The sequence below is a fragment of the Urtica dioica genome, chromosome 8 (genome assembly GCF_054948205.1).
Source record: "Urtica dioica subsp. dioica isolate 48M chromosome 8, U.dioica_male_clone48M_v1_H2, whole genome shotgun sequence".
In the NCBI taxonomy this organism is placed as follows: Eukaryota; Viridiplantae; Streptophyta; class Magnoliopsida; order Rosales; family Urticaceae; genus Urtica; species Urtica dioica.
Window position 1 is genome coordinate 27988688 of NC_142763.1, and position 71886 is coordinate 28060573.

The 71886-nt window shown below is 34.8% G+C and overlaps 6 protein-coding genes across 8 annotated transcripts; 3 read left to right on the top strand and 3 right to left on the bottom strand.

Moving 5' to 3' along the window:
• Positions 1-2059: 2059 nt before the first annotated feature.
• On the top strand, positions 2060-8547 carry DEG2 (DEGP protease 2). Of its 3 annotated transcripts, none has more exons than XM_089622935.1 (21): positions 2060-2351; positions 2441-2623; positions 2712-2762; positions 3019-3092; positions 3188-3251; positions 3359-3403; positions 3764-3871; positions 4048-4125; positions 4306-4372; positions 4552-4610; positions 4850-4949; positions 5301-5380; positions 5522-5578; positions 5769-5872; positions 6244-6331; positions 6534-6619; positions 7257-7293; positions 7411-7482; positions 7614-7664; positions 7744-7804; positions 7901-8547. In XM_089622935.1, exons 1-21 carry the CDS (start codon positions 2190-2192, stop codon positions 8140-8142), a joined length of 1869 nt encoding a protein of 622 aa, XP_089479061.1. In that variant the 5' UTR covers positions 2060-2189; the 3' UTR covers positions 8143-8547. The 3 variants fall into 3 exon arrangements, with proteins under 3 accessions (XP_089479061.1, XP_089479062.1, XP_089479063.1); XM_089622936.1 differs by having other exon boundaries at positions 7257-7281; XM_089622937.1 differs by having other exon boundaries at positions 2459-2623.
• Positions 8548-25042: 16495 nt separating this feature from the next.
• LOC149388863 (putative indole-3-pyruvate monooxygenase YUCCA10) lies at positions 25043-29057 on the bottom strand. Its single transcript, XM_089624773.1, has 4 exons — positions 28355-29057; positions 27641-27874; positions 25505-25630; positions 25043-25403 (listed from the first exon to the last, which is right to left on the bottom strand). Exons 1-4 carry the CDS (start codon positions 28967-28969, stop codon positions 25215-25217), a joined length of 1164 nt encoding a protein of 387 aa, XP_089480899.1. The 5' UTR covers positions 28970-29057; the 3' UTR covers positions 25043-25214.
• Positions 29058-38635: 9578 nt separating this feature from the next.
• On the top strand, positions 38636-39659 carry AGP26 (arabinogalactan protein 26). The gene has a single exon (XM_089623345.1). The coding sequence runs from the start codon at positions 38748-38750 to the stop codon at positions 39177-39179; it is 432 nt and encodes a 143-aa protein (XP_089479471.1). The 5' UTR covers positions 38636-38747; the 3' UTR covers positions 39180-39659.
• A 170-nt stretch (positions 39660-39829) lies between these two features.
• LOC149388865 (protein NETWORKED 3C-like) lies at positions 39830-43606 on the bottom strand. Its single transcript, XM_089623344.1, has 3 exons — positions 43512-43606; positions 42865-43001; positions 39830-40732 (listed from the first exon to the last, which is right to left on the bottom strand). Exons 2-3 carry the CDS (start codon positions 42968-42970, stop codon positions 40041-40043), a joined length of 798 nt encoding a protein of 265 aa, XP_089479470.1. The 5' UTR covers positions 42971-43001; positions 43512-43606; the 3' UTR covers positions 39830-40040.
• A 5664-nt stretch (positions 43607-49270) lies between these two features.
• Positions 49271-51183, top strand: TLP3 (tubby like protein 3). The gene is made up of 5 exons (XM_089622967.1): positions 49271-49851; positions 49924-50011; positions 50122-50251; positions 50353-50547; positions 50799-51183. Exons 1-5 carry the CDS (start codon positions 49504-49506, stop codon positions 51175-51177), a joined length of 1140 nt encoding a protein of 379 aa, XP_089479093.1. The 5' UTR covers positions 49271-49503; the 3' UTR covers positions 51178-51183.
• Positions 51184-51472: 289 nt separating this feature from the next.
• Positions 51473-52154, bottom strand: LOC149388867 (uncharacterized). Its single transcript, XM_089622968.1, has 2 exons — positions 51854-52154; positions 51473-51769 (listed from the first exon to the last, which is right to left on the bottom strand). The coding sequence occupies exons 1-2, from the start codon at positions 52042-52044 to the stop codon at positions 51661-51663; spliced, it is 300 nt and encodes a 99-aa protein (XP_089479094.1). The 5' UTR covers positions 52045-52154; the 3' UTR covers positions 51473-51660.
• Positions 52155-71886: the final 19732 nt, after the last annotated feature.

Sequence of the window (71886 nt, forward strand, 5' to 3'; positions counted from 1 at the left end):
TGTATGCAATATTTCCTAGCAATCTCCATTTTTTTTTACTAGAGAAGACATGGCATCTACCTAAGCTCCATTTATTCCGAATGTATCTTGATTAAACTCCCAGTCAAGGTCTTCATGAAATATTTCACCAAGTTATCCAACTTTGACATTTTCATAATAATTAGATATCTCCGACAAACGATTTCTCTGATGATATGATACTTCATTTGACGTGCTTTCCTCTTTTGTGGCCGCGAGATTCATTTGATAGGTCAACTTGAGCTTAAAACAACTTGCGGGTTCAGTTAGTAAGTTCTTTAACCATTCAGCCTCTTTAGTTGTTTATTAACAAATGCTAATATTTGCGGATAAGTTTATAAGTACACTTCTATATTGAATGTTTGACTAGAAACTAAAAACTACATTTCCGGTGAAAAGGAAAGGAAAATTTGGGGATGTGAGTGTTGAAAGTTGAAACATTGGGTTTCTAAAAGGTAGAAAGTTTTAATTTCGAAAGTATGTGCATTTTGACAAAAATGGCCTTCACACACTACAACTTATGTTAACCTAACTCTATAACTCGTTTTCTCTCTGAAAATTCGAAGCAGCCTCCAAATCAAAACTTTACGTAAGTTTCGACAATTTTGTAATCCTCGTAGTTCGTCTTTCGTATCGGCCCTCGTCTTTGCCGCCTCTAGGTCACGTGAAGATTTAAATTAAAATGGGTAAGTGTGATGAACTTCTTTTAAATGACCTTTAATCAGCATTTCTAACACTTCTGTGATGTAAGAGAGAACTTTTAATTAATATTGTAGTGATTTATGATAGTTCGATGAACTTGTGAAAACTGGGTTTTAATTTGTTTTTTCCCGCGGTTGCCTATGGTGAAAAATGTCAATATTTGTTCAGGCCCAATATTTGCGGCCATCTGCGGCTTCCTGCGGTGGCTTGTGGCCCTACGGTATGTTGTAGAGCTATGCGATGTGCTACGGCCTCTTGCGTTGCTCTGCCGCTTGCGGCGACATGCGGTGTCCTGAATGTGTTGCTTAGTTATTTGTGGTCAAAATCTCATTTAATATGTTTGATTTTTGTTTGTAGATTTCCGTAGTGTTATTGTTACGTTCGACGGGACTTGGAGTGTAAAAGATGGGGAAGATTAATGCTCTTAGAGGAAGTAGTACTCATGGTATGAAAATTCCGAACAACGTTAAATTTTATGAGCTATTGCAAAATCGCCGATCACCGCATGTCACAGCAGATAACCGCAACAACACACAAAGACCGCATATCACCGTAGCAACTTACAACAGACCGCTAGTCACTGCAAGTCGCCGTAGATGACTGCAACGATAACATGCCTGGTGCCAACACAAGATATTACAGACTGCTGTGACGAATAACGAGAACACGAATAGACTGAAAACACGACCAACCCAAACACGGTAGTTATTCTCATAATTTCAACCAAAACAAGAGTGAAACTTAAATAAAAACCAAAATCATTCAATAAACTTATACTCACTAAATCACACTCCCAAACTCGAAATTTCTAGAACAATAACCCAAAGTCATTCAAAACCCATAAACTTTAAACTAAAATAAAACACAAAATTTATGCCAAATACACACTTACTTGAGAGACGATGATGGTGAATAGATAGCATGCGAGTATTCGGAGCGTGAGATTCCATGGTGAGGGTGGGATCATGAATCGTCATGGTTCAGTGAAGATGTAGGATAGATTGAGAAAAAAAAGTGACGAGATGAGAGTGCCGAGTAGAGAAGAGAAACCGTAAATTTAAAAAATATAATTTTGTAAAAATACACATACTTTCTAAATTAAAACTTACTACCCTTTAAACAATTAAATATTCCAACCTTCAACACACACTTTCCCAAATTTTTCCAACTTAGAATAAGAGCATTAAGATGAGTAAATAAATGCAAAAAATCAAACGGGCTCATGGGCTTCAATAGACCCTAACACCGCAAAGTAGGAACTAGGAAGTAGGAACTAAACGACTCAATTATCGACCCAATTTACTCAAAATAACTCTTTTCTCGAGGCGCCAAAAAACACGCGACCTAAATATCCAATAATCTCTATCAGAAATAGAGAGAGAGAGAGAGAGAGAGAGAGAGAGAGAGAGTGGATAAGGGAGCGAAAGCGAAAAAGATAGAGCAAGCATAATTTCTCCGGTCGACTATCAATGGCGACCGCCGTGGCAGTGAGCAATTGTTGCTTCTCCGTCCTCAACTCCACCGTCAAGCTCCGCTGCTCTCTCTCCTCTAGCCGCCACTTCTCCACTATCCCGCCCTCGCTCCGCTCCGCTTCGCGTCCCAGGAAGGCCTCCAATTCAACCGCCAGACAGGTCTTCTCTCTAAAGCCCTCTCTCTCATCGCAACTGAGTTTCCTTGCTCATCTCCGATCATTTTCAATTATTTTATCCCCGTGGTGTAGAATGTGGTGGTTAATAAGGAGGTTCGAGCTAGATCGTGCTCTTCCGAGGACGGAAAAAGACCGTCATTGTCCTCCGGAAAAGGAAGAGATGAAGCCGGAAGGCCTCGGACGGCGGCGTATAAGCCGTTCGGGGTGCAGAGGAAGGAGAGGAAAGAGTCCGTGTTCGATTCCAAGGAACAGCAGGTACGATCTTGCATTAATTTCGTTTGAAGAAATGAGTTGTCTACGAGAGTTGATTATGGAGAGAGGTTGTTTGTTTGAATGATTTCAGGTCGATCCGGGAAGTCTTGAAGGCGCTGCTTTTCTTAATGCCGTTGTCAAGGTGAAGCTTTTTTTTTTTTTTTTTTTTTTTTTTTTTTTTCCTTCCTGATTTTCGGTGTAGAGATTTATGATATTTGTATCAAAATGAAGTTACTCAGTTAGTTTTATGCTTCAGTAAAGTGACTATAAAGCCTGAATTTTTGACGTGTTGCCAAGCGCTGAGATTTTGTTATTTTTATTTTCTTTTAAATTTGAAAATTTGGGAATGCATTTAAGTTTGAAGTATTTAGAGTGTGTTTCTTTGATGAATTGGTTAGGTTTATTGTACACACACCGCGCCAGACTATTCTCTACCTTGGCAAAAGCAGAGACAATTCACAAGTACTGGAAGGCAAGTTCATAAGATTCGTATGTTAACTGAACTGGCTACCAATTAACATTTCGTATGAACATGTTAACAAATGGTTTAATTACTGCATTATGCAGCGCTTTCATGATCGGGAATGGGAAACTATTGACAAATGCACATTGCGTTGAACACCAGACCCAGGTGATTCAGAGTATCGGCTTTGACAATAGTACAGACTTAAAGCTCTTGCAAACTTAAGAAAGTGACGTAAAATACATTGTTATATTTCCTGTCTTTTGATACTCTAGGTTAAGGTGAAGAGAAGAGGAGATGATACCAAGTATGTTGCCAAGGTACAGTTCCTTGACACAGCTTTTATTTTTTTTATCAACAACCCTTTGGTTATTTTTTTCAAATTTCTCTCCTAAAACTTTGAACTTCATATTAATCATATTTTTATTGTTTGTTAATTATACGGTCAACGTTTTAGCTATTCGTCTGTTGATATATAATTCACATGTCAAAACCTTGTCGCTGTATGTCCTGGAAATAAGAAACGAGGTCGTAGTTGCTTCAATTTTGTAGCAATTATTGTGCACAAATATATTCTCGTATGGTATCTTTTTTTGTGGTCAAGAGCTCAGTTGGCCACTTCTTGAATTGCACGGTAAAAGGTAGGGCGTCTTACATTTCTCTCACTGTACTAACTGCAGGTTTTAGCTAGAGGCGTTGACTGTGACATAGCTTTGCTGTCAGTTGAAAGCAAGGAGTTCTGGGAAGGAGCTGAACCACTCCAATTGGGACATTTGCCACATCTTCAGGTTTATAATCCTCGTTTTCTTGCAGCTTTCAAGTTTTAAATATTTTTATAAAATTCCTCTAGAAAGAGATACTGAATGTAATCATTGCAAATAAAACTAGCAATCGTGAGATTATCTATCCATTTATGTCCACAGAAGTGTGGAAATAAACTTAGTGCCACTTCCTCATTGATCAGGATTCAGTAACTGTTGTTGGCTACCCTCTTGGAGGAGACACCATCTCAGTGACTAAGGGTGTTGTATCACGAATAGAGGTATGATCTCAAAACGAACGTTGTTCAAATAAAATGTGTTCTTTAAAGCTGTCACTGATATATATTTGTAAATTGCTCTTATTGGCGTATCAATGAATGCTACTTCTTTTTTCTATTAAATTTGAACTGACCTGATGCTAACTGGTCGATCGTACATTCTTGTGATTTTTGAGTGATTAGGTGACATCATACGCGCATGGATCATCTGATTTATTGGGAATTCAAATTGACGCAGCGATAAATCCTGGTTTGTTTCTTCAGCTGTACCATCCAATTTCTATTATTACTTTTCATCCAGTTTAGATTTTGTATAGTTGCAAGCATTTTCTGCCATGATATGTATTGTTGTAGTTGCCCTGTGCTATTGAAGTAATAATTATGCCCTCAAGTTTATTTCTTAAGTCATGACTTATGCTCATATTTTAGGTAATAGCGGTGGTCCTGCATTCAACGACCAAGGGGAGTGCATTGGTGTGGCATTTCAGGTAAAACTTATGTCATACTGTTTGATTCTCCCTTTCTTGTTCTTTGGGTTTCCTCACTGAAGACCTTTGAATGGATTGTGAGAAATAATTATACTTGGTAAATAATTTTTGTTGTTTATTATGCTCTATGTGGGCGTGCATGTGTGTGTTTGTGTATATTTGTTATAATTTTGAGTTAATGCTACTTTTCTTTTCTTTTAATGTTTCAATACTATTTGTTTACAAAACACTACCTTTAGGTTTACAGATCTGAAGAGGCTGAGAATATAGGATATGTAATTCCGACAACGGTCGTATCTCATTTTTTGAACGACTTTGAGAAGAACGGGAAGTACACTGGTTAGAACCTCTTCTACATTCCATATCTTATCACATTTGTCTTTCTTAATTAGCATTGGACATTGAAAAATTCTTATGTAGCAAGCTTAGTACTTGTCCCTGCATTGTGGAATGTCGAATTCTTGATTATATGTGGCGAGCTTTATTTCGCAGGACTATTGTAGAATTTATAAATTTTTAGATGGACATGTTATTTATAGAATATACTTGTTAGTAAATCAACCATTATCCTTTAGATATGCTGTTATTTTAATTAAACTGGTATGAAAATATGAAATGGTGTTAAAGGTCCTTTTATTGGGTTTAATCATCCAAATTCCTCAAATTATTTATAATTTCTCCAACTTCCAGGCTTCCCCTCCCTTGGTGTATTGTTGCAAAAGTTGGAAAATCCAGTACTACGTGAGTGCCTAAAAGTAAAGTCTAGCGAGGTATGTTTCAAAGTTTAACGTGTAGATTTATGCTTGGATAGTCTCAGTGCATCTCTAATTGGTGTATGTCACCGTCGTATTAACCTTTAAATGGTGGTTAGGGGTCCCATTCAATGCTTAACTGGTGTATTTCATGTGCAGGGAGTATTGGTGCGTAGAATTGAACCAACTTCTGATGCTTATAATGTCTTGAAAGAGGTATGTAAATTAAGCTTCCAAATCCTGTATCATTTTCGGACACTCAGAGTTTTTTTATATTAACTTTTCCAAGTCGTCATCTTGCACATTAAAAATCCATAAAAAGAAAAAGTTTTACATGATAATTTTTCTTGGACTTCCTCTCCCCCAAGAGTTTCTGTCATGGTGTTATTGACTTGCTCCTCTGTAGGGGGACGTGATTGTAAGCTTTGATAATATCCGTGTTGGGTGTGAAGGGACAGTGCCATTCCGTTCAAGTGAGCGTATCGCGTTCCGATATCTCATAAGTGAAAAGTAAGATATTTTGATCTTTTAACGTTAGTTGAAGATAGAATCGCTCTTCACATAGATTTTACAAAATTAAGATACAGCAAGGACAATAAATTTCCATTATTTACTGTGAGATTTTCACTGGGTGTCTGAAAAATCTACTACAATATCCTACTTATTTCTAAGTCAATTCACCATTTACCCCATCTAGTCTGTCAGTTGAAGGGTGATATATATTTAATGCCTAAATGGCCTTTGGGACTTGAATCTAATGCCGCAGTGAACATTATTTGTACTGCAATCAAATTTTGACATTTTCATGCGCACTCCAAGTTCTACATTTTATGTCTACGTTTGTCACTATGTCATCCATGAACTTTTACGCTCCGATGCAGATTCGCAGGTGATGTTACAGAGCTTGGTATAATTAGAGCAGGAGAGCTAATGAAAGTTAAAATATCTCTGAACCCACGAGTGCATTTGGTAAGCCTGGTACTTCATTTTTATTTTATTTTATTTTATTGAAGAGAAGCTACTGATATTTAATTAATATAAAAGATTTCAAAAGAGCTTGTTTTAGAAAGATATAAAAGTAGAATTTGGTAAGCCTAGCCAGAACTTGGATTGGATATTTATAGACTTGAATCACGTTTTGAACTTATTTTTTAGCGTCAATTGATACCAGGTCCCTTATCACATTGATGGAGGTCAGCCTTCCTATTTGATCATTGCCGGTTTGGTGTTCACACCACTATCAGAGCCGTTGATTGAGTATGTTTAACATTCTCTCTATGAGTGCATACACTGATTAATTAACATATTATATATTTCTTTTTCCGTGGATTATAAAATAACATATAGAGGTAACTTAGAAAGGATGATAAAATACACCCACAAAAAAAAAAAATCATTCTAATCTCACAAACTCTCTCTATGAGTTATTAATATCAAACACTGAAGTTAGCACTTATTCAAAACATATTGTGAAACGTATAGTGCATATTGTGCACTATAAGACGTTCAAAAGATTCAAACTCTCTCTATGAGTTATTAATTAGCGTATCACAGTTAGAACTTTTATTAAAGTTGTACAACTCTTGTTTGACTACAACACAATTTTTCTATGGCGGCGTGGAAAGCATATATCATCAAGGTAACATGTGATAATCATACCTCATATGCACTTACAGACGTCTAATTGGTTGCAGCGTTATGAGCAGTAAAAATTTGACGATGAACAGTAAAAAAGATCCGTACTTATACTCGTAGGGTAGATATTATATATATATATATATATATATATATATATATATCTAGACCCTGTCTTCTTATATGCATGTTTACCTTTTAAATTTGTTCTTGCTGTTCGAATCTGGACTTAGTTTCTTCTGTCTTTTATTTTTGACAGAGAGGAATGTGAAGACACTCTAGGGGTATGCTATGATGTATAAAGAACTGGTTTCAAACGCTGTATTTACTAATTGAGTTGAAGGAACACTTTCCAGCCGAAATGGATGATTTTTGGTTTGTTTAGCTGATCCCCCTTTTTTCCCCTTGTTCAGTTGAAACTTTTGGCTAAAGCACGTTACTCTTTGGCTAGATTTAGAGGGGAACAGATTGTAATTTTATCCCAGGTAAGTGAAATTGGTAGAACTTTGACATTCCGACATTTTTGCATTACATTTTGCTTATGTGGTACTACTGTTATGGTTGGGGTATGAACTACTACTTAGTTTCGGCTTTCTCTCACTTGATTCAACTTTAGGTCTTGGCAAACGAAGTTAACATTGGGTACGAGGATATGGGAAACCAGCAGGCAAGTTATATGCTAATTTTGACAATTTAAGCAACATAATTACGCTATTTGCTCACACTCATTTCAACTTTAACTGCAGGTTTTGAAGATGAATGGAACTCGAGTTAAAAACATTCACCACTTGGCACATCTTGTAGATTGTATGTGTCGTTTCTCATGATTTTTGTCTTTTTTGTTGTTATTTTTATTATTATAATGATTTTAAGAATTCTTTATTCGCTTGTGCTCTGAATCAGCATGCAATGATAAATACTTGGTCTTTGAATTCGAAGACAACTTCATAGCTGTCCTAGAGAGGGAAACAGCTATGGCTGCTCAGACGTGCATTCTCAAAGATTATGGAATTCCAGCTGAAAGGTCTCCTGATCTCTTGGAAACCTATGTAGATACAGGAGATAACCCAGACTTGGATCAAACTTACGGTGACAGCCCAGTTACGAATTACGAAATTGGTTTTGATGGGCTACTTTGGGCATAATCGCTGCATCTATTTCTTTTAGGGTAATTTAGAATCTTTTACTGCATCAGAAATGGAATAGTTGGACTGTTTCTGGTAAATTTTTTTACCACAGTTTGGTGGTTTCGCATTTTTGGGTGGTGGTGTTTTTATTTCATTTTTTATTATCTTGGGTTGAGTGAGCCTTAGTCAATTAGAGCAGCTCCTCAAAATGTAATTCTTGTTGTGGGATAGAGTAGAATTTATTAGAAGTTGCTCTTCCAAGCCTTGAAATAATTGTAAGACCAAACAATTCGATTCTTTCTTACCGGACAGTTTTATTGTGTTTGTTTTAGACTGGAAGACTTTCGACCTGAAAGCCGTCGCAATGTCTTGTATCATACTTTTCAGTTTTTTGTTTTTTATTTGTAATTTAGCATTTCATTACTCTTTAGGCTAACATTGTAGAATCCAGTGATTATGCTGAACATTAGAAAGTGGGAGTAGTCTAAATTAAATCCGAGATGTGAAATGACGTCTATGAGGCATGGCAATATTCTGTGAAGGTTGTTCAATGCTATATTCTATCGATAAGCAATAAGCAATGTGTTGCAGCGATCAGATCATTGCCACGATGTCATGTATGATGATATCATTGATCCACGAAATGGTCCGGAATTAAAAGCCCTATGCCAAGCAAGTCAATTGGGATGTCACGTATTGCCGGATGAGACTTTGACACTACTTTTTGTGACCACATAATCACTATCGTTGGTCTCTTGAACGAGATGGAAATGATGAGTGTTGAAATCGACAATGAGTCTCGCGTGGATATGATTTTGATGACTTTAACATAACTTGAAGCTCAACTATTCATTAAGTAAACTTAGTTGTACATTGATTGAGCTCATGAAGGATGAAGGAGTTGTCGACTGTTGAGAAACTTCTGACAAAGCTAAGAAAAGTTATAAATCCCAAGTTTATGAGAACTTGGGAATTTTATTCCTTTTAATATGAAGGATTCTATTTTCCTTTCTATCTTATTTTCTAGGTTCTAAACGCACCCTTAGATCATCACCAGATCTCATAAATATTTTAGATTTTGTAATTCAACGTACACTTCGCTCTTACTCTAGTTGCAATCCAACTTCCCTCCCACTCTCTCGAAAATTTGATGAAAATTTGGTGCGTAACTCCATTTGTCCGGAAAGTTAAAAAACTCTAATTTTGGTTATTCATCGTTTAGAACCCCTCACACTCAAATTTAAACAACTTTATTTCTTGTTATAGTTCTCGTGTAGTTGTCTTGAAGGACGTGACCTGTCATTACAATTCTTAACGAGGATCGCGAGATAGTGAATCGTCATAAGTTAAATAAAATTGAACCCATAGAGATGCATGATTTCTTGACCTTATATTATATGTCTTGTGATTATAGTTAGGGTCTTATAGGTATATAGGCACCTAACATCCATCATTTTGCAAAATAGCCCACTTTTCGTGAATTTTTGGTAAATAATCATCACCAATTATTTACACTAATGAAATGACGAAAGAGGCCAAACCAAATTCCGCTTTATTTTCGATTAATTGTTATTAAAATTTCAAAATCGCGTATTAATTAAAAATTGCTTGAATCGAGGCTAAATTGATGCACGGCATAACCACCTACACGCAACATTCATTATCCATTCGAAACAGGAAACAAAACAAAAGAAAAAGGCAAGCAAAAAAAGAAAAGAAAAAAGGAAAGCGAAAAAGAAAAAGAACAAAAACGAAGAAATTTGAACATCGGAATCAGAAATCGCCAACGAACAAGATTTGTATTTTATTATTGACTTCAGTTTTTTGTTGTAAATGCAATATATTTAATATTTTCATGTATTCATAGTTTTTTAGGGTTTTTTTTTATTCTGGAAATTTGGGGGTCTAGGGTTTTGATTGCAAGCGTTATTGGTGAAATTTTTTATAATCTAACATCATTGGGGATTCGTATTGCTATTTTTGACTTTTTTTTGTGTGCTTTAAAGTAATTAATTTTAGGATTTACAATTGTTTTGAAATTTTTCTGTGTATTTGCGAGGTTATGTATTATGGATTATGGAGTTTTGATTTTTCTTGCGTTAGTTGGACTTATTCTAGGTAAATTTCCACTGTTGGCCAAGGTTTGGTTAATTAAGATCGTTGAACTGTTGGTTACATGAAAAAAGGAAAATATATCAATTATTAAATTATCTGTTGAAAATGTTATTTAAATTTATGTAAATATGTATGTGTAATTCAATTTACTACATATGTAGGTTTGTTTAAAATATTATTTAAATTTTTGTAAATTATTAATTTATTTACATTTATTAATTGTGAACTTATTTACAGAAATTTACATATTGTATCGCAAATGAGAATGAAGTAAACGAAAGCTGCTCAACACAGTCCGAAAACAGAAGGGGCTACAAAGAGTGGATTGGAGGCACCAAGGATATTTACATATTATAGCTGTTGAATTTCAAAATGTGTTAAATTTGTTTAGATGTTTACATTTTGATTGTGTTGAATTTCAAAATGTGTGTATGAAATAGATTATTTCTACACAAATATGGATGACTACTTTAATATCTATTATAACCGGTTGAAATCAATTTACCATTAGATTTTTACAAACAATTTACAATGTATGACTATCCAGCCATTGTGAAAACCATGGAAGAACGTACGGATGTTTGGTGAAAATTTTGTAACATGAGCACCTTTCAATTTGAATTTTTTAAGTTGAATATAACACGTAAAAAAATCTCAAAATCAATTATATATTGTTAGTTAATTACATAATATAATCCACGAAGATATCATAACTAATTGCTATTTAATGGGGAGTATTCTTATTAAAATCGAGCTAAAAAATCTAAACAAACATTCCAAAAATAAAATTCAAATTAAACACAAATTCCGAATTTAAAATTCAAAATTTTAAAAATATTGTCTTACATAAACTGTCGATTTAATAATCAAAATTAAAAATTAACTGCCTCATAAAATACGGAAATAAACTGAATAAAACGGGCAAAACTAGAATAAATAATATAGCCAACAGTTGACATGTCATGCCACGTCCGAAAATTAGCTATTTACAAAAAAAAAAAAAAAAGGATGGCTATGTAGAGAACGTCCAAGTCTATGTTGGCTAGTTAGCTAATTATTTGTTATAATTATTATATGCTAAATATTTCTCATCAAAATGTAAACCAAATTGCATGGATTTTTATAATTTCGCCTATGATTGTCATACAACTCTAGGTTTTTCTAATTTCAAATAAACCGATCCAAAAATATAGCTCAATATACATTTCAATGAATATAAATTTGCATGATAAAATATGTAATACACTAAAAATTTGATATCTCATGCATAAATTAAAATGCAGAATCCAGTGGTGAACTTACGATCCGTGGGATAATTGACCCAATCAACATAATAAGAAGCAGACAACTCTAAGGGTGACGTAGATGGAAGCGAAGATTGTGAAATTGAGTACCTCGAAGGTACATGAGTATACAAAGGAAAGAGGCCCCAATGAACTAAAGAAGGAACGTCGATTATCTTGTTAACCACATGAACAATATGGGCAATAACTAGGCGACTAATAGTAAGATAAACCAAGCTGGTTACTACCATGCATTATAAGTTGGAATAAACAGAAGGTCCCATGTGATGGAGAGTATCGAGCGTTGGTTTTAAGAGGACTATCAACGGTCCTGTTATCGATGAGACGTGCAAGATCAAAGAGATTCATTATATACTTTGTCTGAGATAAGAGATAGCCCTTTGAGGAAGAGGCCACCTCAATATCTAGAAAATAATGTAGAAAACGAGTCAACTCACACTTCAATGGTTAATTCCATCATAATCATTACCAATAACAACCATATCGTCAGCATACAAGAGTAAGAGGGTATGAGCTATACTTGTACGCTTGATAAATGAAGTGGAATCGTGATGACTAGGAAGGAAATCAAGAGAGGTGATAAATCTCTCTCGAGCATCTAGTAACCTAAAACTATGTCGGAATTTTATCTCTCGATCTCAATTCCTAAAAACAAGGCAGACATCAAACACAAGAACGCTTAAGCGACTCAGTAACAACCTAGCTATATCTATCCTAAGAATGTATTACAATAATTCAATTAAAAAGCATAATCAACTTAATATTTCTCAAGCATCAAGTCAATATAAATTCATGAACGAGGTAGCTAATCACATTCAAGCATTAAGAACATAATTGAATTAAGTAAAACAATGTAGAACGAGTAAATACTTCAATAAAATGAATTTAAATCCATAACCTTGTTCAAGACTCGCTGCACCATAGCCTTTAAAGGGAGTAGTTCATGGCATCGAGAGGAACATAAACATAAAATAAACTAAAACAAACCATGAAAACTAAATTGAAACAAAGCATACGTAAAAGACAGTTCCAAGGAGATAGAAGGAAAAACGTTGAATCGCAGTTTTCAATCGCAACGAACAATGGTCTTCTTCTCCAGTTGCCTTCTCTCCCAACTAGCCAAACAACCTAAGAAAAACTAAAATAAAAGCTAAAGTGTATTTTTAGGATACAAGAGCTGATTATATAGGTTTCCTGCTGATTTTCGGAGTGATCTGGGTAGTTAAAACTGATCCGATTTCTCAAAATGATTCCAAAATCTTTAAATTCCTGTTTTCCTGATGAGAGCTCATGACACGCAGAAGGAGTTCTCGCGGCGCGCTTCGAAACTTTTCGAAAGTGCACGTAGCGCAAATATGGTTATGGGATTTTCGGTGACATTTGGATGACACCTCACGAGCGCGCGGAGAGAGGCTCGTGCCACGAGGTAGAATTTTCAATTCCTCGGAGAACGTGCATAACGTTCTGGGATTGCCTGAAAGCTCTATGCGGCGCGCAGAGGCTCAGATTTTTGTCCCTTCGCGTCTCATGCACCGTTATGACCCGTTTCGACTCCAAAGAGGTTATAGAGGCTCTTTTACTCCTTTAAACATGTAAATCATCATAAACACACTAAAACCATTAAAAAACACCATATTCGCTAAATTCAAGCCGAAAATAAGATTTTAACGTGCAAGAAACGCAAATATCAATCTTCACCGTCCATAATGCACGGAAATATGTCCCACACAGTTTGTTCAAAGACGATCCAACAATTGATGAAGGTGAAACTCAATTTCGGCGGGGTTGGTCAGTACTGTTTTGAAAAAAATAAATTCGCAGTGACATATAAATTTAAAGGGATCAAAACATTATTTCCACTCTTCAGAATGAACGAATGTGCGTCACGAACATTCTGCTCAAATTTTGTGACGGTTCAATAAGATGGGAAAATTCAATTTTAGGGCTAACACCATGTTAAAATAAAAAGAGAAAACGTGATTTCGAGATAATATTCAGTCTTGAGAAATACACTAGTCTTTGAATATATATGAGGGTCAAGCGATCATCTAGCCTTTTTCAAGTTTTGGCTTGGAAAAATAGCTAAAGTTTCTAAAGTTGAGGTAAACTAGCCCAAAATTTTAAAAAAAATCCCAAAAATACCCTTATTATAAACCAAAAGACGTGAGTCAAACCCTAAACGATCTTCATCCTCTCCGATCCAAATCCTCGCTCCAGAGACTCCTAACTCCTTGTCCTCGTCACCCTCTGCGAGTTCGACGACGTAAAATCATCGTCGTCTCCGGTGAGCCGATTCGCCAGGACTCCGGAAGAGCTCCGACGATTTTGCGACGCTAGAGATCTGTTCACCATCGAGTTCGTCGATCTCTTCCGTGATGTGTACGGCGACCTAGTCGTGATGCTAGAGCGGCTCAGTGGCCGGATGAGACGACTTGATCAGAAGCTCCGCCGGATCCGAGCGTGATCTTCGTTGCCACTTTCGTCACGGTGCTGATCTGCTTCGTGGTGGACTTGGCGGTCTATAGATCACCGTCGGAGATCGAAGGACGGCGATTTAGAGACCATCCCCATCGATTTTCATCACCATCATCTTCGATTGCCATATCCATCGTCGTCGATCCTTTGGTCAATGTCGTCGTCGATCCTCATCACCATCATTGTATTCTTCTTCTTCTTCTTTTCTTCTTATTCTTCTTCTTCTTCTGGTTCATAGAACAGTGGATTAAATTTTTTGAAAGAAAAATTAAATATTTTGATACTTCTTTGCCTTATCGTTGCAAATGACTAGACTTCAAATATTTTGTTGCCTTTTTTATGGGGGGATTAAATATTTTGATGACACGATAAAATTTTTGAAATCATGTAACTTTTTGTGTGTTTTGAAATTGGATTAACAAAATTGAAGGCATGATTAAATTTTTTAAAAATTTGTTGTCTAGTTTTGACGATGGATTTTTTGAAACTATTTGATATATATAAGAAGTTCATTAAAAAAAATAGTGGATTAAAATTTTGGACACTTGGATTAATTATTTTAAAATCTTGAAAAACGAGTTCACTCAAACATTAAGAGTATATTAGTATTTTTACACTATAAGTGACTAGAATGCACTAACTTATAAAACGTTGACTATTTTACTAAACACTTAATTTGAATTGGCTAATTTGTAAAAAAAAAAAAAAAAAAAATCCTTTATACAATAAAAAAAAAACAGCAAGAAAAAGACTAAGTTACCTTCACAAGAGAATAATAACGATACTAATAATAGCATATGTTTTCATGCAAGTTATAACAAACTGACAACAAGATATCCATTCCATTATTGGGAGTCTTAATTTTTTTTTTCTTCTTTACATATGGCAGGATATATATAGTCACACGTAAACATCAATCTTTTATACTTTTTTCATCACGTACTCAATATGATTGGCGACGTTTACAGCATCAGATTTCGCACCATAAAACCCTCTTCTGGACAGACCGACACAGTAGAATCCATTCATTCCCTTCCAATGATTAGGGTAACTTGGCTTTGCAAATCCATCATCACTCAGCAGATACTCGTCTCCCTACAAAAATCCACCAAAATATATATATATATATATATATATATATATATATATATATATATATATAATTGCTGTTTGGTATTAGAAAATGATCCTATATGTGAAATTTCAGGTTCTAAAAAAGAGTACCTTGAGCCACAAATGCGTGGATCTCTTGAAGCCGGCCGGTGCAATCAATAAACAATTGTGTCACATTGATATGATTTTCCATTCTTCAACAACACATTGTTTTTATTTATGCTTTCTATTTCTGCCGGTAAGACCTGTGGTTGTACATGTAAAAATTATACAATCAGAATCGGCTTTCAGAAAAATCTTCCGTCAAGCTATTTATTATACACAAAGATTACATATATGACTATTATTTTTGTAATATCATATTTAGGGATTGATATACTGTAAAGTTTTTAAAAAAAAAACTTATAGTAATTGTTTGAAGAAATAACTTTTTTTTTTCTTTTCAAAACACTTTTATAACCGTAATATTTTAAAAGTATATTTAAAATTTATTTATTAAAGACCTACTAGTTTGGGAAATATGAAAACTGACTTCAAAGCATAAAACAGGCTTTCAAATTGGTTTATTATATATAAAGCCTCTTATTGATGGAAACTTTTAAATATTGATGGGAATTGAGTGTACACCCTTAAAACCAAACATAGTGAGTGTTAAGGGTGTGCCAAAAACCGAAAAATTGTACTGAGGGTAACGGTCGAGATAGAGAGAGAAGAGGTCTCTGGGGAAAAATTGAGCCTGAAGTCCCGGCTCCAACTATTATCACGCTTGTTTCTTCTTCCTTCATTTTTTTTGTTTTCACTCTTTGATACTCTCCCCTCTAATTAGTACGAAGGTAAGTGATGTCTTTAATCTTTATATATTTATTTTTGGGTGTATGTAAAATGTAATGAATCAGATTTTCTGTCGCCCAAATGGTGTCTTCTACACTGTCCCTTTTGTTCTATAATGACACCTCATCATTACATTTATCCTTACGTTTTTGCTTATTAACGCCGTTAATTCACTGTCTTTTTTAATTGATTTATTTATAGTTGAAAATTATGAGTTTCAATCCCAAAACCCTCATAGTGTGTCGTTCAGAACAGAGTCTCAGACTCCTAGTCCTCGAGATTATTGGTTGCCACCGAAGCTTCTCCAACGGTTTCATAGACGACAATGAACTTGCTTGTTTCTCATCTCCCGAGCAATAAAAACTAATATACTAGTTTTGAAAAATAGCTCCCTAGCTAAATAATCAATTTAAAATAGTCAAAGTTTGTCCTAATTTAATGAAATAGTTAAAATGTGCAGTAATTTGATTTCAATAATTTTTTTGACTTCGAGATTAATTTTTTTGAAAGTGATAAATTATTTATAATAATCATCAAAAAATTTAATCTTAACTGTTAAAAGTATTTTGAAAACGTAAATTTGACTACTTTGTTGAAAAGTTGAAACTTTGATTATTTTGCTAATTAATAAATTTTAAATGTTGTATAATTTTTTCCTTTGAAAAATAGGATGTGTATTTACTCGAAGGAAAAAAAGGGGGGGGGGGGGGAGGGGGAGGGTTGAAATAATGATTGGGGACAGGAATTGGGACCCCCCAAAGGTGGACAGGAATTGTAAGGTGAAATAATTTACTGTTAACGTTAAGGAAAGAGAAATTTCATTTTATATACCTACAAATTAACAAAATATCGGAATTAGACCTCAGACTTTAAAAATATCTAAAAATGGATTTTTTTTCCCAATTTCGGACATAAATACCCTTTTGAATAAATACACTCATTTCACTTTCACTTTCTATCTTTTCAATCTCTATTTCGGTCTTTCATGTTCGATTCCGACGAGATATAACTAAATTCAATGAGATACGAGGGAATCCGACGAGTTATGATAACATAAAATGACAAAATTTTCCGTGAATTTGACTTTTTCATCGTAAAATGTTCAAAAATGATTGGGGGACAGGAATTGGGACCCCCCAAAGGTGGACAGGAATTGTAACGTGAAATAATTTACTGTTAACGTTAAGGAAAGAGAAATTTCATTTTATAGACCTACAAATTAACAAAATATCGGAATTAGACCTCAGACTTTAAAAATATCTAAGAATGGACTTTTTTCCCAATTTCGGACATAAATACCCTTTTGAATAAATACACTCATTTCACTTTCACTTTCTATCTTTTCAATCTCTATTTCGGTCTTTCATGTTCGATTCCGACGAGATATAACTAAATTCAATGAGATACGAGTGAATCCGACGAGTTATGATAACATAAAATGACAAAATTTTCCGTGAATTTGACTTTTTCCGCGTAAAATGTCCAAAAAGTATGAATTTTATCGTATAGCATCGTACATTATCGTATGGCATCGTACGTTATAATTATAATGTACATTATAATTTGTATGAATTTTATCGTACGTTATAATTATAATGTACATTATAATTTGTATGAATTTTATCGTACATTATAATTAGGAAAAATGGTACGAAGTAGCCAATTCAAACTATGACTTTTGCAAAATAGTCATAGTTTCATTAGCTATAGCAAAATACCCAATTGAGAGTACTGCGATTTTTAATCCTGTCTCGATTAATTGTAATCCAGCCTTCATAAAACTTACATTCTGTCTTTATAGTTCGTTGGGATTAAATTTAATCCAGCCTAGATTAATCTTATTTTGGCTAGTTTACTTACAGTTGGCAAACTATGGCTATTTTGCAAAAGTTTAAGTTCTATTTGACTATATAGCCGCTTGACCCTTATAATTATAATGTATCGTATCTCATCGTGCGGCATCGTATGACAGTTATAATTATAATGTACATAAGTTGTATGAATTTTATCGTACATTATAATTCTAATGTATCGTATCTCATCGTACGGCATCGTACGACATCGTACGTTATAATTATAATGTACATCATAATTTGTATGAACTTTAATGTATAAAATTCATGAATTTTAATGTATAAAATTCATACAAATTATAATGTACATTATAATTATAACGTACGATGCCACACGATAATGTACGATGCTATACGATAAAATTCATATTTTTTGGACATTTTAAGCGGAAAAAGTCAAATTCATGTGAAATTTTGTCATTCTATGTTATAATAGCTCGTCGGATTCCTTCATATCTCATTGAATTTAGTTATATCTCGTCGGAATCGAGCGTGAAAAATCGAATGAAGGATTGAAAAGATAGAGAGTGAAAGTGAAATGAGTGTATTTATTCAAAAGGGTATTTGTGTCCGAAATTGGGACAAAAGTTCATTTTTAGATATTTTTAAAGTGTGAGGTCTAATCCCGATATTTTGTTAACTTATAGGTCTATAAAATGAAATTTTCTCTAAGGAAATGCATTCATGCACGTTGTCCTACTTCTTAAAATTAAAGATGCACGTGATCACTTCGATCTTTTCTCTATATATCATGCTCTTGAGTAGTATAGGAATTATATCTTTTTCTCTTTAAACTTTCGGTAATTGTTTACGTATTATCCAACAAATGTTAAAAACATCTTGGATATTTTAGATCATAGTATGCCCCAATCATGAGTCATTTTTACACACGCCTAATTCCACACGGACTAGTTCTAGATGCACCATTTCGCAGTTGTGGGATTTGAAGTCTGTCTTTATTTTTTTTTTTTTTTTTTTTTTTTTTTTTTTTTTTTTTTTTTTTTTTTTTTTTTACTTAAGGTTGATCTGAAGAATCACACCAAAGACAGTCTTGACAATTCGTAGTTGAAAAATGTCGATTTAGATTTATTGAGATAGGCTTCAGAATTTCGTAACGAAATTAAATCTAATTTTCGAAATTAAGATTGCAAATACGTAAAAGAGAAAAATGAGATCAAATGATAGCTCCGAGTTTGGTGTTGAGAATGAGACAATCACAAAGAATTAATAAAAAAAATATATGAATCAATAAAAAGCGTGCCTAGGAAAGCTTAATAATCTTATATTTATAGTCGTAGGGGCAATTGGTGAGCTCTGATCTTCTCGGGGACACGTCATGTGTTAGTTGTGGGGCTCGTCGTTATCTGAGAAGACACACGTCGTCGAATATCCAGTCTTGAGCGAGGTGGTTACGAGGTGGACATGGTGATGGATATGCATTATCCGAATCTTCAGGAATGCAGTTACGCCATTTGAATGAGCGAGCTGGCCTACCTCAATTTGAGGGTCATCCCGCGAATACGCGCGTTGACCTGATCGAATTCGGTCCAATTCTCAAAATGAACCGATTTCGTGAGACTGGGCCCAATTATGGTTATAGTGGACTCAAACCTTTCCTTATCGATGGAAAGACGAAGTCAAACATCAATACTTATTATGAGTTTTCTTCGATCATATTATTTCACGCTAACTTTCAAATCGAAGGGACCAATGTGAACAACGGAAGAAATTATCCATTTGGGATCTGCGGTACTCTCTCTGTCGATATATGGTGGAGAGTGACTGCTTGCTTGTTGTCAAGGCGCTCAATGACAAGATTTCTCCACACTGTCGATGGAACCGTGGTGGATATTCAGAATCTTCTTTTTTGGATCTTGGATGTTGGTGGTTGGTGTTGTTTTATCACTAACGGCAGGATAAGGCCGCTCACATTCTAGCTCGAAAAGCTGTTTCTTTTCACTCCAACTTTAGTTGGATTTTAGAATGTCCTTGTATTGAGCATATTGTTTTAGTGAATTGACTGCTGTTTAATGAGAAGATCTATTTGTGCTTTAAAAAAAATTAAACGTATATACACTATATTTATTAAAAAAAAATCAAACAACTAGAAATAATTATAATATAATAGAATTTAATTTTTTTTAAGTTTAGCTAGAAGCTCACATGGATATAGTATTCTTCTGTACACGTAATAGAGAGATGGATAATTATATTTGATTTTGAATTAAATAAAATATTTTTGTGGCGTTTAAGGTTTGTTCGAAATCAGTAAAATGCAAGATAATGAGAAAATTTTAGGGAAAATGAAAATGAGAGGAAAAATTAGAATTTCATGTTGTGTTTATGAAAAATCGGAGAGAGAAAATAATGCGATAAATGAGAAAAAAAAACACATGACTTCTATATATAAAAATTCGGATGATAATTTTTTTTTATTAATTTTTCATATGAAAAATGAAATCCCGCTTTTAGTTATAAAGTTTTGCACATTTTTCTTCGACTCAAAAAACGCAAAGAAAATACGAGTGATTCTATCTCCCCCTTCCATCCTACTTCAAACACACCTTTAAATCATAATCAAAGTTCATAAATATAATTGATTTTGGAATGCGACACATGCTTCACTCTTGCTCTAGTTGCAAGTCAACTTCTCTCTCACTCTCTCCTCAAATTTGGCGTGAAGTTCTAGTGCTTGGAAAATTTGAAAAATTCTAATTTTGGTTTTTTTATTTTTATTTTTATTTTTTATTTAGAGCACCGCACTCAAATCATGTCGTAACTTGTCATTGTAATTCTCAACGAGGATCGTGAAATAGTGAATTGTCATAAGATGAGTAAAATCTGATCATAAAGATGCATGATTTTATGACTATATTATAGTTGTTATATGCAAGGATTTAAATGCCGTTTTTGTTGTTGTTTCGAACCTCCTGATTTACGGAAAACCGTCATGCCGATCGAAAACCGAACGGAAAATATGTGGAAATGGCAAATGAAATGCCGTTTTTAAATGCCGTTTTCGATGGAAAATCGACGTGCCGACGGAAAATCGAACGAAAATAATGTGGCGAAACAAACGAATACATATATATTTGTAAATATAGTCCAAATTTGAATATATATATATACCTTAATATTATATATGTGGATATTAAATCTCTGAATATATACATGAGCAACCATATAATAATGTCAACATGAAATCCATCCACTTTTTCTAACCATACAAGTTCTCACCATGCATCACGTGTATATGATATTGGCATGGTATTTTCCCACACAAATATACGTGAAGAACGTTTATCACACCGAGTTCGTTTACATACATATGTACGTGAAGCTCATTTAAATACTCCAACAATTTAAATATCAAGTAAATCATAAAATTCATTGAAAAACACAAAAACACAAAAAAAAAAAAAAAAAAAAAAAAGTTGCCGGCAAAAATGGTGGTTCGCCGGAAAAAATGGTGGCTCACCGGAAGTTCCGGTGATTCGCCGAAAGTGACAGAAAAATTTGAAAAAAATATATATATATTAGATTACAACATTTCAAACAACTTTAATGAAGGACATTATGTTTAAAAAAAATCAATTTATAGACCAGATCAAGGAAAATAAAATCTGGGTTTTTGGAAAAATAAATAAAATACAGAAACTCGCCGATTTTCTCTACCCGTCGCCGAATTTTTGTGGAAATCATCTTGAGAAAGTCCGATTCTCGCCGATTAGCAATGACATGCCGTTTTCAGCGACTTTCGTGGGAAAAAAAAGGGAAAACGGCATCTCTATGCTTTCTCCGGCCGTTGGACCACCGAAAACGGCTTTTCCGGTGAATTTCGGAGAATTTCGCCAGCTTTTAAAACCATGGTTATATGTACAGCATTATTCATCAAAAGGTAAACAAAACTGCATGGATTTTATAATTTTTCCCACGACTAACATACGACTCTAAGCTTTCTTAAACTAAAATAAACCGATGAAAAATATTGCTCTATTGACAGACAAAAATATTAATGCAATTATCCGACGAAGAACAATAAGTTTCAAACACAAGTATCAGGCACTTAGAATTTCATGTTGTGTTTGCAAGTTATGAAAAATATGAGAAATTGAAAAGAAAAAAAATGACACATAACTGACCCCTATAAGAAAAATTTTAGACAAGTTTCAATTAATAATTTATTTTGCTCAAATTTTCTTCAATCCAAAAAAAAAAATAAGAGGGATTCTAGTTTCCCTTCCATCTTATTTTCTAAGCTGTTCCAAACAGATGCTTAAATCATAATCAGATTTCATAAATATAATCAATTATTTTGAAATTCAACACAAGCTTCCATGTCGTTCTAGTTGCAAGCCAACTTCCCTTCTCACTTCTCCAAAGTTTTGGTACGTAACTCCATTGCTTCCGAAAGTTGCAAATTTCTAATTTTGGTTCTTCGTCGTTTACAACCCCACACGCTCAAATCTCAAACAGTTTTATTTCGTGTTGCATAGTTCTCATGTAGTTATCTTTACGTGTTATAATTCTCAAGAAGGATATATATGTCAAAAAAAAAAAAAAAATCTCAAGAAGGATAGTGAGATAGTGAATTGTCCTGAGTTGAGTAAAATCGAAGTCGTAAGGATGCATGATTTGATTTTTAACCTTATATCATATATATATATATACATATATGTCGTGATCATTATATGTTAAACATTTAAAAAAAAAAAACCGTAAACCAGATGGATTTATAATTGCGCCTATGATAACCCTACGTTTTCTAAATTCAAATAATCTTTTCAACAATATACTTCAATAAACATTTCAATGGAAAAAATGGCATGATAAAATATGTAGTAGCCTGAAATTATTTTAACTCGTGCATTGAATAAAAAGCATTTTTCCTTGTATATAGATGTTCGAAGATTGAAATATCTCAAACGAACGATGGCTATTATATGTTTTGATAACTCCTCACTACTAGAGACATTTATTCTTCATTGCTAACATCCGGTGTACAATCAAGTATAACCGAAAAATATTTTGCTTCTTTGATTGTAGAAACAATTGAGAGTTTCACCTCGTTTGCCATCAATTGAATCAATTCATTTTGAATTTTGTGACTCAAATAATGATAATTAATTTCCTTTTTCGAGATACGGCGAACATGTTCTTGCATCGTGGGATCAAACTCTGCAAGCAATTCTATCATCTGTAGAAAAAGCTCATTCCTCTCTTCATATATTTTTTCATTATCCCCGCGAAATGCCAAATTATTTCTCCCAAGCCTTTTTACAACAGCAAGTATCATTTGTAGAACATGTTTCCAATGCTCCTTTTCTTTGTTGATATGTTCTTGTAAACTCGAATCAATGGTGGACACTTGTTTAAGCCTTTTTTCCAAATCCACCCAATTAGCAATAGCGTCAACGTGTAGCTTACTTCTCTCGTGGTTATAAAGTCGTGCAGAAATATTATGCCAATCATTTAAACCTCCATCACCTAAGAGGCCTACATTATGACGATTCGTTGCAAATAACTTACAGCAAAAGCAAAAAACTTTATCGATTGAAGTTGAATACACCAACCACCTCCTGTCTTGTCTCTCTCCATTCGGTAAAACTCGCCAATAATGACTTGAAGAGAAACTTCTATCAGACACATCTTTAGGAAGTCTCATATCAACGTTTCTTTTAGGTCCTTTTTCAACAAGAAAATCGATAAGACTTTGATTTATTTGCTTCCAATTCGCCGGATCATCCTCGTCAAAACAAATGGAACCTACTTCATTATCGTGTTCTTTTTCTTTATCCTTCTCATTCGGGGTCACATTCTCGTTCTCATTCTCGTTTTGACTAGTTTGTTCGTTCTCAATCCCGACTTCAGCTCTTGTTTCATCCGTAACCGCATCTTTTTTAAAATACTTATCGAGAGAACCAATTTATCTCTTCTGTAAAACTTCTTTTTTCTCTTTTTCTTTTCTTTTTTCTGCACCCGACTTGTATCTTCTAATTGAACTCATCAAATTAACTACTGAAAACAATTAAAAATAAGTTAATAAATATATAAGATAATGAATAACAATAAATAATAATAACAAAATGTCTTTAGAGTAAACTAGGTTGTATCTTAAAAAAAGAAAAACACCTTTTTTTTTTCCAATCCCTTCCTAGGTAGCAAGCAGACGCACGCAGTAACAGTTTTCCAATTGATCAATTGGAAAATTCTCCCCAAAAGCAAGTTTTCCTAGCTAAATTGGAAAACTAGGAAATCAGTAACAAGTTTTCCCCATATAAATCAGTAACAGTTTTGCAGACGCAGTAACAATTTTCCAATCCCTTCCTATGTAGCAAGAAGAAGCAGACGCAAGAGTAAAACTGTATGAAAATTTGGGGATAATTTTCTAATTCCTCACCTTGATTTAGCAAGCTCGGTCGGACTTGACGCGCGCGCGGAGGAGATGGCGCGGAGGCAGGTGTGGGTCGCGCGGGGCGGAGATGGCGCGGAGGCAGGTCTGGGTCGCGCGGGGCGGAGATGGCGCGTTCGGCGTTCGTCTGGGTCGCGCGGCGCGGAGGAGAGGGACGTCTTGGGTCGCGCGGATTGAGAAACTCGTTCGTTCGTCTGGGGTCGATTGAGCAGATTATATACAGATTTTTTTTTTGGGGGCCCCATCCAAATACGGGGCCCTAGGTCCATGCCTATCTCGCCTTAGTCCAAGGCCGGCTCTGCTCAAACTCAACAAAAAAAAATTCACCCGTCGTTCAACACCATCATTTAGATTCTGTCTTTTACTAGATTCGTCTGTATTTATAGAAAATTCTGCTTATAAACTTTTAGTGCTCGGACTACATATTCGGTACCTAATATTCTTTGCGAGATAATTGTTGAAATATTTTTGTCCTTCCACACCAAATATATCGTATCAGTAATTTTGTGCTATTTTTTAGACCACTGAAATACACGTGCATACATGTGGGGTCTCCTACGACCATATCGTGAGGATTTTGAAATCCAATATATCGATTATTTTTCTACAAAAGAAAAAAACGCACTAAGTACAACAAGGCAAGATCATTAAAAATAAAAAGTAAAAAAAAAAAAAACCAAAATAAAAATAAAAATATCAAGGGAAGATAATAGACATATCACTAATCTGAATTTTTATATTGTTAGTAGGTTGGCAGGCATTTCTTTTCAACTTCCAAATAAGAAAGAGATATATCATTTTGAATAAATTAAATCATATTGACTTAAGAACCTATAGTACATGCATCATGTATGTAACACGTACGTACCATCACGTTTTCATGCAAAGTTGCGACAAGCAGAGACAACTAATCATATCAATTATTGTGAGTCTTTTATTTTCTTTTACTTTTTTACATGCCATGAAATATATAGTCACACTTAAATATCACTCTAAAATACTTTTTTCATAACGTAAAACCGACTCAATATGATTGGCGACGTTTACAGCATCAGATTTCGCACCATAAAACCCTCTTCTGGACAGACCGACACAGTACAATCCATTCGTTCCCTTCCAATGAGTAGGGTAACTTGGCTTTGGAATTCCATCATCGTTCAGCAGATAATCATCTCCCTACAAAAAAAATGTACCAACGTTTAAATATAAAAAAATTGTTTGGCATTAGAAAATTATCCATGTATATGTAAAATTTCAGGCTGTTTAAAAGGAACTACCTTGAGCCACAAATGCGTGGATCTCTTGAAGCCAGTGCAAAAAACAATTGTGTCAAATTGATATGATTTTCCATTCTTCAACAACACATTGTTGTTATTTATACTTTGCATTTCTGCCGGTAAGACCTGTGGCAACATATTAATTGTACAAACATAATCAACTCTCTGAAAAATCTTCCTATTCGACTACTAGCATTAAGTAGCATATACAAGATCATATATGTATATATAACTAGCCTAAACATATACAGTACTGTTATACTTTTTTAATCTAAATATAAAGTTTTAATTTATTTGGTATTTTTTATTTATTTATATTTTATTCTTTACATCATACATAAAAAATCAAATTCTTGAACATTAATTTTTAAGGAAAAATTATATAAAATCGTCATTTGAAACTAATTGAGTAGCAAAATAGCCAAAGTTTCAAATTTTCAGCAAATTAATCAAAGTTACGTTGTCAACTTTTTTTTGACACCAGGATTAAATTTTTTGAAAATTATAATAAGCAATTTATCACTTTCAAAAATATTAATCATAAGATTAATTTTGTTTTTGAAACCTGATTACTATACATTTTGGCTATTCCTCTAATTTTAAGCAAACCTTGGCTATTTTTCAAATCGTTAAGTTAATTTAAATCGGCTATTTAACGAAATCACCCATTTTTAAATTAGATAATATGGAAGAATGTTAAATATTGATAGGAGTTGAGCTTACACCATTAAAACCATACACATCGAGGTAGTATTAACCAAGGTTCAAAAAGAGTCGTTTTCGACGCCGTTTCGAACATCTTGATTTATGGAAAATTGATACGCAGATGAAAAATCGAACGAAAAATGTGGAGAAGGGCAATTGATATGCCGTTTTTAATACCGTTTTTCATGCAAAACCGACATGTCGACGAAAAATCAAACGTAAATAATATTACATAATATGTTAAATATATATAATTATATATATGTATTAAATTTTAACTAATATAACAAAAATTCACTAAAATAATTTCAATATAAATTAAATTTCAAAACATATATAGCTCAATAACAAGAATAATTGCTTAATCATATAATAAAAAGATATATCTAAATTACTATTTTATCAAGATAATAAAAAGGTATCCCGCAAATATGTATCTAAAACTATTAATTTAATTTTTTTTTATTAATATTTGTTAGTATTAAATCTTAAATGTTGATAATGCTAACTTGCTAAGAAAAAAAAAACAATTAGTACAGTTTGTAGTACAATTGGAACAGTTCAATATGTTTTTTTTTAAGGCAGTTTGCTGCGAGTGAAGATTGAACCCATGACTTCCACTTTGAAAATGATGCGAAATTAGCAACTAAGCTATGCTAAGAACCACTCATGTCTTTTCGTTGCTCATTTTACTTGACTTTTTTTTTACTTGTATAAAACAAATAATGATGTATTCAATATTTTATTATTATTAATGATATATTCTGACACACTCACACCACAAATCAAGGAACATTAATTAATTTTTTTTTTCAAATTTTTTTTTTCACTTTTTTTCTTCTCTCTCTTGTTCCTTAATTCTTTCGTCTTCATCTCAAAGTTTAAATCTCAGAAAACAAAATAAGTATATAAAAAAATAAATAAAAATAGACTAAAAATCGCCCGAACACGCCTTTTCTCTCGACTTTCTCCGATTTTCCAAGAATAAATTGCAGTTTTATTCATTAAAAAGAACGAAAACGACCTATCATTTTTTGACCGATCGACGTGTCGTTTTCACGATAATTGAACGACATTTAACGGCGAAACGACAATATGTGTTTTCCTAGATCTTTTTGTTTCGGCAGAGACGCCGATGTCGACGGTGACATTTAAAACCTTTTTGCACCGACGCCACAGTGGTTTTAAATTGGTTATTGGATACTTTTTGAAGAACGCATTGATTGTGCTAGGTAGGATTAATAGATAAATATACCTCACCACTCCGAGTATTTATTATAAAACCAAGATCACCGGATACTAATTTATTTATTTATTTATCTTAAAGACTGGAAAGTGGGATCCAAATAAGAGAAAAGGATGATAGATATGACTATGTATAGTATAGCTTTATTTTATTATAATAATTTATCCGTCGAAAATAGGCCATACCTGGATGTGACCGGTCTTGATCTTCGCACAAGTGCCAACATCAATAATAGGGTATTTCCCATGTTTGACCTTCATAAAGAAAGGACCTTCTTTGGGTCTTGTAATGCCATGCTTTGTCATGTCTCCATATATTAACTTGCTAAGCATCATCATCAAAGAGTCTACTAATCCAAATGACAAATACTTGAATAAAACCAATCCCATGTAAACCATACCCCTTGACAAAACATGTGCCTACACACCACCCCTCAATAATCAACACAACAAATGAAAAAAAAAAAAAACAAAAAAAAACATATACAACTTCAATTATAAGTCTAAAACGTTTGCAACGCACGTAACTTGACTAATAATATTCAACAACAGTGTTTTGAATCGTAAAAGTCAAAAATAAAATCAATTAATCAACGCAAAGATAAACCGTTTCTTAAATACGAAGTCGTTTGTAACTTAAGAATTCAAATATAGTTGTATCTACTCTTTAATTGAGCATTCACGGAATCACGGCAAAAACCAAAAATGAAATAAAATGATAAATCTATGATAAAGCATCAAAGTTTGTGATCAAACCAATAACTTAATAGTGAAATCATTATTTATATTTCCTTCAAAATATTAAAATCTCAATTTTTTATATGAAAATTTAATCAGCTTTATAGACATGAAACTTAATTAATTTGTTACATAATTTTTTTGAAAGATATCACAACTCACCGGACTCCGAACAATGATGGAAGTGTGAGCACCATGATTAGCGAGATCAAGCGCGATTTCCATCCCCGAATTCCCTGACCCAACAACCAAAACCTTCTTATCCCGAAAGTCTCTGCCGGACTTAAACCGGGTGGAATGAAGAACCCCGCCGCCGAAACCCTCCAAACCGTCGATCTCCGGCACAAAAGGGTCGGAAGTCTCGCCGGTGGCCACCACAAGGAACCTGGCCCGATAGAGTTCGTGGGCCCCATCTTGGGCCCGGGCCGTGACGGCCCATCGGCCGGAGACGGGGTCGTGGGCGGCGGAGACGACGGCCCGGCCGTAGAGCGGGGTGAGGCGGAAGAGAGCGACGTAGCGGTCGAGGTAGAGAGAGAAGAGGTCTCTGGGGACGTACTGAGGGTAGTCTTTTGGGAAAGGGAAGTGAGGGAGGTCGCAGAATTGCTTTGGGAGGTGAAGTTTGACTCGGTCGTAAGCGTGCTTTTTCCACAGAGAGGCAAAGCACTCTTCTCTCTCCAGGATTCTGTGTGGGATTGACAGCCGCGAAAGGCAAGCTCCGATCGCTAGGCCTGAAGTCCCGGCTCCAACTATTATCACGCTTGTTTCTTCTTCCTTCATTTTTTTTGTTTTCACTCTTTGATACTCTCCCCTCTAATTGGTACGAAGTTATGCGATGTCTTTATATATTCTTTATTGGGGTCTTGGTACTAGTTTTGCGTTAACGTTACGTGAGAAAAAAAATAAACGTATTCATGTAGGTCATACGTTTTTTAGGTCAAACTTTTGGTCATGAGTCATGGCAAATATATATACACAATACACTACTATTATTGATTATTTTTTAAGCCGTACTAATAACAATAATGTATTTTGTCGCACACCAGACTTTCCATACGCTTGCTGAGGCACGAGTAAACACTTGGGCCTTTCCGGGTGCAAGTTGGGCCATGGATCGACGTGTTGTTTCTAAGCCACCGCATGAGAAATGGTCTCAATAAGCATAAATTTTGATACGTGGACTAAAATAATAGCAACTACATTTTTGATATTTTTGGACATTTTTTCTAATAACGATAGACTTATATATCTATAATTGTTGTTAATCGTAGATTTGAAAGTTTACAGTACATGACAATTGTATACTTTCATGCTTATAATAACTAATAAAAGTGTCCAATTATCAAAATTGCTACTAGTTGAGGTCATTTCCGTTACCACATCTAGTACTCTTTTTAGTGAATTTTCCCATTTCCTATGAAAAAAATCAAAACTTTTTTAATACAGGGCAGTAGACAATGTTGTCACTAAATCTAGAGTGTTTAGTGACAAATTTGTAACTAAATTCAATGATTGTGTGTTTGATGACGCAAAATATTTTATTTTATTCATGTTTGTGAATTCCGGGAGAGAATAATAACAACCCTAGAAAAAGAGTTTAAGAGTTTCCACTCTGAGTTCAGTGCGGTTAGGAAATAAATTTCTACATACATCTGAAACCTTTTGGACGACATGAAACATAACCTGGGCACTCTTATTGTACTCTCGGCAAACAAGACGGCGAAGCATAAACTATTGGTGGTGGATGTTGAGGCCGCAAAAGAAAGAATAGATGCAAAAAAATGTATAAGAAGAAAGAAGGAAAAGAGAATAATAGGATAAGAAATGCAAAGAAGACGACAACAAGACCAATGGAAGAATCTTGTGCGGCAGCGTCTTCTGAGTGGGGGGAAGGGGTACGGTTTATGAGGAGACAAAAAAAAAAAGTAAGCCCGGTTGGAAGGGTACTTGGTGCGCATAGGAAGGGTGGTATGATGACACTCATACCGAGAGGTCTCATAATTTCACATCAACGCAACGGGAGGTGATGGTCTCTGAGGTAACATCTAAATATGTTGTTTACATTATTTTAGACTCATATGAAAGAGCGCGGATTAGGAGAACCCCCGAATTGTATACTTCTACTCCACTTCCGAACGAATTCTTAAAGTTCACCAAATCAATGCGCGTACCCTCAAAGTATCCCCCTCTCGGACCCTAAGGCGGTGCCGTCGGAGGTTGACCTAAAGCTAATGAAAGAATGGCTTGCAAATTGACCTAAAGAAACAATACAAATACGTGTAAGTGTGATTTTGTATGTTTGAAATGATGATTTTACTTCGCTAAAGTGTGCCTTTATAATTTTGTTTTTGAATTGGAGAACTAAAAAGAAGTACGCCGATGACGAGCTGCGGCCATGTTTCAAGTACCGGATAGAATAAATTACTTCAAAGACATGGTTCTACAAACTGTAGACATTGGAGTGGATCGCTGGACACTATGGGCGTGTTTGGCACAGCTTTTTTAAGCCTGTTTTTGCTGTTAGCAAAAACCAAACTGCAATCTTACTGTTTGGTAAAACAGTTTTTAGAAAAAATTTCAAAAACGATTTTAAAAATTGTACATGAGTCACAAAAGCTAAGAATCTTAACTTTTAGAAAAGCGTTTTTGTATCTGATATAAAATTACTTTAATATCTTCACGTGATTATCCATAGCACTGTTAAATATTCATTTTATGTCTATTTTAGTCTTTTTACTATAATATATTTATTTTACCAAACGCTAAATCAGTTTTTGTTACCAGCAACAATTGTTTTATAAACAGTTTACCAAACACCTTGTCAGTTTTTGAAAAAAACAGTTTTTTTCAAAAACTGAATCTAAAAGCACTTTTTTTAAAAACAAAGCTGTGCCAAACGATGCCTATATTGATTTAAATTTAGATACTTGGTGATGCTAAAATTTTATACAGGTAAGAAAGTTAATATGGTGTACGTGTTGGCTGTGTTCATATTACCAAAAATAAAAGGGAAAGTGGGTGTGTTTGGTATTCCTCTCAAAAACAATTTTTTAGTTTTTTAGTTGAAAAAATTGAAAACAAAAATTGAAAACATGTTTGGTTTAAGTTTTTGGAAAAAAATTTCAAAAAATTTTGAAGTTGTTTTGTAAAAGAGTAAAGAAAACTGAAAACAAATAAAAAGGTGTTTTTGGAAGAAAAAAAAAATTCTTCTCTTCTCTCCTCCTTCTCCTCATCTTCTCTTTTCATTTTTTTAAAAACAAAAATAAAAACTATACCAAACACTTTTTTCAGTTTTTTCAATTTCTCAAAAACAAAAATGAAAACTGTACCAAACAGCTTTTTGAAAACAACTGCAAAATAATTTTTCAATACAACTACAAAAATTAAGAAATAGAAAACAAAAACTTTTTGAGTTAACTACCAAACACAACCTTATGTCATATTGCACATAATATAATTTTTAATAAGATTTGTAAAAATATGAAAATTATGTATTTTAACCAAAAACCCTTCATCCCCTTTTCATCTCTCTCTCTCTCTCTCTCTCTCTCTCTCTCTCTCTCTCTCTCTCTCTCTCTCTCTCTCTCTCTATATATATATATATATATATATATATACACACACACACACACTGACACACACATGTTTATCATTCTGTCACCATCTTCTAATGGACAAGTTTATAATCTTTGTTTTCTTTATCATACACATAATTTTTGTTTTATCAAGCTTTCTTACATATTTCGAATTGTTTAGTGTTGAAAGAACTAAGATTAAACATTGGCTTTAAATTTTTTGAAAATATTTGACGACTTGAAAAAATTGGCACTGTTGATCATAGTCAACTGCAATTGACCACAATCAACTACTCAGTTAGTATTATTGATTTTTTTTAAAACTTATGTAAACTCGGTCTATTTGTTCGTAGTTGAATGCCGTTGACTATTGTCAACTGCTATCAACCTCGGCCAAGCAGGCCGAGCTCATGACATTTTAAAAAAAAATATTACCAATTGCAGTTGACTACGGTCAACTAGGGTGAATCCATTACAATATTTTTATTTGAAAAATACATGACATATTAAATAGGAGTGGATATAGATTTTTTTTTAATAGATAGATATAAGAATTTTTTTTTTAAGCCAGTTTTACTGTAAGTGGAGATTGAACTCATGACCTCTACTTTAGAAGTGGTGTGAAATTACCAAACTCATGACCTCTACTTTAGGAGTGGTGTGAAATTACCAATTAAGTTATGCTAAGAACACATAAATATAGGAAATTAAACTCACTAAACTTTCGGCCACCTTGTAATGTTTGATTTTTTTTTTTAATATAATGTATATACGTTTATTTTCGTCTCAACGGATTTGAAAAACAAAAAACAAGTAAAGGCAAACTTACATTAAAGATACATATCATCTGAAACGTGTCTACGTTGTGTCTATATATAGTTCACCGAATACCAAAAATATGGGGGAAAATAAAGAGAAGTTATGGGTACGTTATTTGTATTAAGTTTTCATGCATGTAGCGTGATTGGAAAACACCTCCCGTTTTCTATATGTTAATTAGATCAATGAAAAATCTAGTGTTTAACGAAGTGAATTACACATTCACTTACACTCTTTTGGTCAAAACCAAGTTCATTCACTTATTGAAGTCCTAGCTTCCAATCATACAATCCACATAATGTAATAGATACATCATACATGAGAGTGTTGTTAAGTCAATTCTTTTAGATAAAAACACTACTCAAATTCATACTAAAATATCATATTGCTGTTAGGTCAATAATCCAATAGCACACCTTTATTTTAAAAAAGAGACATAATTTTATTTTATTCAGAGAATAGTTCAGCAGATCGAAGTAAATTAAATTAACTAAAACAGCTAATTCAATTTTACTTTGGTAAGACAGAAGTTATATTAAATGAACTAAAACAGTTAATTCAATCTATTTGAGCCTGGTGGACTATTTTCTTAATAAAATGAAATTTTGATTAGAATCTTAAAAGAGACTAGGGAGCTAACTAGCTAGTTTTGTTTGATAAAGTCAGCACCAGCAATCCTAAAATATCATATTCTAAGGAGAAATTGCCATATCTACTACCAAAACAATAACTTTTTCCAATTTCCCACCAAAACCATAATTTGGCCAAAAATGCCACTAACTCATTTGTACAACTACCATTTTACCCTCAACTACATTTTTTCTTACAATCTCAAACCAACCCACACCAACTCGTTTTAATGAGCAAATATTCAAGTCTGAAACATTTTCTCTTCCTCTCTCTCTCTCTCCGTCGCTCTATCACTCTCTCTCTCTCTCTCTCTCTCTCTCTCTCCTGTAAATCTCGTCCAAGGTCGGTCACCCATGAAACCCCCACACAAGCATTGAAACCCTCTGCTTCTAAAAACCCACACCCAAGCATTGAAACCCTCACCCAAGCTATGAAATTATGGCTCTGAAATCCTCGTCCAAGTTCAGCCACCACACAACGTCCTCGACCAAGTTCCGACCCCAGATCCTCGCTGAAACTAAAGCTCAAGGTTCGTTGTTTCTTCCTTTTTTAAAAAAATTGTGGTTTAAAAAGTTTTATGTCATTTTTATAGATTGTTTAAAGAGATTTAAATGTTCAGTTTGGTCTGGGTATGTTCACCAGGTTTTCTGAAATCGCCAACGAAGTTCAATAATTGTTGACTTTAGATGTCAACAATGGACGTCAACTGTTGACATCTGAAGTCAACAAATAATGAACTGACAATGGATGAAAATTGTTGACGTCTAAAGTCAACAAATACTCTGCATATGCTTTGTTGTACGTAGTGATGGCGGCTACAAGGCTCTGAAACACTCTTGGCCCTGGGTATTGAAGACACCAGTTCAGCGCGGTTCAAAGTCGAAACCTACACCAACATGAGACTAAGAGACTGGATCGCGTCTGATCATCGGTGTCGAAAGTGTTATGAAAGAAGTCTTCGGAGACGACTGAGAGACTAAGTTGAACGAAAAGGGAGATTTTATGGAAGTCGTGCCCTTGGGGACACGACTGTTTATGCTGAAAAGCCAGAGAGAGGAACTCATCTTCTATAGGAGGATGAGGATTAAGAAGAAATGACCCTTAACTTGAATGCCTGAAACTTCTTAATATTTATATATAAATTTATGTATGGGTTTGTATGACTTGAATGCTTGAAACTTCTTAATATTTATATTTGTGTATGATTTGAAAGCCTGAAACTGCTTATTATGTCTATTTACACTTTGTTTTATATATCTGTAATGTTATGAATTGAATGCCTAAGTGAAGAACTAAATTTAAATTCATCCATTATATGTCAACAATTGATGTCAATTATTGACATCTAATGTCAACAGTTGACGATAATTGTTGACATCTAATGTCAACAGTTGACATCTAATGTCAACAATTGACGTCAACTGTTGACATCGATAATTGTTGACATCTAATGTTAACCGTTGACGTCAATTGTTGACATCAATGTCAACAATAGACGGGTTTTGTTGACATCAATCGACAAAAAAAAGAAAATGGACATCAATGTCATCATGTTTAACACAACAAAGGAGTACTTAATCTATTACATGAACAAACCAAATGAAGAAGAAGTCATAAATAAGTGCTTAAATATTACTTTAACTAATCAAAATAAAAAGTTTCCTAATCATCATCCATCTCCATGTCCGAATTTGAACCTCCTTGAACTGGGGTCTTCAATACCCAGGGCCAAGAGTGTTTTAGAGCCTTGTAGCCGCCATCACTATGGACAACAAAGCATAGGCAGAGTATTTGTTGACTTTAGACGTCAACAATTTCCATCCATTGTTGACATTGATGCTAACAAAGTTCATTATTTGTTGACTTCAGATGTCAACAGTTGACGTCCATTGTTGACATCTAAAGTCAACAATTAATGAACTTCGTTGACGATTTCAGAAAACCTGGTGAACATACCCAGACCAAACAGAACATTTAAATCTCTTTAAACAATAATTTTTCAGCGAGGAAGAAACAACGAACCTTGAGCTTTAGTTTAAAACTTTTTAAACCATAATTTTTTTAAAAAAGGAAGAAACAACGAACCTTGAGCTTTAGTTTCAGCGAGGATCTGGGGTCGGAACTTGGGCGAGGACGTTGTGCGGTGGCTGAACTTGGACGAGGATTTCAGAGCCACAATTTCATAGCTTGGGTGAGGGTTTCAACGCTTGTGTATGGGTTTTTAGAAGCAGATGGTTTCAATGCTTGAGTGGGGGTTTCATGGGTGACCGACCTTGGACGAGATTTACAGGAGAGAGAGAGTGAGAGAGCGACGGAGAGAGAGAGAGAGAGAGAGAGGAAGAGAAAATGTTTCAGACTTAAATATTTGCTCATTAAAACGAGTTGGTGTGGGTTGGTTTGAGATTGTAAGAAAAAATGTAGTTAAGGGTAAAATGGTAGTTGTACAAATGAGTTAGTGGCATTTTTGGCCAAATTATGGTTTTGGTGGAAAATTGGAAAAAGTTATTGTTTTGGTAGTGGATAGGGCAATTTCCCTATTCTAAGTGACTACTAAAGTCTATCATTCATACTTCATATTGATCTATTGCGTTGAATATATATATATATATATATATATATATATATATATATATATATATATATATACATACATATATATATTTTGAAGAAATGGCATTTCCATTCCAGGGCCAGATCGGCCAAAATCGATCTCCGGACAGAGGCTATGACCTCTTCAATCGAGCAAAGACCATACTCTAAAGAACACAAAGCCTATGTGTACACACACAATGCGCCAATGTGTTGAGAATTCTAGGAACCCACACAAAAGACACGAAAAGAAAATGTAGCACGGGAGCTAAACTCGAGTCAAACAAAGGGGTCAAGGACTAATTATTCGGACAGTCTTTCCGTCGAGCCATAACTGTCAAGAATGTTATTGTTATCCCCTACAACTCTGCCTCCATCGCACTAGCTGCTGTGACACGTCCTCGCCACATCCAACTCACTAAAGTAATGACTCCGATCGCCGATGCACTCTCCTTAAAGCTGGTGTCCACATTTATCTTGAGCCTGCCTCGAGCCGATCGCTTCCACCTACCAGCAAAGCTCACCACGACGTTCCGAGTCTCTCCCGTCTACTTCGATTGAGGACGGAGATGGTCTGCACTTTTCACCAGCACGCTCGCCATCGAATTGGTGAACCTGCGGATCCATTTGCAACTCCTTTGGAGATATTGCCTGAATGGTATTTTTTTCCCCGTATTTCAAATACTTCGTACAGTGCCCAATAAATTATTAGGCGTTCTTTTAATGGTTTCCGTCCTACGGGATTATTAACAGTACCCTTTTTGGAAAATGTTAATAAATTCCAAAACCCTTTTCGGCGTCCAATAGCGACAACGGTTTTTTTTATGGGTCGCACCTCTGAATATTCTGTCTTTGCGCAACATCCAGATTTCCTCGTTAAGATTTAGGGATTCAGAGAAAAAGAGAAAGTCTGAATAATGAATTGCATTTAAAGAAATAGAATAGTTTGAGTATATATAACCTTAATACAACAAAAAAAGGAAATAAAGAAAAAGGGAAATAATCCTAAATACAATAATAATAATAATGATTTATATATATATATATATATATATATATATATATATATGCTAATACCTCGATGATAATCCAAGCTCTGATCAAGAACTCCGCGTATTATTTCAAATAGCTATTTTATACAATTTTTCCTTGTATAATTGATGTATTTTGTTGCCGTCGGAAATTAAAATCAAAATATAGCTTAAAAAAGACAGCAACGCTTTTGTTTGTTGATTTGTTCACATTGTTGGTGTTATTTTTGTTCTATTTTGAGTACAGTTTCTGAGTATGATTTGGATTTTTGAGTTAATAGTTTATGAGCGTAGCGTTATTAAGATTTATAGGTGTTATTTATCATTATATTATGTTGTAGTGTATCCGTATACCTCCGTCAATTTTTTTTTATCAGTATGTCGATGATGATATTTCAAAATCAAATAACTATAAAATCATTGATAATTCCATCGTTAACAATCGGTATGTCAATATAATCGAGTATTTTATATTTTATGGGTATTGGTATTTCAATCTGTTGATTAGATATCATTACAAAATGGATAAACTGTTGCAACCCCACATTAGATCTGCCCCATCAGCGTGTACAAGTCGTAATATTATTTTCCCATAACATTTATTCCATGGAAAAATTTAAAAATGACTGAGCTGGCCATAATTTTTCAGGGGTGGGATTTAGAATATGATTAGAAAATCATACCAACTATGAAAAGCTGCGGTGATCAGAAACCTAAACATAAATTAATTATATCTCCAAAGAATCTTCTTCTCTGCTACCTTTTTTAAAAATGTATATATAAAATTATTAGCGAATAGTTTTCAGAGAACTGAAAGATGCTCACTTGCTGCCATTTATCAGAAATATTCATGTGCTTTTGTCACATTTCTTACAGTAAATCCGAATTAAAACTTAAAATAACTACCCTAGTCTTTTTGGCATAAAATAATGTTGTTTTACATGAGTTTTTTTTTTATTATTTTTACTACTGTGATACTCTACGCTATATGCTGTAAAACAAACCAACTCATTAAAATACCACTATTTATATCGTCTGCAACACAGAAAAGTTCATTGCGGTAAGAATCTAATTAGTGCGCTCGAAGAAATACTCTCTTTTTTTTTAACGTACCACAGGGTAGAATTGGTTAAAATTGATAAGTAATAAATATATATTTAACACATATATGCAAAGTTCTTCAAAACTCTAACTCAATTGTCTCGGTCACGATATCATAAGCATCAACCCAAAGAGAAAGGAAAGAAATTACGGTATATATGTAAATCTGATAGTAATTGTTCAATGAGCCGTAACAAGTTGAAAAAAGCAGATTGTGAACGATGACAAACGTGATTGGCGTCTCTACATGCATAAAATTCAAAGTTTGATCACGGGAAATCCCATATACATAATTTCTCAACACCCAAAAAGATTGAAAGTAATAATTATAAAATCCGGATGAGTAACAACTCACATACTTTGGTGCACACACAAAAAAAAAACAAAAAAACAAAAAACATAAAACAAAAACAAAAAAACAACTCACATGCATATGATATATGTCGTCTATCTCATGTGCGAAGCAGGAAAATCACAAACCATAACCTTGTCACGTAGCACCACAAACATTTATTTTCCACTATTATTCTTTTTTTTTTTTTAAATAGAATTTCCATCTCCACACTATCCAATTGTCTTTTAGCTAACCTGGTTGGTCCACACCCACCTCCACTACTACTCAATCATATAACAATATACAACTATTGATATACACATATATATCATATATATGTTATATACATATATGTGTATGTAACACACACACACACTCCTTATTTTCTTTATTCTCTTTCATTTTTTCCATCTCTCTCTCTCTCTCTTTCTCTCTCAGCTTATCTTTTGCAAAAAGCCTCATTGATTTCACCATCATTAATGGCTTCCTTTTGGCCAGTACTTCTAATTCTAGTACTACTACAAATCCTCTCATCACATTTCGCATTGTCTCATAATAATGATATCATCATCAAAGTGTCGACCATATCAGCAGCTCCGGCGGTGCTTCCGGGTCCGCCGGCGTACGACCCCTCGCCGGCTATCTCGCCGGACATCGCGCCGCTGTTTCCTACTCCGGCGAAAGAGCCACCGCTCTCGCCGGAGGAATCGTCTCTCCCGACGATCCCGTCGAGCCCGAGCCCGCCGAACCCGGACGCCAGCGTGGCACTGGGCCCCGGGGCGGCTTTCCCGCCTTTTTCCGGCTCGCTGAGATCGGCGGCGTTTGAGCCCCACGCCGGTGGAGACGCGTGGGTGAGCTCCGTCGTCGTTGCCGCCGCGGCGGGAATGTGGATTATTGGGATTGGCTTCTGAGAGAGTGTGAGTGGTTTGTTTTTTATTTTCAACGGCTTCAATTGATTATTATGTGTAAGTGGTTTTTTTGGTAGAGCATGAGTTGGTTAGTCTGTGTGGTTGTTCGGTTCTGTGTGTTTTTTAGTAGGTACATTTGATAAAGGGTAATGGATGATTGAAATTCTTGAAAATAAACGTCACAGTAAATAAAAGAAGAAAAAAAAATGTTCTTTTAAAGAAATATATATTACATATATATATGGTACAATTTGGTATTTTCTCTTGTATAAAGTTTGGTCATTTTGTTGTTGAGACTTGAGACTTAGTAGAAGAGACTGGCAATTGGCAAAGGCTTTTTCACAAAAGTAATTTTTATTATAAATAAAAGGTGTTGTGGGGAGGCCAATGAACAGAGAGATTATTGGAGGTTTCTTTTTGCTATCTGTTTCACAAGAATCTTTTTTAATTTATTTATTTTAATTTATCTTCTGTTTGGGAAAATGTACCTCCATCTTCTTTAACCATAGCTTTCAGTGAAATTATCATATTAGAATGAATGTCAATTTCCGTAACACATATGTTTACATATTTACTTAAAAAAAAAGGATTTTCCTTTTGCATTGATTTCAACTTCAAGGCATAGGATCAAGTGGGGGCAAAAACATTACATAAAATCCAACATAAACACAGCTATAATGAATAACAATAAATAATAATAACAAAATGTCTTTAGAGTAAACTAGGTTGTATCTTAAAAAAAGAAAAAACACCTTTTTTTTTCCAATCCCTTCCTAGGTAGCAAGAAGTATATATTTAAAAAATTATAATGTACTGACTGTATAAACACATCAATAAATCTTCTGTCCTAATGTTTTTGTTTCTCTACATATCACCCATAACCACTTCTCTGACCGGTTGCTTCTGATTCTGAGAAGACCCACTGAACCACTTCCCAAAAAGCCCTTCCTTAATCTTGCCAAACTCAAAAGAGGTCTTCTTCGGAACAACCTCTTTAACTTTCCCGCCAAGCTTCCTCAGCGCCACATTCTCTTGCTTGAGCATGTCCACGGCCAAACTCAGATGTCGAATCGCCTCTCTCTTCTCCTCGTCTTTCCGCTCCAACTCTTCCTTATAAGCCCTGTTCTCTTCCCTCAGCCTCCTCAGCTCGTCCTCGCTCGAGGGTCGGGCTAGTTTCGTAATTTCGCGACGGTGATATTCCGGGGTGACACACTCTTCGGGGTCGTCGACCTCAGACTCAGCAGACTCGTCACAGACCTCGGAGAGACAGTCGTAGCTTCGGAACGTAGAGACGCTCGGAGACTTCTCGAGCTGATGATGATGATGATACTTGGTCGCGGAGAACGGGGAAGATAGGGTTGTGAGGACGCGGGTCCCGCCAGATTCAGCCTTGGCTTGGTCGTGTTTCTCGGCCAAAGACTTGTGGCTTCGGTAAAACTCTTCGACCATGCTGATCAGCTCGGGCCGCTTCTTGTAGTACATTTCGGCTCTCTGAGCAAACGAATCCGCATCCGCTTCGATCAGTTTCAGCATCGCCTCGGTCTTGTGGTCCAACTCTGATCAAATCAATAAAAAAAAAATAATAATAAATAAATAAATAAATAACCATGAATGAAGAAGAACCAAACGAAACATGTAGGCCAAACTTCAATTTCCGAAGTTACTAAAGTCAATATATATTAGAAAAGCTGTGACAAAACAGAGACTCAATAGCGATAGCTCATCCCTCTTACACTATATAACACGCCTTAACTAAATTCCAACGGGTCCGAATTACCGTTATGAAGAGTTATAAATGTTTCATTTAAAGGTTTTTGGAAGATCATCCTATAGTAATAAAAGGAAACAGTAAAACAAGTTGACATTTTTTTTTAGTGAGGGGACCACCAAGCAAGCATCATAATTACCAAGAACTAGTTTCACTCCATACAATCATCACATAAATCTTGTGTCACAAAGCTAGTGAAGATCTCAGGCTCACTTTGTCTATAATCCCTACTTTTCAATCATCATGTCATTACCTCTATATAATCCTTTTTGGATCATTAAATACCTCCCAAGCTACCGAAATAACCACACCCATTTTTTCTTATATAATATAGGATAAACGATATACAAAGCCCTTATAGACAAACTTCTCACTAGCAGTGACCACCCGATTTTTTAAACCACCAATTGTTTTATATTCAGTCCAGTCTGGTCCGGTTTTTTTAAACTGGACTAAAATGGTCTGGTCCGGTTTCAAAATTTGAGACCACTATTTATAACCAATCCGGACTAGCCCCAAATTTAAAGGTTTTTTTTTATACTTTTTCATAATCTTAAGGCAATTTAACCTACTGATTTGGGTTGGACATTTAAAGCTCTTATTAAAATTGTAAAAAAAAAATATAAAAAAAAAATCATTTTTCTCAAAACGTTTAAACTAGTCCAAACCGGACCGGTTTGGTCTAAACTAGTTTGGATCGATTTTGTTTATTTTCTTAAACGATTCGGTCGAGTCTAAAAAGTTTCAAACAATTTAAAACAGTCAAGTTCAATTTGGAGACCAGTTTTAAATCGGACCAAACCATGCACAACTCTCTAGTGGCATTTTATATGTGGGCACCTTTAGAGAGAGGTTAAAACCCAGTAAACCCCCACAATATCAAACACTCTCCGATAAGTAATCTATTTTAGCCCACAAACTATCTACTAATTATTATGAATATTATATTCTCAAGATCCTAGCAGATTAGTAACACAACAAGAGCAGTTTGGAGATAAAGATATCAAGAGTACTAATGAGACAACAACAGTGGATATATCCTTTCCTATTCGTCCACAAGGTGTTTGATCCTATACACACATGGTATGGGAAAGGTCTCTTTTTCAGGCTGATGTGTCCCAAACCTTCACTTCCTTTTTATTTTCTCTCTTTTTTTCCCCTTTTAGCTCGGATGTGTAAAAACTAAAAAGACAAATGGTCCCAATTTTATGTTCTGCATAACTAATTCAGAGAACATGTCTATTTACTTTACACCTAACTTGAACCATATAAACTCCACAGGGCCTAAAAAACGTTTTCAAAGAAGTAATAATCTAAACTTCCCAACGACTTTCTTCTCAAAAAAAAAAAAAAAAAAAGCTTCCTGATGACTTTTATTCGTCAAAACTCTCAACTTTTTTCAGCTAATCAGAGGTATCAATAATTTGGAGACAACTAATTTTACTTCCATGGCTCAGTAACAATAAAATAAATCAAAATTACCCATATACAATTTTCACTTTATTTTACAGTAATTGACAACCAAAATCGGACTTCCGGTCAAATCAAATTGTAACCTCAAAACATAAAAAAAATTAAATAAATAAAAAGTGTTGAAATTCAATAGTCAATTCAAGTAATAATGCCTATCGCTAATTTCACACTCCATAAAGTCCATGTGAGTCCCATCATATCCAATTCTTTTTACATATATCAGAAAACGATCTCACTGTTCCAGCCCAAAATAAAAATTGTACCCGTTGGACCAAAAGAGAAAGTAGATAAGACCCTAAAAGCGCATCCAACGGTCCAATAACAGGAATAAACAAAAAATCTCACTCTAAAACAACTCTTGACAAAAAAAAAACCGAAACTGGCCAACACAAAGCTATAATAGACGATTAAGAGAATAAAAATAATAATAAACACAAATGATAATACCTGCTAGAGTGGATTGAAGCCATGGAGAGCGTATAGAGGTTGATTTGCTTTGATTATCAAACCACCACAAATGAGGCGATTGCTTCTTCACAATCATTCCCACCATTTTTCTTATCTTCTTCTTCTGATCCTTATACCTATCAATTTGCACTTTAAAGCCGAATATATATTGTGTGTGTGTATAGCACATAAATACAACATTCACCGCTTGGGTTTAGTAATCTAAAATAGCACTCGTCAAGATTTACATCGCCACTTCCTAAAAAGTTCCCGTAGTTATCTACAACACTTGAACACTAATCCCAATAAAAAAAAAAAAAAAAAGTTGCAAAGACGATATTAGCCCTAGTCTTATATGGAAAAAAATCGGTGTCAGTTGGGTAATATTTTCAAACGACGATTTCTGAGAGGGAAACACCATTTTTTGAAGTGAACACGGAAAAATCGTTTCGTTTCTGTTCCCTCTCCTCATTTATAAAAATTACCAAGTTACCCCTCTCTTCCCACTAAGGAAGGAAAACGAAACCGCTTGAAACGCGGAGTATTTATGATACAATCTCAGAGAAGAAGGAAAAATATAAAACTAAATCAGAGTAATAAACCAATATTGATATAGAAAATCTCGAAACGCGTTGTGAGATAGATACCTGGTTCAATTTGGATTTCGTCTTCAAAGAACGCCAATGCCACTTCTCTCTCTCTCTCTCTCTCTCTCTCTCTCTCTCTCTCTCTCTCTCTCTCTCTCTCTCTCTCTCTCTCTCTCTCTCTCTCTCTCTCTCTCTCTATCTATCTGAATTTTGGCTGCTCTGGTGGAGTGAGGGTTTTGCAGAGTGACGGACTTATTGGAGTTATGAAGCACTTACTTCATTATAGTGATTTTGTCTTCTTTGACTGTTAGGATATTGGCCAATAGTATCTCTCCACGTGCACTAAATGCCGATAAGTCGCTCTACACAAGGCTTAAAATATGGAAATAGTGGAAAAATGAAATATGGAGAGACTATATATATTTGTATTTTTATAGAATGTTTTTGGGGGGTCGAATTTGTATAAGTTTACGGTCAAGCCCAGACTAGGAATGCTTAATTACTCACCGGCTCGCGTTGATTTTGCCCTTGGGTTTGATGAAATACGGTCAAACGTGGAAGGGTAGTTTTGGAAAGAAATCATTAATGAGAAGTAAAAAAAATAAAGTGTATAATATGAGATTTGTTGGGGGAGCGTACACAAGGAAAAGGAAAAATAAATAAATAAAGCGAGACTCCAACGGACACTTTGTTCCTTTTTTTTTTCCTTCTCTTTTTTTTGCTTCATAGACGCTTTGTTCATCTTCATCCATACTTCATGCGTGAACTATATAATATATTCTTATTAATATTGGCTACAGAAATAAGAGTATTAAAGCAAAATTATAATAATAATAATAATAAGATTATGGTCATTAAAATACTGTGTACATAATCTCCATTCTCGGGGCTAATTATGAAATGACCAGTTTAAGTTCAATTAAGGAGTTTAAGGGCAATCTGGTTAAAAAGAAGAGACCAGAACCCCATTTGCCTAAACATAGGGACCAACCAAACAACTAAATCAACAAAATAGAAAATGTGTTGATGATGGCAATTGTGACACAAGTCGTTACACAAGCGCTTAGCTCATAGATCGAATGTTCGCCTATAGCGAGTTGTCCAATATCTCAAATTAACGAATATGACGGTGGAGGCGCTAGGAATTCTCGATTTTGGTGACCTTAAGGAGGCGGTGTTCAACTTCAAAATCTGCCAACGATGGTGGTCGTTTGTTAATGAGGTTGTTGGTTTGGAAAAAAAAAATAGAAGCGAAAGATCCTTCATCCAAAGTGAAGTATAATGTGATGAGCTCTAAGGAAAATGGGGTTCATGACTTGTAATTTTTTTTTTTTTTTTTTAGTTAAAAAACACTTTAAGCTTGTGTTCTTTTGTTCTTCTCCAAATGATGTTTAAGCGCTTGCTACTAAAATTTTAACAAAATTTCAACTTTAAGGCAACTAAAAACTCTCATTCACGCCATTTATAAAGGAGCATTGTATTGAGAATAAAGAAAGTGGGAGAAGCTGAAAATATGGCTAATTTTGAACTTTTTTTTTTGGCGCCATTTTTTTTATAAACATTTTGAGAAGAAGTGGCTGAACTTCGATAACAGGGATGTTAAGTCTTTATATTGTATGTGCATTATATGAACCAAAACATGATTAACGTTAGAAGTGTCTCGATCCATGCCGGTTCAGGGCATTTATTTCAAGCCCAAGAGAGACCGGACTTGGGCCCGGTCCAAACTCTTTTATTATGCATATTCATAACCAAATCTTCAATTCTTAGACCAAGGGTTGGGCTTAGACTTAAAAATGACTTAAATCGGGCTTCAAAAAAATACAAACTCAAAGTCTAAAAAAAATATTAAACAAATAAAATTTATTTGAAGTATGAAATTTTTTAAATAATTTATCTGGTATTGTCCGTGATTTTCCCTTGCTCACCAAATGTTGCAATTCTGTGTGGTTTTGTTGCGAGTTTTGTGGTTTAAATGTAGCGACTTTTGGCAGTATTTTTTTTAAGGAATCGATATGTCGATTGACCGAGTACCTATCGACAAAAAATGACAAAAGGCTTAAAATACCTTCCGATGACTGCACATACTCCATCGACAATTTTTTTTGGGACGATTTTTGCCAATATATATAAGGAGCTTGAGTAGACTAATCAATCAGAAACATAAAATTGTCAAAATAGCCAATGATTGGTTCATTTGGCGAAATAGTCAATAAACCACATTAACTCACTTGATAAAAAAAAAATACCCTTCATCAAATATAAATTAATCAACAAAAATAAAATAAATAAATGAAAAGCTTTACAATAAATAACTCTTCAATTAATAGATTAAAAAATTATCTAAAAATATTACGAGATTTTCAGTGTCGATCTTCACCGCCGAGTCAACTTGCCATCCGTCTCGAGCTGCCAATTCTCCGACCGAAGACACGGAGCCGCCAGTTCTCTCACAAATAAACCAAAATTAATATGAATAAACCGAAATAAATATAAATAAATCGAAATCACATGTATATTAACACAAATAAACCAGATTTACCAAAAAAAACACACACACACACACACAAATATACCAATCCGATTGTGGAATTCCAAGACGGTCATGTGGAGGACCGACCCGCTGAAATTGATGCCTTGATGGATGATATCCGAAACCTCATTGGCCTGGATTGTTCAATCTCCATGGTCCACGATCTTGTCATTGAATCATCATCAACCAACCTCAAACATCGCGTCTATGATTCGTTGATTGACGGTCTTTGCACCGCCGAACAGCCCGTAGCCGAGGCCTTGATGGAGGTGATCCCCAGTCTCCTCGTATAAGCCCCGGCCCCACAGGTCGGCCTTGTAAAGGATTTTCCTCTCTAACCGACCGAGAAGTCGGATATGGATAGGTCGCGAAAAGAGGCAGTGACGCAAGCCGGCCTTCGTCCTCGCCCGGTGCTCGTTGAACTGGTTCGGACCTCGTCGGGGAAGACTCAGGCAGAGAAGACGCCGTCGAGTCTGGATAGGACCGTACATCGTCGAGTAGGACCACCGGCGCCAGATTAATGAGTGTGAATCACTCATATAAAATCTCACCCTTTTAAACAAAAATCAACGCTAGTCATAGGTATATTTGATAGTTTTTGGTAGTTTTTAGTAATTTTCATATCCAAGAGAGTAGGAAGGTTTTGGTGCGAAAACGAGCAAAAGTGGAGCAAAAAAGGGCAAGAAACGACTCCAGGAATCTAAAGTCAAAGTTGGAAAAGAAGTCAGCGCAACCTCGCGCGTCACGCAAGTTTCAGGACGCGACGCGTTGGAAGGTTCAACAGAGCACGATGCGTGAAAGACTTACACGTATCAATTCAAGCAATCAACAAATACAGAGTATATCGTGATGGCCACGCAGACGAGGGCGCGGCGCGAGCAACATCCAGACGACGCACATAAGACCTTGTGCGACGCGCAAGGTAACGGACCATATTTTTAAAGATCTTGGATTTGAACTAATCTTGACCTTTGGATCCCATCTAATGGTGGGGAATGTTCCGAAATTATGGAATCCAATGCCATAAGCTCTTAATCAGGTCCAAATACATCACAACTTTACTCATTATTGAAAATATCAAGTTTTGGAGAGTCTAGAGAGCCATTGAAGGAGAAAAAGCTTGAGATTGAAGAAGAAGAAGAAGAAGTGATAGCCTCATCTACTATCTACCTCTATTGTTGTTGCTTTTACTTGCTCTCTAAGATTCTAGTTAATTTTTGGTATTTTTGGATATTGATACTTGATTTGAGATTTGATTTGAGTTTAGTTTTATTTTTCTTAATTGAGAAGTCTTTCTTCTTATTTGTTTTGTCGATTACTCTTATGTTTATGTTGATTTGCTTGTTTTCAATTATGAGTAGCTAAATCTTGAGTAAGGATATACTCATAATTGGTGAATGGGTGTGTGTGCTCATGGCTTAGGATAGAATTCTTCTTCAAGTTAGAAAACTCAAAGAGGAATTCCATGAGTTGGGGTGTATTTCATTCTCCTGGTTAGTTTATCTACGTAATTAATGAGTGTTGTTCCATGTTTTGAGACTGGGAGGTAAAAGATATGAGAGATCTATCCAATCCTTCATTAGTCCATCTATATTTATAGAAAGACTAAAGGAGTGGTGTAGTCGTTTGAGCCTTGGTCTTAGTACGCTAGGTTGTTTTAATAGAGCCCCAACAGAGAGGTGTAAGCTCGTCACTCTAACAGGTCCCTAGCAACTCGGGCGATGTTAGCAGATAAAATCGAGAGGTGAGATTAGAACCATTAGCTTTTCTTTTTTACATTTGATCTCAATAGCCAATCACACCTTGAAACCAACGAAGTCGTGTCCCTCATCTTTTAATATTAATTAAATCTCGCTTTTATTTTTGCTTGTTTGACACTCTTGAAATCCAACATTTGCAAACCCCTCATCCTTTTACTTTTTGTTTGAAAATCCGTTGATAATAGAAATTGACAAAGTCTAGAATTCGAGCTATATAGTCCTCGTGGATCGATAGTCGTGCTAAGATCACTTTATTACTTGATGACATTCATGCACTTGCGATTGTGTGTGTTGAGAGAAGAATCCACGTTGGTCACAGTTCTGAAGGGCAAGGGACCTGCGGTTCGTCTCCATCCTACGAACCCAGGACGAATGACATTCCTGGGCGAGGAACGCCGAAAGAAGGGAGCAACACCGGATTTGGTAGACACGACCACAACGGGTTGGGGAAATGCACCATTTCGTCGCGTGCAGATCTAGAGGAAATGGGTGCCGTCGCGCTCGAGGAAGATCGACCCGAGTCGCGCGGGATGGAGACAGTAGCTGTGATATTGTTTCGTCGCAATTCTGGGAGAGTTAAAGTCGTTGGAGAGAGAGAAAGAATAAGTGAGAACTGACTATTTAATTGGTTATTTAATTGAATACCACTCTTTCTCCAAATATATTCCAATTGCAGTATGCGTTTAAATCATGACAATAATTATAATTATTTGATAGATCACCGATTTTAAACAGTAAAGGGAGAAATCAAAAGCAAAAAATTTGTTTAATTGCCACATCATCAAAATTGGTTATCATGCTTAAAATCTTAAAACGTTGGATGTTTTGCAATATTAACGTTTGAAGTTAACTAGTCCGTGTAATTACACTAATTATATCAAAACTAATTTCATATTTTCAGGTTACTCGTGGTAACATTTTACTAAGCGGCAATTGTTACTTGTATACTTTGCGGTAACCAATAATATATCATGAATAGTTAACGTTCACCAATAAAATTAGAGTTGTGACGCGATAGTCGTAAGTAAGCAGTATCTCAATCTTTTATCTTAATCATTAAGATTTACACAAAAACAATAAATAAGATAGGGTTATGCATCGAACATCATCCTAAATTTGTTTTGTCAAAAAATATTAAAATGAGGCGCTTATATTTGAAGATTTTATGACAAATTTTTCATAAGATTTGGTATTTTATGATTGTATGACCATCTGGTTATAAAGTCTTCAAAGTTCAAACAAATACAAATCTCCGTTTAAAATTATAACCTTATGATAAAGTAATCATAGTATATTGCATTTTATGATGAAATTTTCATAAAATCATCTTTAAGCTAAAAATTCTGTAATAAAAGTTGCAGAATATTGCATTTTATGTCCAAGTTTGTCACTCACTCGGTAAGACTCTCACACCAATTAACTAGATAGGGGCCAAAAGATCCCGAATCCGACAAGAAAAACACCAAAGCCGATAAAGTTGATTCTTTTATAGGTAAAACGACCCATCTATATATCTCCCTCTCTAATTAACAAACTCCCTCTTTTCTTCTCTTCTCAACTCCCTCACCCACATTTCAACCTTCCATCAAAACCCGAACCCCACACACGATCTTTCACTTTACCCTTTTCTCTGCCTCTCTCTCTCTCTCTTCATGCATTTTTCCAATTCTCACTTCACAATTTCACTTAGCTTCTCCCCAGATCCGATGGGTCTCCCCTAAAGAAGAGGCTTTTTTTTCTCTCTCGGAGACTCGCCGGGATGTCGCTGAAGAGCGTGATCCAGGGGATGAGAGACGAGATCGGAAGCATATCCCGAAAAGGCTTCGATGTCAAGTTCGGGCGATCCAGGTCTAACCGCGTGGTTCAGGAAACCTTCGCCGTCTCCGGCGCCGGCGACGCCATGAGGCAGAGCTGCTGGGCGAATATGCCGCCGGAGCTTCTGAGAGACGTTCTCATGAGGATCGAGGCGTCGGAGGAAGCCTGGCCTCCTCGCCGGAACGTCGTCGCTTGCGCCGGAGTCTGCCGGAACTGGCGCGAGATTCTCAAGGAAATCGTCGGATCGCCGGAGCTCTCCGGGAAGCTCACATTCCCGATCTCGCTCAAGCAGGTTATTTTTTTCGTTCACTCGCTAGTTAATTTAAATAAAATTGATTTTTTTTTTTTTATAATGCTTTCACAGCCTGGTCCGAGGGATTCGGTTCTTCAGTGCTATATAAAGAGGAATCGGAGCAACCAGACTTATTATCTTTACCTTGGCATAAATCAAGGTATTACCTTTATTCCTTTTTCTTGCTTGAACTAAGTCACTAACTACATTGTATTGGCGGTTTGTTTTTATTAAAAATATAAATAAAATAAAATAAAACCTAATTTCCAGCTTCAACCGACGACGGAAAATTCCTTCTGGCGGCCCGGAAATGCAGACGCCCCACTTGCACAGACTACATCATCTCCCTGAACTCCGATGACGTGTCCAAAGGAAGCAATACTTTCGTCGGGAAGTTGAGGTATTCGATTCAATAACAACACTACTAGGATGCCCATTTTCATGTTTTTATTTTATTTTTGGGTGCTTAATATGTGCTCTGTGATGTCTGTCATTTGGCAGATCAAACTTCCTCGGAACCAAGTTCACGATCTACGACACCCAACCCCCGACCACCACCGCCCAAGCCGGGGGACCGAAATTTGCGAAATCCCGCTCCACGAGGCTCGCGAACCTCAAGCAAGTCTCCCCGAGAATTCCCACCGGAAACTACCCCGTCGCCCACATCTCCTACGAGCTTAATGTCTTGGGTTCCAGGTGCGTGTAAAAAGTCTCAACACTCTCACTACATCGACACGGGAATAACCCCTTTCCCAATCAAATTCTCACGCCAAATTAAAAAAAAAAAAAAAAAAAAAAATTGATTAACGGGTGACCTCAAGAATCGATCTAGTGGTAAAGGACTAAACTCGGGGCTAGAAGCCCGGACCTAGGAGATGAAAGTAGTATCATTATCTTTGTCACGTCTTAGCGAGAAAGAAAAAAAAACGGGGGTTTGTTTTGATTAGGGGACCGAGGAGGATGCAATGCGTGATGGACGCGATCCCGGCTCGTGGCGAGTTGGGGCAGGGCAGATTCCCGTCGTTTTTCCGGTCAAAGTCGACGCGGATAGAGAGGTTTGAGGCGGACGGAGGGGTTGTGGTGCTGAGGAACAAGGCCCCGAGGTGGCACGAGCAGCTTCAGTGCTGGTGCCTCAACTTCAACGGCAGAGTCACGGTGGCCTCCGTCAAGAACTTCCAGCTCGTGGCCGACCAAGACACCGTCGTCCTCCAGTTCGGCAAGGTCGGCAAGGACTGCTTCACCATGGATTATCACTACCCCATCTCCGCCTTCCAAGCCTTCGCCATCTGCCTCAGCAGCTTCGACACCAAGATCGCGTGCGAGTGAGTGAAATTCAAAGATGGAGTGAAATCGCATTTAGTGTGCTATCTGGGACATGTAACATTATTTTAGACAAGACTCGTCAAGACGTCATGTTGGCTTCTTGATTGCATTTGCTGGCTGGGTCTACAAGCCATAACCATGTGTAGCTAGTTGCTCTTTTGATCTAAGTAGTATAAAAAAGACTTTGAGAAATGATTGCTTTGTCCTGAAAATGACAAATTAAAGGGCAATATTTCTGTATGGTGTCCGAAAACGTCTCTCTACTGATCTGACCATACAACATGTGGGCCTGTGGGGGTTCATTTTAAAACGGTCTCTCTTTACACAAAATAGTTCTACATCAAACCAGGAGGACCATACATAAAAAGTGCACAACTTGCAAACACAAAAGAGCAGCTAAGATTCTTCTTCATGGAGAGAGAGAGAGAGAGAGAGAGAGAGAGAGAGAGAGCAAAGCAGTGAAACTAATAAACGTGTCTCGGGGCATCAAAACGGAGGTCCACCGGGACCGGGAGGACCAAACCCGCCTCCTCCTCGGGGCCCACCACCACCGAAGCAGTCCTGAAGCATCCAACAACAGCACAAGCAATAAAAGCTGCAAAAAATGAACAACCTTAGTTTACTACGAGAAAAAAAAAATTGCTCTAAAAATAAGTTAGCAGTGTTTAAAGAATCATACCACGACGATACCATGTCGCATAAACCATTGGCGAAGCCACCGAAAAAGCCGCCCGGGCCGGGGAAGAAGCCTGGGCCACCTGGCCCGGGACCCCCACCGGGCCCACCCGGTAACGGGCCCCAACCTCCTCCGGGCCCACCTGGCCCGGGACCCCAACCGGGTCCTGGGCCTCCCGGTCCACCAGGTCCCATTGAGCAACCAAACAGAGTCAAGAAGACTCGAAAGAAAGAACAAATATTTTGCTGGAAGAAGAGTAATCCCTAAAACCGTTCTAATGTGTCTTTGTTTAAAGTTTGAAACAAGAAGAGCAATATATAATTAGGCTCAAAGGAAGCCATGTTGCCGTGCCATAATATCTGAGAGTCAAAAAAGCAGTGACGAGGCTCTACATTTCAGCCATAAACCTAACGGTCAAACCAACCCCATTAGTGACCTAATATTCAAATATTGGTAGATATTGGGTTTGTGCTTTGCAGTTGCACATGTGCTTCGTACTTGGCTCTCTGCGAGTCAAACTCAGACACATTTCACGGGAATCTTTGCTATCTGAACAATATCTTGTGTTTTTTATTTCTCGCTTTCACACCATCACTGACACCATTCAGAACATTAGATACACCTCAGATGCAGTTGTGAATTAAGGCTCAGCGAGCTTGATAATTGCTAATTACTTGTATATCGCCATGTAAAAGTCGGTTTTAATGTCAGTATTAAGGAAAATTCCCAATTTTATAAGAGAAGCCTCAGATTAGCAATTTGTCACATTCTTCCCAGCGTAACAAACAAACCAATGCGCATAAATGACATGTTGTCACACCGCTCCAAAGTCCAAAACTTTATCATCACAAGCTTCCTTGTATTTCAACGATCCCAACGACATTCTTGATTTCTACCCGTTCACACCTTTTAATGGAGAGAGATTTTTTTATCTGATTTTTGGACAACTATTTAATGGTGCAACCGGTTCGATCCAATGCTTCACCAAGTGATCGCACTTGAGTCAAAGGTGTCTTGAACTCAAAGATTCGGGTTACTCTTCACAAATGATAGGAAAACATGTTTGTCCAATGATCTGAAATAAGATGAAACAAAAGTTAACTTGATGAATAGGTTATTTAGCGGCATTGCCTCTGATTACTTTTCCGAAGCTCAACATTAACAGGGTTGTAATATGAATAATATGTGAGGATTTTTAGTGTTTTAAGATGAAATTCTAGTGAAACGTGCTTCAGTAGACCTTCAAAGAACGTTTCGTTACTCAAAGTTCGTTACCACGGGTTATGAGTGGAGGGTCTTATTTATAGACCTCGGGATCCGTGCGAATGAAAAAATCCTCCTCACTTTCGCGTTCCGGGCGGGACCTCGGCGGCCGAAGCTCGCGGGGATGACCGGACAAGACCTCTGGCTGAGGCTTCTGTGAGGAACCCCGGTCGAGACCTGGTTAAGGAGTGCTGGGTAGGACCCCTGTAAGGGACCCGGGCGGGATCTCCGGCCGAGACCTCTGTGAGGGAGCCAGACGGAACCTCCGGCCAAGACCTCTGTGAGAGAGCCGAAAGTGACCTCCGGCCGGAACCTCTACGAGGGATAATTAAGGATAATTATTGGGCTATTTCAAATTCATTTAATTATTTTTGAGGTCTACTAGAATAATTTTTTTTTTAAATACTAGTGACTTTCATGAAAAAAATTATTACAAAAAATTTATTTTACTTTAGCTAAAAAAAATAATCATAACATATAACATTCTGATTAGAAATGATGAGTTAAATTAACAATAATTATTTGTTGGAACTAACCATTCACTTAGCTCATTTTTAAGATTTTAGTCAAAATTATATTTTATTTAAAAAATAGCCCACCAGACTCGTACTAAATTAATTAACTAAAAGAGGACGAGCAACTGGTGGGTTATATTTTCAATAAAATGAAATTTGTGATACTTTTTAAAATGAGGATGAATTATTGGACTACTGGTCTAATTACCCTCTAAATTAAAATATAAAAATAAAATAATTAAATCATAACAATTATATATGCTACATAGAGCGTTAGCCTGGGCACAAACTCATATTACCATCCTGTTTTTGCCTGAACTAGGCACAAGCTCATTCTTTTGGTAAAAAAAAAAATACCCCACTAGTATATATGTGGAGAAATTACAACAACAAAAAAACCTAAATATGTAACATTTCAAAAATAACTGCTATTTTAAATCTTTTAAAAAAAATAGCTGGTTTTCAAACTATAACAGATTATTTTCCTTCTAAATTAAATTATAAACAATAATTAAAGTTAAATAGAGTCCAAAACAATAACCAAGTGTTTTTTTAAAGTTAACATCAAGAAAAGCTACGATTTACAAATTAAAAAAGTTATTCTTGTGATGTGATAAAAGCTTTAAATATGCCATTTCACGATAAATTTAAAAAAAAAAAAAAAAAAAAAAAAAAGCTACTAGATTGAATTTCCACTATAAAGTTAACAAAAAATTAGAAAAATAGCCAACTTAAACCTTTGATATTGCTAAATAGCCAAGGTTTGGTAAATATTATGTAAATAGCCATAAATGATGATGTGGGTTATCATGACAGTGGCTATTTACTTGATATTTACATTTGTAAATATATAAAAATGGTTATTTACCTAATATTTACCAAACCTTGGCTATTTAGCAATTCTCAACGTTTAAGTTGACTATTTTGCTAAATTACCCTAAAGTTAATGTACTTAGATTTCATATTTGATATGTATAGCAGAAGATAGGCCCAAATGTGAGGTTTTAATTTCAAAATGGGATTATACCAATTACCAAAACTATATTCATTTGAAAAAAATCAACAAAATCCATTAATGCAGTAAGTCCAAAACTATGATTATTTATTGATAAATTTGTCGATAAATAATTGTTTTTATCGATAAATATGTCAATAAACAATTGTGTTTATTGACAAACTTAGTCACAATTTTAGAATTAGAAGCAATTAATATCTTTTAAAAAAAAAATTAAATGGTCATAGTTTTTCTATATCAATTTCTAACACCTATCTTAATTTTTTTAGTATTGTGAACGAAAGAAAATAATGATATATAATTGGACACGAAGTAATATGTTGACCCTACCACATGATTTTTAACCAAACCTAAGTTTATAGGTACAATATGATCATTTGTAAAATCTAGAGGAAATTCCATAAATACCTAATATCTCAATTATTTTTTTATTCCTATGTTTGTCCCTTTTTAAGATCCTTATAACTTATAATATATATATATATATATATATATATATATATTTATATATGAAAAATGCGCTAATAAAGAATTATAAATTATTACACGGGTATATATATTTTTTTAATTAGACCTTATCAAACCAAAATAATGTAACATTTTAGAATTTATTTAAAGTATTACATTTTCGAATTAGACACTTTAATCTTGCATTCACGAAGATATGATTACTTTAACGAGATTCACTATAATACAATTGCAGTGCATTACCTTTTATCAAGAATATAGGAGATTGTAGAGAGAGAGAGAGAGAGACGAGAGATGAGTCAAAGACTTCTTGACTGATTTGACTGAATAGCTAACTAATTCTGTTAGCAGAGTATAAATACATTTCTTGAGGCTTTATCTTAGCCGTTCATTCTATCTAGTTGCCATCTAACGGCTTACACTTTAATACGCCCTCTCAAACTAGACGTGGGTAAGCATGTTAAGTTTGGCAGTAAGAAATTTGAACTGAGGTGGATGAAGCGGCTTGGTAAATAAGTCAGCTATTTGTTCCGTGGTTGGCACGTAACAGACCTCTACTATCTTGGCTAGCACCTTCTCTCGAATGAAGTGAGCATCGACTTCTATGTGTTTCGTTCTGGCATGAAACACGGGGTTTGAGGCCAGCGAGGCAGCTCCTTTGTTATCGCACCATATCACCGGGGGACTCGAGTTAAGCTTGACACCTAGCTCATCGAAGAGCATCTTCAGCCAAATGATTTCGCAAGCAGCTATGGACAGAGCTCTGTATTCTGACTCTGTGGAGCTTCTGGAAACGACTTCCTGTTTCTTCGATGTCCAGGAGATGAGATTAGGACCCAAGTAAACACAGATACCACTCGTTGAACGTCGATCATCCAGATTGTTGCCCCAATCAGCATCAGAGTAAGCACTTAGGGTCATTGACCGTGCTGCTGTGAACCTGAGTCCATGGTTTTGTGTACCAGCAAGATACCTGAGCAGCCTTTTGCACGCTATCCAGTGCTTCTCAGTCGGGGCTTGTAAGTACTGACTTAGTTTGTTGACCGTGAGCGCTATGTCTGGCCTTGTCATGGTCAGGTATTGAAGTGAACCAACTGTGCTCCGATAGAGTGACACATGCTCAAATGGCTCTCCATCGTCCTTGCTGAGTTTTGTGCTGGGACACATGGGCGTTGGAGTAGCAGTTGAGTGAGCCATGTTCGTCTTTTTCAGCAACTCTCGCAGATACTTGCACTGAGTCAGGTTGAGGCCTTCTTTGTCCCTGGTAGCTTCAAACCCCAGAAAATAGCTAACAGAGCCTAAGCTCTTCAGCTTAAAAGACCTGTCAAGATCGGAGATGGCCTTGTTGATGAGTGTGGGGTTATTTCCAGTTACAAGAATGTCATCCACATACACTAGGAGATAGATGCATGTGGATTCAGTCTTGTAAATGAAAAAAGAGCTGTCTGATGTTGAGTTCTTGAATCCCCATAGTAGCAGCGTTTTGCTGAGCTGTTCATACCATGCCCTCGGGGCTTGTTTGAGTCCGTACAGCGCCTTGTGAAGCTTGCACACGTGTGTTGGATGCCGTGGGTCTTCATAACCTTCAGGCTGATAGGTGTAGACTTCCTCGTTGAGAACGCCGTTAAGAAAAGCGTTGTTGATGTCCACCTGTTGAATGTCCCACTGGAAAGTCACAGCGAGTGTGAAAATGACTTTGAGCGTTGCCGGCTTTACAACTGGGCTGAAGGTTTCGAAGAAATCAACTCCTGCAGTTTGTTCGAAGCCTCGTGCCACTAGCCGCGCTTTGAGTTTGTTGAGGGAACCATCGGAGTTCTGCTTGACTTTGAAGATCCACTTGTTTGACACGATGTTGGTGGCTTGATCTTCTGGAACAAGTGACCACGTTCCGTTGTCCTGCAAGGCATTAAACTCAACATCCATGGCAGCCTTCCACTGTTTGTTAGACAAAGCTTCACTGACCGATAATGGTTCCTCTATTATACTACTCACTTGTGACTCAACATTAAAAATTTTTGGTTTGGTAATGCCTGCTTTCGACCGGGTGACCATAGTGTGGGTGTTGCTGAGTGGCAAGGGCTGGAGATGAGGAGGTGTATGAGGTGAACTGGTAGTTTGTGACCTAATGGGAAGAATGCTCTGTAGAGGTGAGTTAGGTCTTGGACTTGGTGTAGGGATGAGGTTATGGTTTGTGTGAGTGTGTGTGGATAGTTGTGTGTTAGAAGTATCAGTGGCAGGGCTATGTTGTGTGTCCGGGTTGGTATTTGTGGCATTTGAGGTGTTGTGTAATGGAGAGGTTGGCCGGTGAGGTTGTGACTGTACTTGAGACCATGGAAAAACCAGAGAATGAGATTGTGTTTGACTGTTTGACACACCAGTGGACTGACTGGTTTGAGAAAACAACTCAAGATATGGAAAGTGAGACTCATGAAACACAACAGACCTGGAAATAAAAACTCTACCACTTGAATGAAGACACCTGTAACCACGATGAGAAGGACTGTAGCCTATGAAGACACACAGATCAGATTTGAACCGAAACTTGTTGGAGTTGTACGGTCTCAGAAATGGATAACATGCACTTCCAAACACTTTGAGGAATTTGAAATCAGGCTTTTGGTTGTATAGGAGTTCAAACGGGGTTTTGAGGTTGAGAATGTGGGATGGTACTCTATTTATCGTGTAAACAGCGCTTACGAAAGCATCCCACCAGAAACTATATGGGAGTTTGGCTGTTGATAGGAAGGTCAATCCCATTTCAGTGATGTGCTGATGCTTTCTTTCAGCTTTCCCTTGCTGTTGATGAGTATGTGGACAAGGGTGTCTAAAATCTATTCCAAGGTTAGAGAGGATGGGTAATAAGGGTCGATATTCTCCACCCCAATCGGTTTGAAAGGCTTTTATCTTGGCACTGAATTGTCTCTCAATGTAGGTTATAAATCTGAGAAGAGTGGCTTTTGTTTCTGATTTGGTGTGTAAGGGATAAATCCATGTGTATCTGGTTAGGTCATCCACAAAGTGTATGTAATACCTGTATCCATTTTGAGAAATATCTGGAGAGGGTCCCCAGATATCTGAGTGTACAAGATCAAAAGGTTTTGTTGTGTGAGTTGGAACAGATTTGAAATTGAATTGGTGCATTTTACCAATGACACAGTCAGAGCAAAAAAAATCTTTATTCATTGGCAGATTACAGTTTACAGACTTCAAGACACAATTGACAATATCCTTTGGTACATGTCCTAACCTTCTGTGCCAAATTTGAGCATCAGAGGTGCTAGACCGATTTGACACAGTGTCACACACAAAAGAATTTATACAAGATTCTTGAGAGGACTCAGTTTTTGGTACACTACAAACAGGCTTTGAACAAGACTTTGACAGAGAGACACAAGACTTATCACAAACAGAGAAAAGTTGGCCATCAAGTTTGGTCACAAGAGCATGAAATCTTGGCTTGAGAGAGACTGCGAGCCGAGAGATATCTAGCTGATATAGACCATCTTTAAGAGCTGCAGCCAGCAGAACTCTCATCGAAGCCATGTCCTTGATCAGACATTTATCAGCATAGAATTCAATCAGTACATTATTGTCTTTTGTGAATTGTGAAATACTGAGTAAATTCTTGGTTATGTTGGGGACATGTAAGATGTTTTTCAAAAGCAGGTTACCATGATTTATTTTCAAGGATGAGTCACCAATGTGTAGTATAGGGAGAGAAGATCCATTACCTACGGTGAGTTTGTTTTTGCCCTTGTAGTCCGACTGAGTGGCAATGTTGGAGGCATCAGAGGTGACGTGGTTTGTCGCTCCGCTGTCCAGGTACCATTCTTGGCTGACCTGTTCTTCATTTGTTGTTGCAGCGAATGCTTGAGAGTTCTGTTGTTGCTGAGGCTGTGGAGACGTGTTCTGAGGCTGTGAGGCAACGCCGCTGAAGTGCACGTCAAAACGATGGAAGCATTTTGTGACGAGATGTCCAACTCTACCACAGAGCTGACACACAGGGCGATTGTTGCTGTTGCGACCACCTCTTCCACCTCGATTGCGTCCACGAGCACCACGACCGCCATTTTGCCCCCTTCCACCACGATATGCCAGATTCGCTGATGGATTCGAGTAATTCTCTGAACTCGAGTTCGAATTGAGCGATTCGATTCTCATTTCTTGCGATTGAAGCGCAAATTGAAGTTCAGGAAGAGACGGAGTTTCCGATCTGCTGGTTAGGTTTACCACCACTGACTCGTATTCAGGACTGAGACCTCCGAGAATGTAGAGGATTAGGTCATCGTTCTGGACTGGAGCACCGGCGCAGCTGAGATCGTCTGCGATTGTCTTCATCTTGAGGATGAATTCATTGACGCTGAGATTGCCTTTCTTTGTCGTCTGAAGCGCGAATCGGAGTTGAAGAACTCGAGCCTTCGACGTCGTATGAAAGATCTGGCTCAGCGTTGACCAGACTTCGGCTGAGGTGAGACATCGATTGACGTGACCTAGCATTCCTTCTGAGATGGAGGCGAAGAGCCAACTCAGGAGGAATTGATCGTGTCGAAGCCAGAGCACATACTCTGGATTTGGAATTAGACTCGCACCGCCATTGTTGTCGGTTGTGCTCAGCAGTTGAGACGGACATGCGAGAGTTCCGAGTAGAAATCCTTCGAGTCCATGAGCTCGCGCTGTAGACAGGACTTGTGTGCTCCAGAATTGGAAATTGTTCCGATCGAGTCGGAGACTGAGAGGATTGATGTGTGGGACCACATTCTGGTACAATTTGACTTGATCCGCTAGAGCTTGAAGCCGAGGATCGCTAATTGTTGGTGACGCCGCGGTGTTTTCCGATGACGCCATTGAAAACGCGAATCGATTCAGTCGATGAGCCTTAGCTCTGATACCATATCAAGAATATAGGAGATTGTAGAGAGAGAGAGAGAGAGACGAGAGATGAGTCAAAGACTTCTTGACTGATTTGACTGAATAGCTAACTAATTCTGTTAGCAGAGTATAAATACATTTCTTGAGGCTTTATCTTAGCCGTTCATTCTATCTAGTTGCCATCTAACGGCTTACACTTTAATACCTTTAACATACTCATTATTCTACGTGCCTAGATTGGAATCTCAGTCGCTGGCGTATTCATTGATTTTAACTCGTCTCTAGGTCTTGATGATCTTTTTATTATAGTTGGGTTTCATCCACTTGTCGTTTTTTGGCCCATATAACAATATTTAACTGACGTGGCAATGTATGAATATTCGAGTGTTTCAGATTATATTATAAGAAAATAGAACAATCGCAATACGCAGTCATTTAATTTTGTGACTTTTAACAATTTCGTGTTTATACTCTAATATTTTAATAATTTGGTCCCTATACTGTGTTTAGTTAGTAATTTCACACTTTAGTCATCTACACCAAAACATTTTTCACAACCCTTGTTTCAGAGTGTTTGTCCTGTTCTTGGGTTCAATTCTGATTCCTGAAATACCATTCACTTCTTACATCTACAAAAAAATAATTTGTTTTCCTCTTAACAAAGACCTAACAATACACTTCGGCCATGAGTCAATCTGACATTCTAATCCTTTATTAGGTGCTTTCAAGTTTCAATGAACAGATTTGCTAATTGAACAACAGCCGTGCACAAAATTTACATGAGACAAAACCATCTTCATAACAAGAGCTTAAGGACCAATTTATTAAACTAAAAATAGTATGAGGAAATAGTTCAAATTTATAACACACACGCACACATATATCGTTTAATTGTGCATAGCTAGACAAGTCTAAAAATTTTCTCCCATGTTTTTTTCTTGTATGTGAAAATTAAATACCAATATTGTATTGAGAAATTTCATTTGGTAGACTTCAAAATTGGGAAAATAGCAATATTAAACATCTTAGTTGAAAAATATTCCAAATTAGACTTTAGACCCAAATTCGAGTAAAAATGTCATTTTAGCCAATTTAACCTCAAATTTTCGATGAATTTCATTTTATTTCGTCTGAGCTCATCGGAACTCATCATAAATTAAATGAGTTTCGATGATTTGGGATCATTTTACCAAAAAAAAAAAAAAAACAAGCATTTAAATGCGAAGTCTTGAATAGCAAAAATAAATGCGAAGTCTTGAATAACAAAAATCGGAACTCATCTAAAGGCCCAAAGTCTTCTTATAACAAAAATAAATAAAAATATTATTAGTTTTGAATTATTAATTTCATGAAAGTCTTCTTATAACAAAAAAACATTTTGGGTAAACTTAAAAATGTTTAAAGTATTATTAGTAAAAATTATAAAAACGTCTTTATTAATTAAAAATGTGTCTTCTCCATTAATAAAAATGTGTCTACTTTATTATTTTCATGAAATTAATAATTTAAAACTTATAATATTTATTTAAAGATGTTTTAAAATTTGAATGCAGATGATTAAAGATATTTTTTTTGGAGAAATAATATTTTTGATTACTGTTTGTATTGATATTTTTATTTGGAATTGACTACTTGAAGTCACTATATAATTAATAATTTGACTTTTTTTAACTAATAATACTTTCATGAAATTATTTTTATGAAATTAGTAATTTGAAACTAATAATACTTTAAACATTTATAAGTTCACCCAATATGTTATTTTTGTTATAAGAAGACTTTTTCATGAAATTAATAATTCAAAACTAATAATACCTTTTGTTATTTTTGTTATAAGAAGATTTTTTTGCGTTTAGATGCGACTTGTCGCATCTGAAGGCCTTTTTTTTTATATATAAAATTAACCCAAGTCATCGGAACTCATCTAATTTCCGGTGAGTCCCGATGAGTTCCGATGAAATTTTTCGAAAATTAGAGGTTAAATTAGCTAAAAGGGATTTTTATCCGAATTTGAGTCAAAAATCTAACTTTGAATATTTTTCAACTATGAGATCTAATTTTGATATTTCTTCGATTTTGAAATCTACAAAATGAAAATTTTCGTTGTAGTTGAGTGCTGTGTGCAGGTCAATGCCTTTATTTTTATTATTATTATTATTATTTTGGTCAGGCAATGCCTATGCCTTCACATTTGTAGTAGCTAAACAACAAAAGTGAACAAAAGAGTGAGATTGAAACAAAGCAAAGTGTCAAAGCGCCTGAGAGGAAGGAAAAATAAAAATAAAAATAAAAACAAAACAAAAAAGCAATCAAACAAGCAGTTTGCGAGCTTGTATCCATTAATTACATGTAAATGGGCCTTCTTCTTCACCTAGGAAAATCCACGTCACTACTGCTGATTTTTGTTTCATGCATAGCATGGCTATAGTATAAATTAATGTCGCTAATTGGTCCCAATTTGGCCAAGAATACTTTCTTTTCCTTTCTCTCTTTCTTCTCAATATTTGGACCTATGGTCCCACTTTTAGGTGGACCCAAATATGGGCTTAAAAACATTAGTCAGTTTGATCCACGAGATTGGAACTGTTGGATTGCTTAAACGGGATGATGGTTTTTATTTTTATTATTTTATTATTATTTCATGCATCAAGGAGGTCTTTTTTTACACCAAAAGTGCCTCTCCTGGTGGGCCAATTTGATACAAAGAGCTCAAAATATACAGATGGATTTCAGATATACTCAAAGCCTTGTGTGTGTGTGTGTGTGTGTGTGTGTATATATATATGTATATGTATATGTGTACAACCCTTAACCATCTTGGTGTGAGAGCTTACCAGCTAGTGGTCCACTTTGGCTAATCATCATCATAGCAAATGATGTTTTCCCATTTACTATTATTTATATTTTTCAATAACAAAATAATAATGATAATGATAGTAATAACTTATTACTAGGGGAAAAAAAAAAGCAGTGGATTAGATAAAGCTATTCATGGTATTGTATGTCATTGTATGCAACACTGTAAACTGTACAGTTAGTAGTACCCGAAAGGTCTAAGAGTTGTTAACCAAAAACCGTATCTTTTTTTAATTATATGACAATCATGACCGAGCAATATTATAGTTATGGTGGTGGTGATAATTAAAATAATAATATCCTTAATTAACTCAATCATATAAACTGCTATTGTATGACAGAGAGATGAATCTCATGCATACTTTATGAGTCGTGAGTTGTGACTCCGTTTGAAATACAAACAGCCAAAGATTTTGATTAGACGTTGTGCTTTTGTAATCATTTTTGTTTTGCGAAGAAGAAAAAAATTTACTTTTTTTTCGTTTTCCACACGCAAACACAACTAAGTCCGTTCAAAAGATTAAATTAACACTGCATGATTTTGACGTATCACGTTCACGATAAAAGCATGGCTTGAGTTACTATTATAGTTTAAGATAACATCAAATTTATTCGGAGATCGACTTTACAATGTTCACCATTTCGTGAACTAATTAATATCTCTACACTAATCATTTGGCACATCGTTTGATTGGTCATTTCAAAATTATTAAAACAATTTGTTTTTTGAAATTACGATTAAAGTATTATTAAAATAAACATTTTAAGATTGTACCTGTTAACTTTACTTATTTATAAATATATATAGAACACATGCAGGATTCTTTTTTTTTGCGAAGAAAAAATAAAGAGATTTTTAAATATGGTTAATAACACTTTAAATTCAATTTATCCTGAAAGTTATAAAAAAAAAATTAAAAAAAATTATGAGTTGTTCAATCAAAATTCAGTAATAGCTAAAATATTATTACCTTTGGCTGCAATTGGATGCGTTTTTATCTTTTATGATAAATATGAAATTTAGTGTTTCTATTTATGTTTTCTAAAATTTATATTCTCTAAGTAAAACCTATAGCTTGAATAATAGAACGCAAAATAGCTAATCTTGACTGATTCATTAAAATTGATATTGATGTGAAAGCTGTACCTAAACAATCTTGACAAAACTTTAAAAACCAAATCAGGTCATCTCGCAAAAACCAAACTTATTGGATCTTTATTAAACTCGTAATATAGTGAAAATAATAATATTATTAATATCGGTGAAATAAAAACAGCTTTAGAAGCAATGTCGTACTTCGATAACGAAAAGTAAAACTTGATAGAATATTCGTGAAGTTATGCATTCAAATTCAACTCACGGATAAACTTTTTCTAATAGAAATCGACCACTTGAAAGAAAAATCCAAATCATACATAAGTTATTAAATTGATGATAATAATAATTAAATAATAAAATCAAAGGAAGGCGTGCCGAATCTTGATTTGTCATTTAGTAGGCTGTTTCGTAGACACATGGTGCGCCTACTTTTTTCTGCCAACTATTATCGCAAATCGCTAAAGAAGATAACACAAGCTAAGACAAAGGCTCTTTTTTATTATTTAAAAATTAAAACTTGTAAACATTTCAAAAAGAGTTTGCACCATAAACCACGTAAATAATCCCTTGAAATTTCTTGTTTGAATGAAAGCACTTATTTCTTAAGGAAAAAAAATACGACTAATTACACATCACTTTTGTTTTTTTTTTACTCAATCATATGACCATTTAGACCAAAATATGAATCAAATTACACTTTATAAGCACTTACACTGTTACGTACGTAAGTCGTATAGTAACGATCATTTGAGAGATTGAGACGTGTACAGATAGATATGTGTCAATAGTACGTAATAACGTGTGATATATTAAAGCTTGTTGTTACCTGGAGTTGGAGACTTAGGGGTCCAAGTATTATAGGCCTCTCGTAGGATTTATATATGTAATGGTTCATTGATTTCAACTATCGCAATTATTGATTTTTGCATTAAATGAGATTGTCGTTCGTCATATATAAATTGGGTTCACCGGCTTATGCTTATCTGCTGTTTTTAAGACCACAAGCAAAAAAGTCACGCGCATGAGAATAGTTTGCGATTGAAAAAGAAGAAGAGAGCACAGTGGTTCCCAAAAAGTTCAACAAAGCTCTTTTTACTCTATCTATCTACTTCTTCTCACTTAATTCCTCGTCACGTGACTTCTATTATCATGGTTGTGGATTGCGATGACGATGTGATATGCTTTTGAAAAAGACGTAAATCATAAATAAACAAAACAACTAATTAACATGGTCGGTCTAATTTAACAGTTGTGCGTTGAATATAGGAATCTAACCACACTATGTGTATATATAAAAGCAAGAGGAAAATATTTTTCTTTTAATCTTAAATTCTTAATACTACCTTAATTTAACTGTTAACTATTTTCTTTATTTTATTTTATTTTATTTTTGCTAGCAAACTGTTAACTATTTTCAGGAATCCCCAGTGGGCAATGACGAACAATTTTCATAGCAAAGTTAGCAACTTCTTGAACTACAAAAAGTTTTGCCCAAAAAATAAAACTCGTCACAAAAGTATTAACAAAGACAGTGAGAATAAAGAAACACACATCCTCATTTTAAAGGAATAATACTAGAATTATGATAACTTTAATAGTTTTGTACCAAAATTCATTAATTACATTTTAATAAAAAAATTATTACTTATCTATAGGAGAGAGAAATGTTTGGTACCAGAATATTTCTAAATGACTAGCCATTTTATTTTGTTTTGTATTTATTTCTTAATCATTTAATTTAATATTTTAACAAACACATTTTGTTTGAAAAAAAATAATAAACTAACACATTTAACTCTCTCTCTCTCTCTCTCTCTCTCTCTCTCTCTCTCTCTCTCTCTCTCTCTCTCTCTCTCTCGTGCGTGGCTGATTATATGGGTTGTTAAATGCTAACGGCGTCCGACTGCATAGAAGCGACGTATGGTTCATTTGCGTTCTTAATATTTTTTTTGTTCTTCATGTTAGATTTTGTTCTTCCTTTACATTTTATCCTAGTTTAGAGTTTAGATCTTTTCATTAATATATAATGTATGCGAAATGAAGTGATATGTGAAGTAAAATAATCTGATTTTTCTAAGTTTTTTGGAATCTGAAAAAAAAATTATCTTTGAAGATCTATTGATATGTTTGTCAATAAATTTTAGCATGTCAATAAATCTAGATGTAATTTATAAAAAGAAATGAGAAGGAAAATAATAAAGTTAAAAAGGTGAATGTATAAAATGTAGTAATAGTTCCAAATTAAAACACAAGTAATGGATTTTGATACAAAACTATTAAAAATTTAAAATGATCATAATTTCGATATTATCTCAATTTTAAATATATGTTTCTCTTTACTCTGGTTTCCATCGAATCTTCTCCAATCTAAATAATTCAAGAAAAATTAAATTGGTTGTCATTTTTTTCTCAATTAGATTTTTCATGTTTTACACCTACCCAATTTTTCTTGTGTTGTTTAAATGGAGAGAAAATAGAAAAGAAAGGAAATTATGATGGAAAATGTTTAACTAACATTTGGATTTCATTGGAAAAATTACATAGATGGTATTTTAAAAGTGCAACGTTTCAAATATAGTTGGTGTTTTGAATCCTTTCAAAGTTTAGAGGTTTTCAAACTGTAAATGTCATCTTTCTTTTAAATAAAATAGTAAAACTATAAATAAAATTAAATATAACCCAAAACAGTAACAATTTTTTATTAAAAAAATCTATAAACATAAAAAAATGAAAATTAAAAACTTGAAAAAGATTATTTTTGTGATAAATACTTTAGACGCGTTACTCTTACGATTAGTTTTGAAAAAACACTATCACAAACAATTTCCATAATTATTATATTTTTTTCATGAAAAATTGGGTGGGAAATAAAGCGTCTAAATTTTATATGCGGGGCCGTATAAATTTATATTTTCTCTCTTTATTCTCTCATTTACCTTTTATTTTCCATAACATTCGAAAACAACATATAATTTTTATTTTTCCTCTTAATTTCACTTCCATTTATATGGGCATCGTTTGACATAGCTTTTTTTTTTTTTTAAATTGCTTTTAGTTTTTTTTAAAAAAAACTGACAGTTATTTGGTAAAATGTTTATAAAACAGTTGTTGTTGGTAACAAAAGCTGATTTAGCGTTTAGTAAAATAAATATACTATAGTAAAAAAAAACTAAAATAAAAGTGTTCTTAAAAATTAAATAATAATTATTAATATGCTTATTAATATGTTCTTAATAATTATTAAGCTAAAAGAGGAAAATTGAGATTCAAGTATTTCCAAAGAAGGAGATTTTGGAGATGGAAGACAATTATATAGTCCCAAAATATAATGTTGCGTACCATAAAGGTTTTACATCTCTTGTACAAAGTCATTAGCTATTCTTACAAAAATAAAAAATAAAATGAAATAAACCTTTCGCTAAACAAAACCAATAATTATTATTAAAAATACAACACTACAGGAAAAAAAATGATAAAATAATAATCACATCACATGCCAACCAAATTAGTATTGTACTATTGTATTTTATGTTCTCATCAAATCAGTCATAGAAAGAGGGGGAAAAATAAAATAAAAAAATAAACAGAGAAGAGAGAGAGAGAGACAAGACATCGCTGTCTGAGAAAAAAAAACTCTCTTCGTCTACTGTACGAGAATATTACAGTAATTTGTATAGCAAACTTAAAAATACTATTTCCAAAAGCTATAAATCCTAGCTTTTCCAACTCCTGTACAAAATCTAAAATCGCTTTTAAAGTTTTTTTGTAAAAACAACTTTGCCAAATACCAAATAAACAGCTTAATTTATTCTGAAAAACCAAAAACATGATTTTTTAATCTCAACCAAACGCAGCCATGATCTCTCGTGTTTTCTCATTCTCTTATACATTGAATTCCAAACGGGTAACAGAGGATTGTCTATGAGGTGTCAATTTCCTTCTTTTTCCTTCTAATGCAATTCTTGCGTATGCTGTCAATCGTGGTATCTTTTTTATAAAATTAAGAAGTAAAAAGTTATTCAACTTTTCGTTTTGTTGCAACTATTTACGATTTTGTATCTTAAGAAGCATAATAGAATTTCAAGGAATATGCAAATAAAAAAATAAAATAAAAAACTTGTAAATTTCGGATTCACACATCTTATAATACAATGAACTTGATAAGATTATAGCTAGTTTCTAGTAATGGTATCCGATTCTCTACCGAAGTTCATTGAAAAGACCAGCTTTTTGTGCCTTTCTTTTTCTTCTAGCACAAAACATAAACTCACAAAGTTCACAACTTCATAGCAAAAAAAAAAGAATTTTTTTTTCCTTCAACATAATTTTTGTTGTGCAGTCGCCATATCTTATTCAATGGTGAAAATAATAATAATAAATATTATTTTGCTAATTAATATTAATTGAAATAGATAATCAAGTAATAATAATTGAAATTGATTTCATTTATATATAATAAGATAATATATTTTGGAGTTCTATAGTTATATAATCATATAAAAATCTTAAATTTTCATCATCTTATTTATGTGTTTAGTAGAATTTAAAAAATGATGAAATAGTGTTTAAATACTCTATTAATGACAGACATTTTTTTAAGAGTGATTTCTTATGTTTTGCTTGCAAAAACATATAAAATAATTTACTAATCTATTAGAATTAAAATGATCCATTGATGCCTTTCAAGCAGGCTGTATTTATCCACGTTAGCCGTTTAATCCAAAAAAATCGCAGTAATTTCACTTTCGGCCATGGCTTCATATGTGATAAAAGTTGCGGCTGAAAAATTTGCGGCTATTATATATAGCTGCAAAAAATGGGGAATATATTATATGTCCCTATATCATGAATCTACATCCATGACTTGTTGTGACCATATCATATAGCCGGGACAAGTTGCAGCTATATACATACTTTTAATTAGATATATATATATATATATATATATATATATATATATATTACATGATTAAATACCTCTTATATTATATAAATCATACATTACTAAATAAAATTAATATCAAACAAATACAACATTTACATTAATAGATTCCTTGTCATGATTGGCCGGAGGTCATCTTCTTGCCTTTTTTTCGTGTTGTTAACTCATTGTTGCGATAAATTCACACGCAAACGTATGTGTCGTGCAAGTAATATAATGTACGCGAAATATGAATATTGATCCCACAGATACTAGTAATAACTATTTAATTTAATTTGACGCGAATTTACTCCAAAATATTGTCGAGTGATTATTACGATTTAACTAAAAGTAAGTCAAAGACAAGAAGACAATAATTCTAACGCGTTTAATCGAAGAGAAAAGTAAGGTCAACTTCACCATGAACCGACTAAGGTGATTATCCATATTTTGTCTATTATTGCCTCGTTTCTATATTACTAATCTCACTCTTTCTAAAATATTCACTATCATCTCTCAAGTGTTCTAGCAAACTTATGCAATTGACATATTATTATCCTCTCGGCTTTAAATCCTATTAAAACAATCACACGCATAAAAAACAAAAATTCAAACTATTGCACTATCGGCTAAAGTTTTCTATTAACTGAGATCAATAATGTTGATTAGGGCAATACTCTCTCTCAAAAAGCATACGATCCCAGATAATAATTCAAAAGTAGCTAATCAATGAACATAACAACATGCACGATTAATAATCAAGCAACTATTATGGAAATGAGTAATAGACTAAATTAAAGAATCACCAACGCATTAGTATCGGTTCGAGCTAGCAGCCCCATAAAAACTAACATCTAAACGAATTCATAATCAATACTAAGCATAAAATGATATTAAATAACAAATAACGCTTTAAGATTGTTAGTCATATTGCTAATAATAGGCGGGATTAAATAGACAAATTGCAAATATTAAATAAATAAATAATCAGAAACTAATAACATAATATGTAGACATGAAATACAAATTAAAGTAAATAAACTAAAATAAATAACCGGCCGATATCACCAAAAAACTGGTAGGAAGGGAGACATAGAACACATCGAGCCTTGTTCGACAATTTCCTTAAAGCATTATTGATTTCCCATCGTGTGTTGAAATAACTTGAGCAACCGTCTCACAAGATACAACGACGTATGAGTCAGACAAAGCACCACCTTATAACTCCGGCGAACTTGAAAGACGTGCCAAAAAACTAACACCAACACCGAGAGAATTGAGGAAAAAAGAGAAAAAATAAAACTAGACTATAGATTTATTTCTTTTGTGTTTCTCTTCAGCCTCTCTCTCTCTCTCTCTCTCTCTCTCTCTCTCTCTCAAGTCTTCCCCAAATGAGAACATACTCCAGCCTTTTGTAGGCTCATATTCATGATCGTTGCACCATGAAGACATTTCAATGCACATCAATGTCATAAAAGTGTGTTGAAGGCTCTTGAAAACAAAAAAAAGACTGGCCTTAATGTTATGGTTGTAACCTCCAACTCATTAGTGCATGGTTACAAATACATTAAAACATATAAATTTTTTTGGGAAAATATCAAGAGTATCTTTCGTGTTTAATCGAAATGCGACATTTATCTTTTCGATTTCTAGAAATATCATACATATCTCTTCAGTTTAATATCAATGACATATACATCCCCTAAAAAAAATGTTATGTTACAAATATCACAATTTTCGTTTATTTCTTACAAAAAAATAATTTGAACTCCCCAAAATACCCTTAATGCAATAATTTTTTATTTTCTATTCTATATACAAAAAAATTAAATTAAAAAAAAATTATAAAAAGTTAAGGATTTTTTTTATAAGAGAGATTTTGAATTTTTTTTAATAAAATAGTAAATAAATATTTATTCTATTAAGAGGATTATTTTATTATTTTAAAAAATTTGCAAAATTAATCCGTTTTGAATTGTTCAGAAATAGCAAAATCTGATTACCTCATTATTAAATAAATAACATACTGGCAACATGGTGCTATACACCCACCATTTTTTTATTAAGAGTATCATAATTCTTTGTTACTTTTTCTCTTCTTCTTTTAACGATCGTTTCACAACCCTAGACCTAGGTTTTGTCCAACACTGGTAGCGTAATACTTTTCAAAGAAAAATAAATACAAATTAAAAACTTCATAGGGTTATCAAACTGTTTTTGAGGCTCATTTAGTGACCCATGAAGAAGCGAGGTTGAAAACAAAAGCTCTCTATCTTTAAATTTCACTGTTTCTTTGATAACGACCGACACACCTTTTTTTCAATGCTATTAGTCAAATTTTGTCGTTTGCTCACATTCTTATGATTAATTCCGCTGCTAATTAATCCAATAATTAAGATGTTGATTTGGTATCTTTACATCTGCAAATCATTTCGCATAAGGTTTCCGCGTGCTTACAAAAGAGATAAAACATCGGCAATATCTAGGAGTATCTTAATTTTGATTTTATAAACTTGTGGTAAACAGTAGTTATAACAATAAAAAAGACAATTTAAGCGCAGGCAAAATAAGAGAGTATATCAAATACAAAAAAAAAAAAAAAATAGAACACTTAGTACAACTTATCACAAAAAGCCAACGTTTATCCTTTCATATTTCATAATAGCTTGGTTGGAAATTTGGCCATTTATCATAACATATATAGGCCATCGTATTATCGATTTTATAGACAGAGAACAAATAAGAAGAGAATAGGTATTTAACACGCAATTGTCACTTTTGGAGTAAAGATAATTTTTCAGATGTGAAGAATGCATACTTTTGATCTTATTTTTTTTAGAGTTAGATATATAATTATTAAAAAAAGTCTAAATTAAAACAAAATGCATTCATGATAAAAAGAGAAATTAGACATGAGTTGAGTTGTAGTTTTAATATTTTATTTTTAGACTATAATTTCATTTGAGGATACTTATTTGGTTATTTCAAACTATATTTTTTTATTTGAAAATTTTATTAATTTAAATTAAG

Excerpts from the sequence above, each read along its gene's own strand:
- LOC149388863 (XM_089624773.1), bottom strand. The coding sequence starts at position 28,969 with ATGAAGGAAGAAGAAACAAGCGTGATAATAGTTGGAGCCGGGACTTCA. Across the intron at positions 27,875-28,354 it reads CCATCATTGTTCGGAGTCCG|GCACATGTTTTGTCAAGGGG; the intron begins GTGAGTTGTGAT and ends GGTGGTGTGTAG. Across the intron at positions 25,631-27,640 it reads TCAAGACCGGTCACATCCAG|GTCTTACCGGCAGAAATGCA; the intron begins GTATGGCCTATT and ends ATGTTGCCACAG.
- AGP26 (XM_089623345.1), top strand. The coding sequence starts at position 38,748 with ATGGCTTCCTTTTGGCCAGTACTTCTAATTCTAGTACTACTACAAATC.
- DEG2 (XM_089622935.1), top strand. The coding sequence starts at position 2,190 with ATGGCGACCGCCGTGGCAGTGAGCAATTGTTGCTTCTCCGTCCTCAAC. Across the intron at positions 3,093-3,187 it reads CAATTCACAAGTACTGGAAG|CGCTTTCATGATCGGGAATG; the intron begins GCAAGTTCATAA and ends TGCATTATGCAG. Across the intron at positions 3,252-3,358 it reads GCGTTGAACACCAGACCCAG|GTTAAGGTGAAGAGAAGAGG; the intron begins GTGATTCAGAGT and ends TTGATACTCTAG.
- LOC149388867 (XM_089622968.1), bottom strand. The coding sequence starts at position 52,044 with ATGGGACCTGGTGGACCGGGAGGCCCAGGACCCGGTTGGGGTCCCGGG. Across the intron at positions 51,770-51,853 it reads TGCGACATGGTATCGTCGTG|CTTTTATTGCTTGTGCTGTT; the intron begins GTATGATTCTTT and ends CATTTTTTGCAG.
- LOC149388865 (XM_089623344.1), bottom strand. The coding sequence starts at position 42,970 with ATGGTGGGAATGATTGTGAAGAAGCAATCGCCTCATTTGTGGTGGTTT. Across the intron at positions 40,733-42,864 it reads GCTTCAATCCACTCTAGCAG|AGTTGGACCACAAGACCGAG; the intron begins GTATTATCATTT and ends TGATTTGATCAG.
- TLP3 (XM_089622967.1), top strand. The coding sequence starts at position 49,504 with ATGTCGCTGAAGAGCGTGATCCAGGGGATGAGAGACGAGATCGGAAGC. Across the intron at positions 50,012-50,121 it reads TTACCTTGGCATAAATCAAG|CTTCAACCGACGACGGAAAA; the intron begins GTATTACCTTTA and ends CCTAATTTCCAG. Across the intron at positions 50,252-50,352 it reads ACTTTCGTCGGGAAGTTGAG|ATCAAACTTCCTCGGAACCA; the intron begins GTATTCGATTCA and ends GTCATTTGGCAG.